Source organism: Hippopotamus amphibius, chromosome 12 (assembly GCF_030028045.1).
Source record: "Hippopotamus amphibius kiboko isolate mHipAmp2 chromosome 12, mHipAmp2.hap2, whole genome shotgun sequence".
Classification (NCBI taxonomy): domain Eukaryota; kingdom Metazoa; phylum Chordata; class Mammalia; order Artiodactyla; family Hippopotamidae; genus Hippopotamus; species Hippopotamus amphibius.
Genome location: NC_080197.1, coordinates 72,828,947 through 72,901,035, shown reverse-complemented (window position 1 = coordinate 72,901,035; position 72,089 = coordinate 72,828,947). Strand labels below are relative to the sequence as shown.

At 36.3% G+C, this 72,089-nt stretch overlaps 2 protein-coding genes and 1 pseudogene across 2 annotated transcripts; all 3 read right to left on the bottom strand.

Moving 5' to 3' along the window:
* Positions 1–19,973: 19,973 nt before the first annotated feature.
* Positions 19,974–35,248, bottom strand: LOC130833473 (killer cell lectin-like receptor subfamily B member 1B allele A). The gene is made up of 6 exons (XM_057703167.1): positions 35,054–35,248; positions 31,145–31,231; positions 29,304–29,402; positions 26,526–26,695; positions 20,864–20,976; positions 19,974–20,276 (listed from the first exon to the last, which is right to left on the bottom strand). The coding sequence occupies exons 1-6, from the start codon at positions 35,124–35,126 to the stop codon at positions 20,159–20,161; spliced, it is 660 nt and encodes a 219-aa protein (XP_057559150.1). The 5' UTR covers positions 35,127–35,248; the 3' UTR covers positions 19,974–20,158.
* Positions 35,249–37,278: 2,030 nt separating this feature from the next.
* Positions 37,279–38,453, bottom strand: LOC130833469 (protein Njmu-R1-like; annotated as a pseudogene).
* Positions 38,454–61,456: 23,003 nt separating this feature from the next.
* CD69 (CD69 molecule) lies at positions 61,457–68,498 on the bottom strand. The gene is made up of 5 exons (XM_057703170.1): positions 68,382–68,498; positions 64,551–64,673; positions 63,291–63,508; positions 62,602–62,705; positions 61,457–61,550 (listed from the first exon to the last, which is right to left on the bottom strand). Exons 1-5 carry the CDS (start codon positions 68,464–68,466, stop codon positions 61,457–61,459), a joined length of 624 nt encoding a protein of 207 aa, XP_057559153.1. The 5' UTR covers positions 68,467–68,498.
* Positions 68,499–72,089: the final 3,591 nt, after the last annotated feature.

Genomic DNA, 72,089 nt, shown 5'->3' with positions numbered 1-72,089 from the left:
GAGAAGCCATGGCAATGAGGATTCTGAACACCATAACGAAGAGTAGCCCCCATTCACCTCAACTAAAAAGAAAGCCCGCGCACAGCAAAAAAGACCCAACACAGCCAATAAAATAAATAAATAAATAAATAAAGTAAATAAATAAATAAATAAATTTAATTAAAAAAAGATAGAACAAATATTTTGACTTTTTAAAATTAAGATGCAGGCTTTAAAATAACCTATGGCTCAATGAAATAAAAATGGGTATTAGAAATTGTGTTTAACTGAATGCTAACAAACACAACATTTCAAAGCCTGCAGAATGCAGGGTTAGCTGTTCTTAGAGGAAAATTTTTATCTTTAAATTCATGTTTGAGAAAAGAAATGACAGAAAACTCAACTAATCTTAGCTCATCTATCTCAAGAATTTTTTAATAACAGCAAATTAAATTCAAATAAAATACAATGAAAGACAGAGAGATTATAGATACCAATGAAATAAACATACTTTAGAGAGGATCCAGAAAAAGTCAGATGCTGAGTGTTGGAAAAGGCTAATAAAATTGCTAATCCTTGGTGAGATTATCGAGGGAAGAAAAAGGCAAGAAGGAAAATAGATTTGTTTCACTTTAATGATTGTAAAGATGGAGTGAGGGTAGAATGAAGAAAAGAGATTTTTACCATGGGCAGCATCTCTGCAAATGTGGGTTAGCAAGTGTCTGTACTTTGCAAAGCAATTGTTTATAAATGATCCACTTTTTTTCCCACAGGGATTTACGATACCAGCTGGATTTTCCTTATGAGACTACTTATAAAACTCTCAATTGCTATTTTAAAAAGTAGGTATTCTGTCTTCCCTCTAATGTGTTAGCATAATGCAGAACATGGCCTCTTTTCCTCCTTGAAGTTCTATGAAAAGACAGACAGAAATTCCTCAACTCCCTATCTGGTGAATTGAACCAAAACACTTGAATTTCTCAAGTTTACAATAGGCAAGAGAATGTGATTTGAGGTACTTGTTCTCACATGTCTTGTGGCTTATAACGAAGCCAAGCAAATATGAAAACACACTGGCATGGATATGTTTACTTTTGTGCCCAAAGAATTTAAAGCATAAGAAACAATGATTTCTGAAATATTTAAGAAATAATCTAAATATCTGTACTTTAAGTAGAGGAATTGGATAGATCTTATGCTTGGAATTTGAGTTATGTTTTAGGTCTAAACATTCTAGAATCTGAAATTGGGCAGCAAAATATATGGAAAGATATAAAAATATAATAGTAAGCACTGCTATCAAATATTTCCTTACTGGCTATCAAACCATGTGTAAATTGTTGATTCTGATGTTCTATACATTCCACAAGTGTTTATGTTTTAAATTACAGTGTGCCAAATAAATATTATACCTATATACAAATATCAATCTTTTGTTTACCCTTTATGGGATTTTAAAAATCCTGCTTTTACCCTAATTAAATCACAAATAGTTAATTACTTCTACTCTTTAGGCATCCAATACCCAATCTCAAAACTGTTTATATATGATTGAGTTTTAGAAACCAAATGTTTTAAATTTTTATAGCACTAGTTACACTGTACTGATGAGTCCCAAAAAGGAGAAAGTCGCAATTTATAATGCATCCTCTCTCTTTATGTACTTCCTTTTCTTCTCACCCCCTTACCCCTTGGTAACCATAAGTTTGTTTTCTGAATCTGTGACTCTAATTCTGTTTTACAAATAAGTTTATTTGTACCTTTTTAAATTTTTTTTTAGAAAATGATTTTGTATTTAATTCTCAAAACCATGGAAAAAAATGAGGAATTTTGGAGAAAAGAAACTATGTAAATAAATACAATAGAAATCAAAATGAGATTAAAGTAAGTGATGTTTACTGTTGTATCTCCACAGCGTAGAAGAGGGCTTGTGACATAATAGGCTTTTTTTTTTTAGAACTTTTATTGAGACACAGTTAACAAACAATAAACAACATATATTTAGAGTGTACAATTTGGTATCCAAAAGTCCCAAAAGACTCAGGAAGAATCTTTGACCTTCCCCCTACTGCCTTGTCAGTTTCTTCTTGTAATTCTATACAATTTTGCATATATTTTATTTTGTGTATGTTTACATTATTAGATATAGTTGAGACTATGTATTTGATATTTTTTGCCTTGAAGTTCATTTTATCTTAGGTTTTCTAAAGGCAGGTACAATGTCTAGTTCACTTTTTTTTAATTTTATTATTTATTTTATTTTTATTTAATTTATTATTTTATTTTTATTTATCGGCTGCATTGGGTCTTTGTTACTGCGGCAGGCTTTCTCTAGTTGTGGCAAGTGGGGCTACTCTTCCTTGTGGTGCACTGGCTTTTCATTGCGGTGGCTTCTCTTGTTGCAGCACATGGGCTCAGTAGTTGTGGCTCATGGGCTCTAGAGCACAGGCTCAGTAGTTGTGGTGCACGGGCTTAGTTGCCCCGTGGCATGTGGGATCTTCCCAGACAAGGGCTCGAACCCACATCCCCTGCATTGGCAGGCAGATTCTTAACCACTGTGCTACCAGGGAAACCCTACTTCAGTTCTGTGTCCTCAGAGACTAGTACAATGTCTCAAGTACAGAATATGTTCTAAACATACCTGTGGATATATCCTCATGACTATGAGATTCAAACTAGTTTCCAAGCCATATATCTACAACATGGATTCTGTTTCTTAGCTGTGACCTTTATAAATTACATAGCCCCTCAAAGCAGAGTTTCTTCACATGAAAAATAAATATAAGATTACCAGTTTCATTGTAGTTTCAAGTCAAATGAGATGACAGATGAAATTATCTTGTCACTGTATCTGACTCAGTAAATATATAATAAATAATCTTTCTTCCATTATTGCTCTATGGAAATAAAAGTAAAAATAACAGCAATTATTCTACTACCAGTGTGGGAACGTCTAAGTGATGATAAGTCCATTGTCACTTTTCTGCTGCCACTAGCAGGAAGTCAGTGAGCTGTATAAAACTGTTGGCAGAGTGCTGGACACATAGATTAATACAAGAGAATAGAGAACCCATAAAAAGACCCACACAAAATGACCAAGTGAACTTTCACAAGGGTACCAAAGCAATTCAGTAAGTAAATGATGCTGGAGCACTTGGACATCCACTGGCAAAAAATGAACTTTGACCTAAACCTTATATTTGAAAACAATATTAGCCCTAAAGGGACTCTAGGTTTAAATCTAAAACATGAAACTAGGGACTTCCCTGGTGGCGAAGTGGTTAAGAATCAGCCTGCCAATTCAGGGGACACGGGTTTGATCCCTGGTCGGGGAGGATCCCATATTCCGAGGAGTGATTAAGCCCATGCGCTACAACTATTGAGCCTGTGCTCTAGAGCCTGTGAGCCACAACTATTGAGCCCGAGTGCTACAACTACTGAAGCCCACATACCTAGAGCCTGTGCTCTGCAACAAGAGACACCACCACAATGAGAAGCCTGAGCACTGCAACGAAAAGTAGCCCCTGCTCTCCGCAACTTGAGAAAGACTGCACACAGAAACGAAGACCCAAAGCAGCCAATAAATAAATAATAAATACGAGGGTGAGTCAGAAATTATCCACACTCCAGTTCTATTAAAACTTCTGTAAATTCTACAGCCAGAGTGCAGATAATTCTTGACTTGCCCCTGTAAATAAATTTATTAAAGAAATAAAAAATAAAACTAGAAAGATTCTAGAAAAAAATATAGGAGAAAAAATGTTCGATATAGAGCTAGGCAATAAATTCTTAGACCTGACACCAAAAGCATGATTCATAAAATAAAAAAATTAATAAACTAGACCTTATCAAAACTAAATACATTTTTTTTTGCCTAATACCCTGTGAAGACAATGAAAAGACAAGCTGGGAATTGGAAGAAAGTTTTGCACATCACTTGTCTGACAAATGACTGGTATCTAGACTATAGAAAGAACTCTCCAAACTCAATAATAAAAAATCCAATCAGAAAACAGATAACTTTAAAAAAATAAGATTTTATTTTTAGATAAGTTTCAGGTTTACAACGAAATTGAGAGGAAGCTACAGAGCTATTGCATATACTCCCTAACCAGACACATGCATAGCCTCACCCATTATCAATAACAGTCACCAGAATGGTACAATTTTCACCAAGGATGAACCTACAATGACACATTACAATCACCCAAAGCCCACAGTTTACTTTAGGGTTCATTCTTGGTGTTGTGCGTTCCATGGGTTTGGACAAAAGTATATCCACATATATGCACAATTACAATTTTACTGCCCTAAAAACCCATTTTGCTTTGTCACTTTATCTCCCTCCATTTCCCAACCCCCGTAATCACTGGTCTTTTTATTGTCTTCATAGCTTTACCTTTTCCAGAATATCATATGATTGGAGTCATACAGCCTTTTCAGACTGATTTCTTTCACTTAATAATATGTATTTGTTTCCTTCTTGTCTTTTCATGGAATGATAGCTCATTTTTTTAATAGCTCTGAATAATATTTCTTCATCTGAATCTTCCAGTTTATCAATTCATCCACCAAAAGATATCTTGATTGCTTCCAAATTTTGGTAATTATGAATAAAACTGCTAAAAACACCCTTGTGCAGAATTTTTTTGTGGACAGGAGTTTCCCACTCCTTTGGGTAAATACCAAAGAGTGCAATTGCTAAATCATATGCTGCCAGTATATTTAGTTGTATTAGAAACCACCAAACTCTTTTCAAAAGGATGGTATCATTTTGCATTCCCAAAAGCAATGTACAAGTGTGAGTCAAAAATTATCCACACTCCAGTTACATTAAAACTTCTGTTGGTTGCACTGTCTTATTAGCACTTTCCGTTGAAGGCTACTGTCTCCCCAGCCACCGCTGTGCAGGTGTGAACATGTTGTATCAGTTCATTTGTAACTGAGGTGTGAGCAAAAATGGATGCCCCACTTCTGATTTGCAAGAAAGAAAAGCAGCCTGCAGCGATTCGATTTTTGTGGTCTGAGGGTGTACCTGGTGCTACCATTTATTGAAGACTTTGTGTGCGGTGTCACAAAGAAGTGTGTATAAATGAATAGAGAAGTTCAAGGAGGTTGCATAAGCGTTAGCCATCAAGAAGGAGCCAGATTCACTTCTGATGAAGAAATGAAGACAGTGGTGCATTTGTGGCTCACAGCTCAGCCTCAAACATTTTTTAATGAGGGAGTATTAAAGCTTGTTGATAGATGAACAAAATGTATTGAAAAGCAAGGAGATTATGATGAAAAATGATGTACTTTTTCTAAAAGTTATTTAAAATAAATTCTACAGCCAGAGTGTGGATAATTTTTGACTCACCTTTGTAGTGTTTATATGTTTCCTTGGATATAGAACTGGAAATGATCTGACATGGTCAGGCGAGAGGAAGAGCATGAGATGCTGACTCTCTGGAGAGTTAGGATGCAAAATTGAAAGCAGAGGTTCACCAAATGTAGATTTGTTTACTTCATAAATAGAGCCTAAAGCCTGTCATACCTGTGCTTCTTACTGACGGTTGGGAATCTCCTATGCTTGTTAGCCTTTTGTGATCATTCGTGTCTTTGAGTGAAAAACATAGAGACTGGACAGAACACAATAGATTCAAGATCCCTGCCCACTATTTGGACTTACTTCAATAATAAGAAGGAAGACAATCTAAAATGAGAGTACAAAGTTAAGTCAACCTAAAATGAGAATGCCATGTGAAGGCAATCGCAAATAAGAATTCAACGCTACTGTATAAATTATGACAAAAGTTCCCCAGAAGCCTGACAAGTCACGTGATGCCTTCCTTTTAGGCACAAGCTATTCCAACGTCATTCTCTCTCACGGCAGTTTGAGGAGCTGCTGGAGGTGATTGGTGACTGAAATAATTCTTCTGACTGTTGGATTTAGTGGAAAGGAAGTGAGGTTCAGTGGTTTATGAAGCCAATAGATTGAGCCCTCATACCACCACCCTGGCCTACTAAGACCTTTAGTTAATGTGACCGTTACGGATCTCAGCCACAGATTCAATCCTAAAAGATTTAGGGGTTAAATAGCAACTCGGACTTCTTGGAAAGAATATGATTTTGCTTTAATAATACTACTAATAATAACAATAGAAAGAATCATATCTAATATTTATTGTGTTTCCTCGATGGTAAGCCTGTTTTTAAGTTCTTTACGTTGATGATTTAATTTAAACACACCATAACATTATCACATAAGAGCTTATCATTATCATTAATTTTATAGATGAGGTAACTTCCTTAAAGTAACAGAGAGGTTAAAAAGCTTTCTTAAAGTAACACAGCCAATATGGGGCCGAGGTTGGCTCTGGTCATTCCATCCCTCTGCTCCATTCTACTGCTTCTCTCTGTTCAGGAGTGTTGCCATGAATGTTCTCATGTGCTAACTTCTATTTCCAGATAAAGATGTGCTCAGATGGTTACCGCCACGTACTATAATTTGACATAAGTGAGGATGCATACACGGCAGTCTATATTTCAGTCATCTCCTTGAGAGACAGATGCGTTGACATTTTTTTTACAGCTGGCTTATAAGGCAGAGCTCTCTCTAATTTTGTATGTTGAGCTTTTTAATATATGAATATTATTTTGCATCTCTCAAACAGTTACTTCGAGAGGCAAGCAGAGTCTGTGTTTGTGTGTGCACGCACGCACATGAGAGAGAGAGCGAGAGAGAAGGGAAACTATGCGTAGATTATTTTATACAAGCCTTTATCTGTAACACAAATTATCCCCAAACTTTATATGCTATCTTGAAACCATACATTTTGCTTGAGTACCACTTAGCTATTGCCACGTTAATGCTCTACTGTAAACCGCACCCTAAACCCTGGCTCACTTACTTGTCTGTGCCGCATTGGCTGAGGGCTGGCAGAAGTAGGCAACTACGTGGCTCTGCCCCAGGCTGCAAGTCTCCTGTTTCTCTTTTGTTATCTTTGCTATCCTCCGGTCCAGGCTGAGGAAGAAGCAGCAGCTGCAGAAGCCCTTCTCTTGGAGATGTCGGAGAGTAAGCCTTACCACCCACCATATTTCCAGTCACTGTTTCTATCCTGTTGGCTGATGCTCCCTTCTGGCTGACCTCAAGCTCAGGGGAAGTACCCTTGACCTCTGGTGAGAGCCATACTGCATGTAAGGACTGATCCGGGGACAGGAATTCACAAATCACAGCTCCCCGGGGCACTTCTGGAAATCTGCTCAAATCTGCTCAATCTGCCATCTGGTCGGCTTTTTGTTTTTTAAATCAATCTCGAATTTTTTTGTTTTGTTTTTAAATGAAGGGCTTTACCTAAAAGACCTGTTTTCAGCCTCTTTGCATCCTTTAGGGACAATAGTAGTGGATAGTTACTTATATGAGGTAAAGTTAATCTTCTTTCAAAATGATTTCCATATAAAAGTTTCATATTTCTCCTGTGTATTATCAATTTCCTTTTCCTTTTCAAAATTATCCTTTGTTAAAGAATGAACAGAAACATTTGGAGACCACACAATACTGAACTAGGTACTATGATTCTTTTTTTTAAAAAAGGGAAAATCTACTAAACTGAAATTTATATTAAAAATACATTCTTGAGTATTAAAGGATTCATGAACTATATACAAAATCTTGTTTTCTCTGTGTGTATGTGTTTAAATTTTCTGAGCCATCCTTTTTACTAGATCCTTAGAGGGTTTCATTCCTGTGAGAGATGTTTATCAGTTTTTGGTAGCCTTAGAACCTGGATTTATTTCATCAGCTGTCCCTTTGTGCCTTTCTTCTTTTTTAAGCTCTTTATTGGAATATAATTGTTTCACACTCTTGTACCAGCTTATGAGGTACATTAAAGTGAATCAGCTGTATTTATACACATATCCCCATATTCCCTCCCTCCCGCGACTCCCCCACACCCTCCCTGTCCTGGCCTCTAAGGTATCACCCATCATCAAGCTGATCTCCCTTTGTTATACAGCACTTCCCACTAGCTATCTATTTTACAGTTGGTAGTATATATATGTCTATGCTACTCTCTCACTTTGTCCCAGCTTCCCCTTCGCCCCCTGCCCCCCCCCCCCAGCTTCATGTTCTCCAGTCCATTCTCTGCATTTGCATCCTTGTTCTTATCCTGTCATTGGGTTCATTAGTACCATTTTTTTCCCCTAGATTCCATATATATGAGTTAGCATACAATATTTGTTTTTCTCTTTCTGGCTTACTTCACTCTGTATGACAGACTCTAGGGCTATCCACCTCATTACATATAGCTCCATCTCATCCCTTTTTATAGCTGAGTAATATTCCATTGTATATATATGCCACATCTTCTTTATCCATTCATTTGTTGATAGGCATTTAGGTTGCTTCCATGTCCTGGCTATTGTAAATAATGCTGCAATAAACATTAAAGTACATGTTTCTTTTTGGATTATGGTTTTCTCTGGGTATATGCTCAGTAGTGGGATTACTGGATCATATGGTAGTTCTATTTTTAGTTTTTTAAGGAACCTCCAAACTGTTTTCCATAGTGGCTGTACCAACTTACATTCCCACCAACAGTGCAGGAGAGTTCCCTTCCTCCACACCCTCTCCAACATTTGTTGTTTATACCTTTGTGCCTTTCTTTTAAACTTTCTCTCTCTGTTTACCCTGTTTAATGTCACACCAAGGCCCTCTTCCCCACTTTTTTTTTTCTCCTTGAGACACATTCCTTCAAACACGTATACTGGGACACAGATTATTGTAGGATAACTTCCAGGCATTTAAGTTGGATGATTGAGGGAATATGATATAGTGATTGTTTATTGGTCATTATTTAAGATGTGCAGGAACTGAGCCACTTTCCTTTGCTTGGACAGCTCTTCATCACAAGGGTCCAGAGGGCATGTAAGCCCTTGTCCCCCCGTAGAAGCTTCTTCAACCTTCCCAGCCTCCCCTGGAACTGAGAATGCAGAGGGGCACATGGGTAGGCCCAGTTGGACGCGCTCAACTCAAATCTTGAGTAGGAAGCTATTTGTACCCAGAAGCAGCACGAATGAAGTCAGTCTGGAGTTGGAGTTGCAAGATAATATCAGCAATATTTAGATTTCAGTGTATTGATGGAGCAGAAAATGTTTTCCACTGGTGCTAGCAGTTTCTGTTTTCTGCAGCTAAGACCAGAAATACAGAAAGAATGTATTTAGGTGAATAATATAATTACAGTAAGTCCCCTATACGAACGAGTTCCATTCTGAGAGCACGTTCATAAGTCCAACAAGACATAAAACAAACCAAGCCCTACATTTATATCTACCAAAATTTATTTGAAAAGTTTTTGTTGATTTGCAAAAATATATACACCTAGGGAAATATTCATTAATTATCAAGACTAAAGAAAGGAAGGCAGTTTGGTATATTGCCATAAAGCTAAGCAAACTTGTGATTACGAAATATTGAATTAAGCTCTGAGCTTTCAGGTAGCCGGAGCTGAGAGGAAAGCGTGCTTATCTCTGTAGTCCTCACTACTGAAAACAATGAACATATCAATTTCTTGGGGGTTTGGGGAATTCATTTTTCTAATTTTCAAAAGTATATTTCTTACATGGAATTTTCTGTATTGAGATACATTAGACCACAAACAAACTTTTATTTGGTTGTCACACTGTCACCAAAATGCAGGTGGTTCCTCCAGGACTAAAATAATTGTTAATAATTGATGCTGTTAATGCTTGTGCCTTAAAATGTATGCGTGATGCATGTGATGAATTTATACAATGCTGGTCCAAGGCAGCCTGCATACCAAGAATAGCCAGGGTATTTGATTTGCAATTATGGGGGTTTTTATCACACAGAGGCTCAAACAGAAAGCAATAAAAACTTCAGAGAGTTAGATAGTTTCAGGAGCTGATTTTATGAGCCCAATTCTTGTATCTCCTCATATATAGAAAAGCACTGAAGTCCTTCCTGGTGACGTCTGCTCCTCGTGACTAGCAGACACCTTCTGCAAAAAAATATGTGCTCGATCGCATGTACTCCCCCTTCACCAAAATCACATATATACTGACCTTTCACCCTGCCTCTTTGGAGCAGTTTCTTAGAGCTATCTGAAATGCTGTCTCCTAGGCTGCAGTACTCATTTTGCCCCAAATAAAACTTAACTCACAATTCTCACGTTGTGCAATTTTTTTAAGTCGACAGAAGTATCCAATGTTTAGTAGTCATGTTGATCTTGTAGTTCCCTGATCCTTTTCCCCCCACTTGGCATAGCTCCAATTCTCAGTCCTGGTTCTGTTGCCATGGGTCTTATTATAACAACCTAATTCTCACAATCTGCATGTCAGTTTTATAGTTCACATCTGTATTTAGAGTCAGGTAGTATTATTAATCTCTGGTTAATGGAAAATGTAGAATTGTGATGTAAGACTAGCTTACTTATTTTCATTGCTTGCATTTTTTTCTTCTTCAAAATTTGAGGCTAATTTAACTATTTGATTGGGCTGTGCAAGGAGTTAGGAACACTGTGTAGATGAACAAATGTTGACGTAACTGGTGTCAGATGAGCTCTGTGTCCTCAACACTTCTGTAATTTGGGAACCCAGAATCACCTCTCTCCTAACCTCAGTAAATCCTCGATTTGAATTTTAAAACTATTGTTTTCTAATGATGCCTTTCTGTCACCTTTGTTTAATGGCTCCCTCTGCTGGAGAGAGTCTGCACTGCTTGTTGTTATCAGAACTTGTGCAGGGACACGCTAGGCAAGTTCCCAGAAAGAGCTGCAATTTTTCAGGAAGTGAAATTTTCTGAAACCACTGTTAGCTGCATTGTGAGGGGGCTGGGGAGAGGGTTGTTCTGCATTTTCAACATTGCAGACCTCTTCTGTTAAAGTAAGGGCACTGATTAGGAAAGAATGAGATCTTGAAATCTAGAATGAGGACATATGGGAAGATTCCAATCAAACTAAGAATATGAAACTCTAAATTCTATTGAGTTCTTTTTGCCATTAGAAGTATCCCTGTGACCCATGTGAGGGATAACCTTGCTTTGCCTGATGAACCTTTAGTGGCCCCCCTTAAGCAGAAGAGTCCTGGGGTGAATGAACAGAAGACTAACAGAAAAAAAAAAAAAAAACACTGTCTCTCCAGTCAATTCCTAGACATGAACAAGTTTACAGAGCCAGAACCTCTTTAATTAAGGGTGGGGGGTAAGTCCTTGAGGAAGCACCCTGCTAAACTGACAAACTTTTTATAGTTAATCTTTTCCCCACATTTCCCCAAAGAGATCTATGACCATTTACCTGGGTGACTGTGCATTGGGAAAAGAATCAGACTTTGGGGGAGTTACTGGGCACTGACTCTAAATTGACAGTAATTTCGGGAGACCCAAGACATCACTGTACTACACTAGTCAGAGTAGGTCAGTATAAGGAGGTCAGATGATCAATGAAGTTTGGGCTTAGATCTGCCTTACAGTGAGTCTGGTGGGTTCCAGAACACATCATGTGGTTTTTCTCCCAGTTCTGGAATGTAAAATTGGAAGAGACCCACCGAACAACTGGCAGCATCCCCACATTGATTCAATGACCTGTGGAGTAAGAGTTGTCATGGTAAGAAAAACCAAGCAGAAGCCACCTAAAACTGCCTCTTTCAAGGAAAATAGTCAACCAAGAGCATTACCACATTACTGATGGGAACACAGAGACTAGTGCCACCATAAAGGACTGAAAGAAACAGGGGCCGTGATTTCCAACAAACCCTCACTCAACGCACCTATTTGGCCTGTGCAGAAAAAAATAATGACTCTTGAAGAATGACAGTGAATTATTGTAAATTTAACCAGGTGACGACTCTTACTGCAGCTGCTATTCCAGATGTGATTTCATTGCTTGAGGAAATTAACGGTCCCCTGGTATCCAGTATGCATCTATTGACCTGGTAACTGCTTCTTTTTCAATACCTGTTAGTAAAGACTACCAGAGGTGAGATTACATAGCAAGGCTTTAATGCCATTTGGGTAGGTAAGCTTTTGCACCTCTGTTGTTCTCAGCTGTATTTTCTTCTTCCTCTCATTTCCTCTTTGTCTTCTCTTTTTCCCTCTTCCCCTCCTCCTGCCTTCTTCTTGCTGGCCTCCTTTTGTCTTTCTTTCCCTTTCTCAGATTACCCTTCCAGGTTTTCATGATAAATTTGTATTTTGTACAAGACTTTTGCTGTATCAGGTTTTGCATCCTCACTGAATCTGACTGGCTTTTATCTTTCTCTCTAAAATCAAGTTTTTGTTCTCAACATCTTTCCCCATCATGTCCGGTCACTGTTTTGGTTTTGGCACCATCAATATCAATTGTACAAGTGGTTCTTGCTAACCACTACCAGGTATATCTATGTTCAGATGGGTTCCAATACAAACACTTAAAAAGGACTTCCTTGGTGGTGCAGTGGTTAAGAATCCGCCTGCCAATGTGGATCCCTGGTCCAGGAAGATCCCACATGCAGCAGGGCAACTAAGCCCATGCACCACAATGACTGATCCCGAGTGCCACAACTACTGAGCCCGCTTGCTAAAGCCCGTGTTCTGCAACAAGAAAAGCCACCACAAAGAGAAGCCTGCGCACCAAATCAAAGAGTCGCCCCTGCTCGCCTCAACTAGAGAAATCCCACACAGCAACGAAGACCCAAGGCAGCATAAATAAATAAATAAAATAAATAAATAAACAAACTTAAAAAAACAAACAAAAAATTTTTTTAAGTTTGCTTTCAGCTGGCAAGGCCAGCAATACATCTTCACCGTCCTACTTCAGGGCTATATCACCTCTCCAGAGTTATATCATAATTTAGTCTGCAGAAGTCTTGATCACCTTTCTGTTCCACAAGATATCACACCAGTCCACTTTAATGTTGATGTTTTGCTGATTGGACATAATGAGCAAGAAGCATCAGCTAATCTAGACATACTGATAATAAATTTGCATGTCAGAGGGTGGGAAATAAATCCAATAAAAATTCAAGGGCCTTTGACCTTAGCGAGATTTCTAGGAGTCTAGTAGTGAAGGGCATGTCAAGTTCACTCTTCTAAAGTAAAGAAGAAGTTGATGCATCTTGAGCCTTCTGCAACCAGTTTTGAAGGCAGTATATATTCCAAATCAGAATGCAGGACATCATTCTGTTTTTTCCCATAGCCAGGATTCAAGAACCCAGGAATCAAGGTGTGGAAATGGGAGTGGCACCACACTATTACCTCTATCAATCCACTGGAAAAATTTTTGCTTCCTATCCCTGTGACCTTAGTATGCTTTACTGGTCTATAGGTCTTAGTTTCAAAGGGAGGAAGGCTTCCACCAGGACCACCACAACAGTGATTCCATTGAACTGGAAGTGCATTCTGCCACCCAACCAGTTTGAGCTTCTCATGTGTGTGAATCAACAGGTGAAAAAGGGAGTTACTATACTGACTGGTTTAACTGAATCAGATTCTAAGGAAAACCTGGACTGCTCTGACACGTTAGAGGAAATGAAAAGTATATCTGGGATACAGGAAATCCCCTAAGACAACCCTTAGTACTATCATATTCTGTGATTAAAGTCAGGGAAAATGACAACAGCTCAATTCAAGCAGAAATACTAATGTCCCAGAATTTCAGGAATGAATGTTTGAATCACTCTACCAGGCAAAGAATTACAACCAGCTGAGGTTCTGGCTGAGGGCCAAGGGAATATGGAATGCATAGTGGAAGAAGGTGGTTGAAAATATCAACTAGATCATGTGACAGGTGCAAAATGAAGACTGTAGCTGTTGTGAGTAATTCTTCATTATTTTGCTATGAGTATGTGAATGTATGCATATGTAAATGTATGTTTACACATATTTGTTGTTTTCCTCCCTTATCTCCGTATCATTCAACATAAGATGTATTAATAGTAGTAAACTTTCATTTCAGTATTTAACTTACATGATTATCAAGGAGAGGAGGAATATTGCCCAAGGACTTTGCACCCCCTTCTGTGGAAAGATTAACATGTTTTCAGTTGTATGCAAGGCAGTTGTATCATGTTAGGCAGAAGCATAACTTTGTTATTGTCTTTATTTGGAGATTAAGTGTGGTTTAAGAAGATTAAATATGGATGTCAAATTGACAAAGCATGGAATGTGATGGTAAGTTATATGTGTCAACTTGGCTAAGGTATAGCGCTCCTAATTCAATCAAACACTAATCCCGGTGTTGCTGTGAAGGTATTTTGCATATCTGATTATCATCTACAATAAATTAGCTTAAAGCTAAGAATATTATCCAGAGATAACTTGGGTGGGACTGATCCAATCAGTTGAAAGTCCTTAAAAACAGAACGATAGTTTCCTGAGGAAGAAGAAATTTCTTCTGTGGACTGAAGCATCAGCTCCTGCTGAAGAATTTCAGCCTGTCCTTCCAATGGTCTGGTTATAAAGTTTCGATTTGCCTAGCCAGCCCCCATAATCGTGTAACCCAATTCCTTGCAATCTATCCACCTATCATCTATCTAGGTAGCTAGTTAGCTATCATCTATCTATCTATCATCTCTCTCTCTCTTTCATTATCTATAATCAGTCTATTTTTAGCCCCAGCGGTGCATAAGCAAATTCCTTGGAATAAATTTCTCTGTTTCTGTATATCTATCTATCTATCATCTATCTATCATCTATCTATCTATCTATCTATCTATCTATCTATCTATCTATCTATCATCTATCTTTATGCATATCTATTCTAATAGTTTTATTCCTCTGGTGGAACCCTAGCTAATTCAACTCTCTTCATTGAGACTTCTGGTGATCTTTCTTCATGACAAGAGGAATGTCTCCTGTCTAATGAGTGGCCCATAAATCCCTTCTGCTGTTTATACAGGACCTCCAACTGGGAACAAGTGAAATGCATACCTCACGGCAATCAGGCCCCATGAATCATGAGGTCATGGCAATGGGGCCCCGTGTATCCTTTCTGGCTGCCACTAGAGGGTGACATGGAGTCTTTGAATAAATCAAATTTGATTGTGAATAGTAATATTTTTATATATTAATAAATTAGTTGGGTTTTTTTATCTATGACTGAGATTGACCTTTATTTCTTTTCTTTCTTTATATCCTTTTGGGTTGGGTGTCATAATTATTTTGGCTGTGCAAAATGATTTGAGACATTTTGTTTTTCCAGTAATCTCTGAAATAGATAACATAAGATTTGCTTTACTTTTTTTTTCACCCCCCAGCACCTGGAATTTGTGGGAAGTTTTAATTTATAGATTCAATTTTATTATAGTTAAGAAAAAAATTTTTGTTTTTTTTTGCATGAAAAATTTTGTAAGTTGTGTTTATTTTTCTAGAAACTGTTCTATCTAAATTTTCTAGTTCATTGTCATAACATTGCTTATATTGCCCTTTTATCTTTTTAACATTGACAAAGTCTCTGAAATGTACCCTTTTTATTTCTGATATTGCTTATGTGTGTTTCCATATTTTTATCTTTTATCAATCTAAAAGTAGCTTTAACAATTTAATTGGCTTTTAGAAAATGCAATTATTTCTTATGTTTATTTCATGTTCAATTTATTATTTTTGCTCTTAATTTTGTAATTTCTTTCTCCTTTATCTTGGATATAATTTGCTGTTTTTTATGTCTTTGTACAAATGCTCAGATCATTTGATATTCAGCATTTTCAGAATATGAATTTCTGACATATATTTTCCTATAAGCATGACTTTAGCTATGACATCCAAGTTTTTTTTCTTTTTTATAAATTTATTATTTATTTATTTATTTATTTATTTATTTAATTTATTGGCTGCATTGAGTCTTCGTTGCTGCACACGGGCTTTCTCTAGTTGCTGTGAGCGGGGGCTACTCTTCATTGTGGTGTGCAGGCTTCTCATTGTAGTGGCTTCTCTTGTTGTGGAGCACAGGCCCTAGGCATGCGGGCTTCAATAGTTGCGGCACATGGGCTCAATAGTTGTGGCTCACGGGCTCTAGAGCACAGGCTCAATAGTTGTGGCACACAGGCTTAGTTGCTCTGTGTTATGTGGAATCTTCCCAGAGCAGGGCTCGAACTCATGTCCCCTGCATTGGCAGGTGGATTCTTAACCACTGCGCCACCTAGGAAGTCCAGACGTCTAAGTTTTGATATATATTATCACTCAGTTAAAATTATTTTGTAGGTATTATTGGGATCTTTTTATATGATCCAAACTATTTCTAAATAATTTTTTTCTAGTGATATCACTAAAATATATATTTTATGGTTTTAGTCCATTGTAATTTGTAGAGTTTTTTTTAATGAGCCAGCTGAAAGTCCATTTCATAAACATCCTTTGTGTAATTGAAAAGAAAAATGCAATTGTTTCATGTACTGCTCTTGATATATCATTTCAGGTAGACTTGTTAATTTTTTTTTTTTTTTCAAATCTTTCACGTGCTTTTTAATTTTTTATTTATCTTACTCATTCTTCAGAGATTAGTTTTTGTTTTCCTGTTTTTAAGTATACCCTGATGATCTTATTTATTTGTTGCATTTGTCTACTTACATTCAACATAATTACTGTTATATTTGTGTGTAAATCTCTTAGCAGTTGCTTTCTAAAAAATGAGTATTGAGGAGTAAAGGAGAGTTTTTGTAAAAAAAAAACAAACAAAAACCAGAAAGTATATGAGAAAAATCAAAGAACACTTATTAGTGGAAGTAATCAAAATGCATTGTTATATATAACATTGACTGCTCTTGTAAGAAATTGGGTTATGTTAGTGTGGGTTCTCAGATGCTTTCCAAAACATGGAGATTTGTGGGGTCAGACTGGGATAGGGACTTGACAGAGGTGGATTTCTCTTTAAAATGAATGAGAAGAATAGAAAGTGTTAGGAAAAGGGTGGGTACCTGAGAGAGAGGGACCAGAAAAGTAGGGACCTGCATGGTTGAATTGGGGAGAGTTGAGACCATCAAGGGCAGAATCCAAAAGAGTCTTAAGGGGAAAATGACTGTGTATGATAAAGCAACACATGCACACATGCACATCTTACTATTTTGGCATTGACCATTTGACCTTGTATACTAAAGGTTGGATATATCAAAGTCTAATCTCTCCAGGGTCTTCCCCAAGGATTTGTTCTACTCAGTCTCACATAAAGATGATCTTGAACACTTGTAATAGATTCTCTTGGTTTCCAAGCTTGGAAAACTTGACCCAAGACTGGCTTTCTTTTCTGATAAAGTGATTAATTTACTTTCATTCTTTCCTGTATCCTTCTTCCTCGCATCCTGTGTGAAGTTCCAGGGCCCCAGCACAGCTTGGGTTGACATCTGGAGTAGGAGAAACCACAGGGAAGGCAAGGTGAAGAAAGCCCCAGGGCGAGAGTAAAAGGATGTGGTGAAATCAAGGATATGGAGAAATGTGGACCCTGCTAGGATGGCCAGGTCCTCCTGTTCCTGTTCTGCTTCTGGCTGGAGCTTGTATCTTCTGTCTCTTGCAGCCACCAGAACAAGCTCTCTCTTAAGGGTGGCCGCTGCTTATCTTGCAGCAAGATTTCTACCATGGCAATGGTGGAAGCTGGACTGCTGTGTGAGGAACTTGTGGGGGGAACTTCTTTGGCTTCCACAACTCTGCGGTTTTAGCCTTCTCTAGCTCTGGTGTCCACTCTCTCAGCAAACACTTTATAGTCACTAACCAGCCCCTGCTGAGCACTCTCTCGTTCTGGTCTTTTTGTCCCCTCTTTTCCTGAGTGCTCTGTAAAGCCTCTTCTGTCCTCATATGTTCCTACCTCAGCTCTGATCTCTTCTCCCTCACTATCTCTCTTCTTCTCATTTTGTCATAACTTCACACTGGGTCCTGCTCCTGCAGAGCTCCTTTTACTCACATCATTGGGCTTCCCCTGCCACCAGACACCTCTCCAACATTGGTCAGCACATATCAACAAATCAAGTTCCTTGTGCCCCACCCAAGGTCTTATATCCTCTGCCTCGAGTCTTCTTGGCCACTTGGTTTTGCTAATCTTTCATGTGTTCTTTGTTGACCTTCATCATAATTGTTTTAAGAACATGACTATGTCCACAAAATAAAACATTTTTTAAAATTGGGATGTGGTGCCAACATGCCACAATATAAATGTTTTGCTCACCAGTTTATACCCAATGTCCAACTCAGCATATATAAGGTGGTTTGTGTTATGATATAATATGCTTGTAAGGATATAATCACCATAAACAGGTGAGAATAAACATCACAAAAAAGTTTGCTTCTGAAGAACTTAAACCTTTTTATAAGCTCCTTTGGTATTGATAGTAACTTTTTCTATATCAGTCACACAAGCAGACATATACTTGGGTTTTCAGTTGACTTTATTTTTAATTTTTTTAAATAGATTTATTTATTTATTATTTATTTTATTTTTGCCTGCACTGAGTCTTCATTGCTGGGCCCAGACTTTTTTTCTAGCTGCAGAGAGAAGGGGCTACTCTTTGTTGCAGTGCATGGGCTTCTCATTGCGGTGGCTTCTCTTGTTGCAGAGCACAGGCTCTAGGCGCGTGGGCTTCAGTAGTTGTGGCACGTGGGCTTAGTTGCTCCACGGCATGTGGGATCTTCCTGGCCCAGGGATCAAAACTATGTCCCCTGCATTGACAGGCTGATTCTTAACCACTGCGCCACCAAGGAAGCCCTTCAGTTGACTTTTAATGACCTAACAATTAGACCTCCATCGTCTGAGCCTGTTTCTTTTGCACCCCATCTCCCCAGCCACACATCAGCATTTTACTTCTGTGATCTCTTATGGAAAACTTAATACAATAAATATTTTTTGAGTAGTTATTATGTAGTAGGTAGTTTAAATGGCACTAAAAATATAAAAAGAGATATTGGACTCGTGATTTACAGTCAAGTAAGGGCAGAGGACATTAACCAAATATTCACTCAAAAGACTGGTATAGGTAAGACCAAAAATACGGTAAGTGCTGGGAAGGGGAATGTAATATTAGGATATTTGACCTTGTCATGGAGCTCAAGGGAAAGCTCTTTAAAACTGAGCAGAGATGTAAAGAATGTTTCAGAGGTAACTTGATGGAGAAGAGAGGAAAGAGACTTTCAGGTCTAGAGAACAACTTCTGCTATGGCAATGTGGTGAAATACAGTATGAGTTCCAAAAATTAGTTTAATGGAGTTGTGGTCCTAAGAGTTTGGGGAAGTTTAATATAGGAAGACACAGAATAAGTAAGGAAAGGTTAGACCTGATAGCGATTTCTAGGCCATGTTACAGAATTTGGTATTATTATAAGGAAGACATTGAGGTATTTTTTTAAAAGGAAGATTGAATTGTCAGTATATATTTTTAAAGTATCACAGAATTCAGGGCAGGGAAATAGAAGAGGAGTACAACAGGAAGATGTTATTGCAGTTATTTAATATGTTAGTACCTTAGTATTAAGATCATGAAAGGGATGATGGAGAGAAGAGGACAAGTTTGAGAGAGATTTAGTAAAAAAATAAATAAAACTTGGTGATATGAGATGGAAAGGGGAGAGAAGCCTAGAGGGTCGTGGGTGAGAGAGGCTAATAAAAAGACCACAGCTGGTTTATAGATGGTGTAATTGTCTTGTATGGCATATCCTTTATTGAGCTATGGAGTGCTGGAAGATGGTTCCTTTTATGATGAAATTTAATGAATTATTTTTATATGTTGAGTTTGAAGTACCTTTGAGACTTTAGATTTACTATGTTAAATAAGCAGGATGGTATACGTGTCTGGTGATCAGGGAATAATCTGGACTAGAGATATAACTTTGATAGGCATTGCTTTGTATGTGGTGGTTGAAACCATGAGAATGTAAGAGATTAGCCTAGGATATCACAGAAGGAAGGTATAGAAAATTTGAAGACTGAAATTCCAAAAATACTGGCAAAATGAGATGGATGATTGAATAACTACCCTGATTATTCAGATGTAAAAATCTATTCATCATATCTACTCATTTTCTAAAACATTTTATTTTCTCTGTTACCCTTTCCACACTTCTGAGAAATAGTACTATGTCCACATGAATCATAAATGGACACACACACATACACACACACAACAGCCCTCTAGGACACATGCAACCCTCTGAACTTGCCCATGACCTGAGCTCAAATTTCATGTGGTGTCTCTCAGTCAGACAAATAGAGATCAATTTTCTGCCGAGTGAATTACATTTGACAAATCCAGTATTGACGTTTCTCACAATTTTCATTAGCTATCTCAGTATGAGATACCTGGCCACATTTCCTACTCCGGGTCTGGGGCTTTTTTTCTTTCTTTGAAAACCTACAGAAAGAAAGCAAACAATTATCTTTACATCAGCCATGAATATATGCATATGTCCAGCGATGTAAAAGGAAATAGTTTTTAATGAAAATATAATCATTCAAACAATTTAAATATACAGCAGTATGATGGGTAAAGCAATTTTCCCCACTTTCAGCTTTATTTCTCAAAACCTCTCTCCAGAGAAGTTAATAGTTCATTAGAGACAGCTAAAATACAACCTCTGACTTTTTTATCATTTAAAAACTGATCACTGTAAGAAATGAGCAGAAAGTTATGTTTTGTAAACTAAACTTGTGCTCTCATAAGAGAGTTTATACTTGCTAATTTATGTTTTAGATACAAAGATAAAATCAGGCAGCAGGGTAAATCCTGTTTCACATACAAATCTTCCAAGTGGATGGAGGGAGATTTCTTCTCTTTCTCAACTTTCTGTGTGAACCATTTTATAGAAATATTTATCAGACTGTAAATCAGTCAGGAAATTTATACCTGTTCAATCAGTTCAAGGCAAACAATGTCAAATGTCTCTTTCTTGTCCCATACAACATGGGATTAAAACTGCAAAAAAACTGCAATAAACTTACAGCCAGGAGTCAAAAGTGCTATTGTCCATCCAGGTCCATGGTTCCCCTCCAGCAGGAAGCCTCAAACCAATCCAATAAAATTCTGAAGCATGTAGGTTCTGCCATAGGAAAATCTAAAGAGAATAGGGAACGTTATGTGAAACCAAGTGATTCTTACAGATGCAAGAAAAATATCACAAGTGTACCTTCTATGTGCTAGGCACTGCTCTAGAAGCTGGGAATGAACTGGTAAGACATGCTTCATGTTTCCAAATAGATCACAGTGGAGGGGAAAACTATTGCAATTTGATGGGCTGGCCACTAAGCAACAATTATATACAGTGTTAGACACCAGGGCTGTGGCGTGCAGCTGCCTAATTTGAGTCCTTGTGCTACTAGTTACTACTACACATCTTTGCACAGTCATTCAATCTTTTTACTCCTGTATTTTTCCAATCACTAAAATTCAAGATTATAATAGTACCTATCTCAAAGAGCTATTATTGTTTTGTTAATAAATAACATTATTAAACACTGCCTGGCACATCATAAATGCTCCTTGCATAAATGTTAGTGGTTACTGCTAAATACAATCATGAAATAATATACATAGGGAATACACAGGGAAAGTTACATAAAGAAAGCAGTCTCTGAGCTGATGAGACATGTTTGCAGGGGTGTTTTGTGTTTGTTTTTGTCTTTTCCTAAGATTTGTTTGATGTGGACCATTTTAAAGCCTTTACTGAATTTAGTATAATATTGTTCTGTTTTATGTTTTGGTTTTTTGGCCACAAGGCATGTGGGATCTTAGCGCCCCTACCAGGGATCGAAGCCACACCCCCTGAATTGGAAGGCAAAGTTTAATCACTGGACTGCCAGGGAAGTCCCTGTTCGTAGGTTTTTAATATCTCTTTTTGTGCAGTAACATAACCCCTGAGCCAAAGTATACGGCCGGATATAATAAAGGTAATTTCCCAGCCTCCCTTTTGGCTAAGTGTGACAATGTCACTGACACAATTTTTGACTAATAGGATAGAATGAATGGATACTAAAATTCTAATTAAGCATTTAAAGAGTAAGCTCATATCCTTCTATTCATCATTTCCTTCTCCCCTGGTGGCTAGAATGTGAACACGGTGGTGAACCAACCAGAAACATGTAGACACAGACAACACCCTACTGTTGACAGCAGAAATCTCACAGCAGTTTAGACTACAATGTCAGTGATGTAACCTATTACATATATCCTAAGACAGATCTCGCCTGTATTTTAACACTTTGATGTTGGAAACATAGAACAATCTATGGCTTATAGCAGTTTAATTGGCAGCTTTGTTTTTGATTTTTAATTCTACCATTGCTTTTAATGGTACTAATGATACATCTTATAATTGAAAATGTCTTAGATTCAAAAAATAAAGTTAACATCCATTTGTTTAAGCTACAGCAGTTCTGGCTCTCTGTCACGTGCAGCTGAATTCATATGCTAAATGACAAAGCTGTTTGTTGGAAAATAGTCATTAGGCATATAAGAGAGAGAATGGTATTTCTCCACTGAATTGTCTTTGCAGTGTGGTAAAACAAAACAAAACAAAACAAAAAACCAGTTGACTGTATTTGTGTTAGTCTATATCTGGGATCTATAACTCTCTTCTTTGCCAATACTACACCATATTAATTAATTTAGCTTTATAGTAAGACTTGAAATTGAGTACTGTAAGTCTTTTATTCTTCTGCTTTCTTTGGGTTTAGCCTGCTCTTTTTGTAGTGTTTCTTTTTTCTTTTTTTTTTTAAGTAGGAGCTTAGATTAATGATTCTATATTATCTTCTTTTCAAATATAAGCATTTGATGCTATAAATTTGCCTCTAACCTGCTTAAACTGAAATCCATGAATTTTGACATTATAGTCTTATTTTCATTCAACTCCAAATATATTTTTAAAAAACTTGCCCTGATGCTTCCTTGACCCATACATTGTTTAAAAGTGTGTTGTTTAACTTTCAGATGTGTGGGATATTTCCAAATATCTTTCTGTTCCTAATTCCCAGTATAATTTTGTTATGGTCTGAGACATACTCTGTGTGATATCTATGTTTGTAAATTTTTAGCTTTTTTAGATCCCAAAACATGATTTGTCTTCATGAAAGTTCCTTGAAAAAAAAAATGTGTATTCTGCTGTTGTTGGATAGTTTTCTACAAGATCAGTTAGGTGTAATTGGTTGATAGTTTTTCAGATTGATTGATTGATTATCTATTTGTTTTATCAGTTACTCAGAGAGGAGTGTTGACATCTCCAACTATAACTGGGGATTTGTCCATTTCCCCCTTCAGTTCTATCAGTGTTTGCTTTCTTGCATTCACATGTATAATTGACCCCTATTACGGGCTTCAAGGGCTAGAGAGTAGTGTATTATGGGCTAAATTGTGTCTCTTCAAAATTCATGCACTAAAGCTCTAACCTCCAAAACTTCAAACTGTGACTGCATTTGGAGACACAGCCTTTAGAAAGGTAATTAAGCTAGAATGTGGCTGTTAGGGTAGATATTAATTCAATCTGATTGGTGTCCTTATAAGAAGAAATTTGGACACACAGAGAGATAGAGATACATGCATACAGAGGAAAGACCATGTGAGGACACAGCAAGAAGGTGGCCATCTACAAGCCAAGAGGAGAGGCCTCTTAAGGAAACAAACCTGCCAACACCTTGATCTTGGACTTCCAGGCTTCAGAGCTATGAGGAATAAATTTCTGCTGATTAAGTCAAGTCCATGGTACTTTGTTATGTTAGCTCTAACAAACTCAGACAATCCCATTATTGTTATGTAATACTCCTTTTTGTTCTAGGGAGTGTCTTGTTTTTCCTTATGTTTTTATATACCTCATAGTGATTGCTGAAAATTAGACATTTTCACCTGCCCTTCTCTAGACAGTAGAGACTGAGTCACATAGTTTTGTGCTTGGAAATGAATACACAGGTTGCGCTCCTAGGTCTTCAATATGGAGTTTCAGTTAATCATTAAGTGATGGGCTAGAGATCTTATTTGTTGTTGCTATGGTTATCCTCACTGTTGCACAGGTTTCAAAATCCTGTAATGATATCTTGTGTTTAATTGGTCCCCCACCCCCACCCCCAGAGGAACATCTCCTTGACCTTGAGCATTTATTTTTCTCTATGCACTGTTTGAGAAAGGATCTCTGCACATCCTTATTTCTCTCCTGTCCCTTTCCCAGCAGTATTCTTCTTGACTTCTTATTTGAAACTTGTTAGCTTTGTAGCAAAATGTGGTGAAGGGAGTGGTCTTTCTTGTTCTGATTATGCCTCGGTTTTAGGCAGGTACTGAATTCCTGTGTTTTCAATGTGTGGTTTTTCCAGTTCTGCTGTCCCTACCCTGGCTGTAGTAGTTGACTGAGTGTGTATTCTTGCCCCTCCCACAGGAGTATTTTTCCCCTGATCCTCTTTCTCACCTACAATGTCATTTTATCAGTTCCCTAAGGGCAGCAGTGTCTGTTGCCCTTTTCTCCCCCACACACATTAAATTAAGCTGCTCTTTACAGGGCAGATAGCAGACAGGGAGAAAGAAGGGTTTGGTGGCATTTCTTTTTTTTTTTTTTTTAATTCACTATTTATTTATTTATTTATATTTATTTTTGGCTGTGTTGGGTCTTCGCTGCTGCACGAGAGCTTTCTCTAGCTGAAGCGAGCTGGGGCTACTCTTCATTGCGGTGTGCAGGCTTCTCATTGCGGTGGCTTCTCTTGTTGCAGAGCACAGGCTCTTGGCACATGGGCTTCAGTAGTTGTGGCATGCAGGCTCAGTAGTTGTGGCACACGGGCTTAGTTGCTCTGTGGCATGTGGGATCTTCCTGGACCAGGGACTGAATCTGCGTCCCCTGCCTTGGCATGTGTATTCTTAACCACTGCACCACCAGGGAAGTCCCTTCGTGGCATTTCTTGCTACTTCTGTATCACTGCTGTTTTATTCTCCCAGATCTGTACCACAGTGACCACTTTCTTATGGTTCTCTTCAATCTCTTTTTCTTTGAGAGCTGTTGGGGTTTGTAGAGAAATAGCTTTAAAGAGATTGTAGAATTCCCCAGGTTTTGCAGACCTTAGGAGCTTCACACTGTTCTGCCACCCTATACTCATCCTTAACTCATTTTTTTCAATTATTTTGGTTGAAATCTTCTTTCCCATGTCTGGTGTCTGATTTTGTCAATCGCAAGTAAGTGAGGATGTGTTTCCTCTCTCCCACAGGTGCCTGCTTCACCCTAGATTATTTTAGTCACTTTAACTTATTTGGGAGCTTGGAGAAGTATTTTCTAGAAAATTATTTTCTGTTTCTTAGAGTAATTATTCTTCTGTAATAGATCTTTTATCTGACTTTGACTTGTCTTTCTTGGAGAAGTTTCAAATGGGGATGCCTGTGCATAAATCCTATGCTGATTCCTTTTGTGTTTGTCTTTGAAAGGAACAAGTGTTTGGCCTATTCATTTGTTTAAGACATGTAACCTAAATTGGAGGAGGAAAATTCTCATTAAACTATGTTGCCTCAGTTCCCCTTTTCTCCAAAATCTGGCTTCTTGACTGCCCAGGAGACATGTTTTCTGCATTTCAGTATTTTTCCCTTTGATGGTGAGCAGGAAATAGATGAGGTTTTTAGTGAAGTCTTTCGTTGCACTGTTTCTCCATGTAGTGAGTTACTGTCTATTCCTTTCAGGGCATTCTTATTAGATACTTCCCAGTTGATACTTGCTTCCCCTTTTTGTCTTAAAATTGACCTCTAAGAGAAGAAAAAAAGTCTCTTTTTAGTTCTTAATCCATTTCAGATTTGGTTCATATTTGAACCAATTTGGACTGCATCTGACAGAGTTTTACAATTTGATATTTGGGGTTACACTGGTTACATTGAAGATAGTTTACTTCTCTTTTTGTTTTTCCTGTTGTTGTGGACTTCTATGAAACTCAGAGGATTTTTTCTTCTGCCCTCAAAAGTTTCAACAGCTGCCCTGCTGTAAATCCCTCCAGATGGCTGTTGTTCAACCGGAATTGTAAAGCCCTGCTAGTCATCGAGTTTTCTGAAACTGAGCCTTTGACATAGCTTGTAATTCCAACATACTAATTCTCATGCTGAGAACCCTCTTTTGATGTTTGCCAATTAACATTTATATTGGCCTTATTTAGAAGGTTCAGTGTCCAACCTTCGCGTAGCAAAATTTCAATTTAAGACAGAGTTAGAAAAATATTAGTTTTCTTCAACAAAGAACAAAATCTAATGAGCAGGACCATGCTGTATTTCCTTTCTCCCAACATCATCTTTAATTTCAGTTGCCATGCTATCTGATTACAACCTTTGTGAGCAATGGTTAAACATGGGAGATGAGATGAGATGAGATGAGATATTTTATGTCCTACATTTAAAATAGAATCTGGTAAACAGTGGGGGTCCCTTGTAAAGAAGAGCTTAGGTATATAATACCAAATGAATTCCTCCTATCCTTAGCCAAAGAAAAAAAAAAAAAGCCTAACATAATAATGTAGTTCAATGATTCATTCAATCAATAATTGTGTAGTTAACAGCAATGGGGTTTAAAAATTTTTCTGTCACAGAAATTTTCAAATTTGTAGCACAAAGAAGGCATTGCAGTTGTGAAGGATGCTATAATCTCCATATTGTATATCTCACCACATCAGTGAAGTCTTGGATCACCATGAGATGTGAATTTTTCATGACACAGTCATCTTTACTTTCATCCCAAGATTTCTTATCTTTAGCAACCAGGTAACATTTCCCTCCATGTAGCTCCCAGTCTTCAGAGGGGCATGATTTACGAGCAGTAGAAGAGTTGAAAGAAACTGGAAGGAAAAAGGATAAGTAATTAAAAGAAACTTGGGACTGTATCCTTAATATTGTATACTAATTAAAGCCTCTCAAAATTTGTTAAATTATGGCCTAAGCTTTCTTTGAAAAAGTTAGTGCTTTTCTCAGGGTGAATTTTGAAAAAATAAAGATTAACAGTAATCACAATATGTTTATATTCTTTCTTTCTCTCTTTCTTTTTTCTCCATTTAATTTATTCTCTTAAAAATATATTATGTTTTCTAACAGCTAGGCAATGCGCAGACACTAGGATAAAGCAATGGACATACAAGCCTCAGAGAGATAAAAATTTTGGGGGAAAAGTAGAAATTAGAGAATTTAATTAGTGGTCTGCCAATGAGCCAGACATTTTGTGAATTATATATCACACTGGAAGAATTTTTCTTGGGCAAGATTTTTGTAATAGGTGGCCCCCAAAACTCAGATAGATTGCTCTTGCCATGTACAAAAGGATCTTGACATCCAAAAACGTGCTGGAAACAGATAGATCTAATTTATAATATTTGCCAGTAGATTTAGATGATGACATAGGTACCATTCACATACCAATAATTTATTGTTTCCTGAAATAAATAGTCTTTAAAAACAAAGATATATATACACACATGACCTGAAGCCACCTAAGAGTAAACAAAAGCAGTCAGATTTTAGAGAGTAGCTGACACTTGAAATAATGTGGAAATAATTAATGACACTTGAAATAATGACAATGTAGAAATTTCCCATTTTTACAACTTTTAGCCTAAGACAGACCACTGTTGGTGCCATGTAAAATGAGTAAAATTTTGGTAGACAATTTGAAGTCTCTCCAGTCTGAATAACCGAAGAACAGAATTTGGGGCAACCACAGATGCTGAAAATAAAGAGTAAATCCCATAAAAGAAAAAAAACATAAAGGGTGTGCACCAACTTCTATATATAAAAATTTTCCAAGGCCCTGGCTGATGCATGTGGAAGCTAGATTACAGCTAAGGATTAAAAACAAAAACAACAACAAAACAAAACAACTGACTTGAAATTTGAACTGCTGCCCAAAAGATAGAAATTTAAATGAATCAAATCAACACTTTTTGGAGAAATATATCAGAATCAATCAAATTTAAAAGAATCAAATACTTTAAAAAACAAGGCAATATTTTTCAGCAGGAAATACAAACAGGAGATTTGGTCACCGAGGACTTTAGATACTTAAATAATCGTATGTCTCATAAATAATAATGTTTACATTATTTTAAGAAATAAAAGAATAAATAAAAAATGATCAGATAACAGGAGACCATCACAAGCTAAATGGTGGGTTTGAAACTAAGTCTATAGGATTGAAAACTATAATCACTGCAATTAGACTCAATGAATGAGCCAACAGCTAAGAAAGAGGAAAAGGAGAACTTGTGAACCACAAGGTAGATCTGAAAACATTGCCAAGAATTCAGCACAAATTGACAATAATGAGGACAAAAATTAGAGGTGACGTGAAATGGAAGCTAGAAAGCAAAGGCCTATCAACCATCTAATTTAAGTTCTAGAAAGAAAATACAGAGAAGATAGACAAAGCATTAGGAATGATGGCTGTATAGTTCTATTAAGTTTTACTTTACATATTTTAAGCCTATTCTATTATTTTATTAAGATGGAACAAATTTCGAGTTGGTATCCTTTGCTGATGGATTGAAACTAGAATTCTAGGACCTGTTACAGATAGGACACTAGTAACAGTAGAAGGATTAGAAAATGTTTGACAGAATTTAAAGCTAGAGCTTTATTTAATACCACTGTTACCACCTGTGTCAAGCATATAGGAGTACAATAATGTGCTTTTGTTTCATGGATAATATCCCACAAAATACGCCCTCATAGTCTCACTAGTTAAAACAAGTTTTTAGAATGTGGTTGAGGGGGCTTGGGAACATCAAAACCTATTTTAAAGTTTTAATGCATTCCTAGAATTTGAGTGTACTCTATAACATGGACTGGCAAGTCTTTCTAATAGAATTATATATGGATATTCAAAAAAAGAAATGTATATCGTTTTTAATATGAAATTAAAACAAATTAACAGATTAAAAAATAATTAAGAAAACAGCTGGAAAGAAAAAGAAAACAGAAAGGACAAATGATTGAGTGTCTTCTTGACCTTAAGAAGTAGGTAAACACATTCAGATGAAAAAACAAGTTAAAGATTTGTATAAGATTACCATTTACAGTTTTTTACATGTAATAACATCAAAAATTTGACAAAAAAACTACCTGATATGATCATGAATTTTAAGAATGAAAATATTTCGACCACATTCTGCACCCATGCATGTCCCAATAGAAATTAAAAAAAGAAAATGTGGTTATTCTAAAAAAAAAACCTCTAAATTCATTTAAAACTCATTATATAAGCTTATTTTTCTAACTTGTCCTGGATCTTTCAATATTTTTGTCAAGGACTGTAATAGGTCTATGAAAAACAATGACCTAAACCATCCCTCTGTAGGGGTAGAGGAATCTCCCCTTTATTCAGGTATACCCAAGTAAAATCCGTACTACTGTCCACACTTGCTCACTCAGGAATTAGGAAATATAGAATAACGTTACCTATTGAGGTGCTTGTTTCAGATTTATTTTGCCCAGAACAGTATTTCTCTTTTGATTCATTATTGACTTGAGTATGTCTTGCAGATTTGAACTGGATAACTAATAAAAGAAGAAACATATTTTCCTAATTAAATACAAATCAGAAAACCTTTAGGTTCTAGTGACTCTGAAGTTCATTAATGTGGAATCTCCACAGTAAATTAAGTGACTAAAAAGTTAGGGGGAAAAACAACATTACTTTTTCCAAGATTTGGACATTCCTTTGCATGAGCTCTTGTTAATCTTATTAATGTTAACTTTTGGGGAATTGAAAAAATATGACCTGGGACCAGAAGGATACTCACACGATTTTTTTTCTGGAGTTTTCATATTTATTTCAATAATAAACACAAAATAACCAGCTCTGGATATAAGCCTCATTTGGACAGTTTGTGTTTTATGAGTTCCTATTAACTGTATCTGGTGTCACCTGATTCATGGAAAGGGTTTTATGTGTTTTGGTTTCAGTTCATGATTCTGTTCCTTTGAGACTGTGCATGTAAATCACATATAGAAGGGTAGGGTGAGCCCAGAGTATTTTTCTACCATGAAGAAGGCATCTGTCTTTCTGATGGCCATTTAACTGAAATGACTTTTGGTAATTTATAATCTCACAATAATGTGTGTTAGGCTGTTAAACCTTTAATGTCTATCATAGTAACAAACAAATCTGTTTTACTAACAAACTACTGTTTTGATAACAAACAAATCTATTATCTTATAAAAAAAGGAAACATAGCAGAGATTTTTTGGGTTGTTTGTTTTGACCCCATGGCTTGGTATGTGAGATCTTGGTTCCCTCACCAGGGATCAAACCCATGCTCCCTGCAGTGGAAGCACAGAGTCTTAATCACTGGACCGCCAGGGAATTCCCAGCAGAGATGTTTAATGCTAAGTATTCTTACTTCTTCCCCTCAGTGTTAAAGCCTCAATTCGACCATTGACTAATGACTTTAAACTAGTCAAACCACTTATCACTCTGGGCTTTAGATTGTTCACTTCAACTGCAGGTTTGACCTTGCTGGTTTCCTTTTTTTCTTTTTTTTTTTGACCTTGCTGGTTCTAGAGCCCCATCCAGGTCTAGAATTCTATGACTTTGCCTACTGACTTATAATTAATTACTAATGACATTCATAATCACTAGTATCATTCACAATGGTATCATAGGCAGATATGGCCTTGGTCTGTTCTAGGATTTGGTTTAATTTGGAAATCTGAATTCCTTAGAATATATATATCATCTGGGAGTTTTTTCCAAGCATTTATTCAATAAAATATGAAAATAATTTCTATATAAAATTGGGCTATGTTTGGCTATATCCACAGTATATGAGTATAATTTTAAATCCTTGATTGAATTGATTGATTTTAGACAAATGTCCTATGCATGAATACAAGATTGATGATGATGTTCAGGAATAAGTAACATGAATAAGCTTAAACAGAAATATGCTTCATTATTTAATTTGCTTTCACTGACCATAGTTTCAGAGAAGCTGCTGTATAACCAGCTTATACACCAGCTGCACTGGGAAATGCATTGTGCATAAAATGCATTTTATGATTTTGGTCATAAAATGTAAATCTAATCTCTTTCCTTTATCAATGAAATGAATCCATAATATGTATTGTATCACATGCTAAAGTTCTATGGAAAATCTCTTTAATTGTGTATCAAATTTCATGTTTTTTGTGAAGTTATAATGTATTGTATGGGAACCACTTGAACAGCAAACACAATTACAATAGGTGGTGATAAAATAATACTTTGGGATAAATAAATGGTATTAATAACTACTTACCCAAGATGCTCAGCACAATTACTATTGCAAGAAGGATGATAATCATTGCACATGCAACTTTCAGGAAAATTCCATGGTGGTTAGAATCTATAAAATTGGATAGATTTCAATAATAAGTCCAGTGAACAATCCCTTAGGTAGTGAGAGGTAGGGAAGGGCTGAATAAACTTTGTCAGTTACTCTCTTGAGTTACTTTCCTTTGAAATATGTAGATCCGGTTTCCTTTAACACACACATACACACACACCATATTTGGTCCCCTGGTTTGCGAAAAGGGGGACCTAGAAAATTGTGAATGGATATAAATTTTTCCTGGTTGATTTACCATACATATTCCTCAGTATTAATCTTAACTATGATTTACTCTCTGCATCTCTAAGGTTTTAAATTTTTTTTTATTGGAGTATAGTTGCTTTACAATAAATACTGTGTTAGCTTTCACTGTGCAGCAAAGTGAGTCAGCAATACATATACATATTTTTTTCCTTCTTTTTTGGATTGCCTTCCCATTTAGTTCACCACAGAGCACTGAGAAGAGTTCCCCCGAGGTACACAGTAGGTTCTCGTTAGTTATCTATTTTATACATAGTATCAATAGTATATACATGTCAATTCCAATCTCCCAATTCATCCTACCCCTGCCCTTTCCCCCTTGTTATCCATGCATTCGTCCTCTATGTCTGTCTCTATTTGTTTTTATATAAGACTGTGAAATTCTCCAGTCTCTAATAAGCTTTCTGACAATGATCGCTTATTTAGATCAATCTGTTCTTTCACATCTCCTCCCTTATACAATATACACCTACTTCCTGTGATACGTAATTGTAATTTCATAAAATCATACATTTTAAAATAAAAGTAACTTAAGGGATAATCTTGTCCAACATTCACATGTTAAAATGGGGATTTCAAGTCCACAATCACACAGTTACTTGATAGCAGAACTGAGATTGTATCTCGGGTCTCTTGACTACCAGATTAGTACTGGGTTCACTATCTGTCTCTTGTATTCAAAAGATAAACAAATCATAAAAAGAAACTGGCATTTTTAGCTTTGGGCTGATAGTTAAAAGCAACAGGCTCTTACCCAAAATAGTTACAGTATATCAGTTCCACAAGATATGTGACATATACACACATACACACAATACTGAGAGCTTACTACTATGACAGATGTTGAAATATAACCAATTACAAAATCAAGTGTTGAGACTGATTAACCTGAGTGTCTATTTAGTGGAATACTATTATAGAGTGTTTTGTTCAAATTACTATTGTTATTAAGTAAAACATCTTTAGTGAGAATGTGTTCTTTTTAAATTTTTTTTTTCTTTAGATTTCTATTGGAGTATAGCTGCTTTCCAATGTTGTGCCACTTTCTGCTGTACAACAAAGTGAATCAGCCGTATTTATACATATATCCCCATACCCCCTCCCAGTGAGACTTACTAATTCTCAAAACACTAAAAGAAGTCCATGTATTTTCTTCTATTAGGCAAAACAATGCAAATTGTTCCAGTCAAGGCAATCACAAGAAGAATGTGATAATATCCCAACACACATTTCTAGTCTGAAGAACTGAGATTACAGACCTAAAAAGCTGGCCAATAAATCATCAGAGTTCATGGAAGGACTAATATAAGCGGTACTAGGTCATTCTTTTAGGTCCCTGAAGTAAACGTTAAGTAAGCATGAATTTCTGTATTTTAGCCTGAGATATTCTCAGTGGAATCATACTTTCTCACTGATATTTCACTCAGTTTCATGGTGGTTGCCCTCCTCGTTTTATATCTTGGAGAACTGATGAACCTATAATATTTAAAATATTTAATATAAATAAGATCCACTTATTTATTCATCCATTTATACATTCATCCACTTACCAAACATCTGTTGATTGCCTGCTATGTACTTAGTACTGTGTGAAGTGCTGGGAATACAAAGATTAAGACATTAGGGAGAGGGTTTCAACACATACGAGGTTCTGAAATGGGAAGGAATATGGTAATTTTAAAGAGCTAAAGAGAAAGCCAACAACCAGAGCAAAATAAGTGGAATTTAGCAAGTTAGAAGAGAAAGGCCAGGGATAATTGTGTAGGAATCTGCAGGAGTCCTATGTATCAAATAGTATCAATGTATCAAATAGTTCTTTCTCTCTTCAATGATAGGACACAAGAGAACAGAAGTTGCATTTATCCACAACAGAAACATGCAGTGAAAGAGTAATAAGACATTTGACTTCTGGTCATAAGCATGACTATGGGTAGGTAATTTAATTTTTATATATTCATACTTCTTCATTTTTAAGATTAGAATATTGGACTGGACAGCATTAAAGATGTTGTCCCGGGACTTCCTAGGTGGCGCAGTGGGTAAGAATCCACCTGCCAATGCAGGGGACATGGGTTCGATCCCTGCCCCAGGAAGATACCACATGCCCCAGAGCAACTAAGCCCGTGCACCGCAACTATTGAGCCTGCGCTTTAGAGCCCATGAGCCACAACTATTGAGCCCATGTGCCGCAACAATTGAAGCCCATGCGCCTAGAGCCCGTGCTCTGCAACAAGAGAGGCCACCACAATGAGAAGCCCATGCAGCACCACAAAGAGTAGCCCCCGCTTGCCACAACTAGAGAAAGCCTGTGAGCAGCAACGAAGACCCAACACAGCCAATAAAATAAATAAATTTATATAAAAAAAAAAAGATGTTGTCCCTAAATCTTTAAACTAGGAAAAGAGTATTTCCATAAACAGAAGAAATTAAATCCTGGAATGCAGGATCAAAAATATTGGTTTTGTTGCTTGAGCTGAGTTAAAATAAGTTCTAGAAAAATGGACCAGTTATATAAGATTTGGGGGGAATGGAGGAATAAGAATGCAGTCTTAGTTCATATTATTTTTCAAACTAAGTTCCATTAACTCATATAAAATGAAAGCTCCCAGTCTATGGAGAGAGGAGAGCAGATAAGCCTCTCTTCAGCAAGCTAGAGAAATAATATTTAAACACAAGAAACCACAGGCTCTTGTAACTGGAGAAAACAGCTCACCAGATCCACTTGAAAACTGAAAACTGAAAAATATAAAAGGAGAAATACATTCTTGGGAAATAATAGAAAAGCAAAACATCAGATTTACTCCACAAGGACACAGCACAGTGAGGAGACTTTCGATTATTTAAACATTTTATTTAAAACATTTTATGTAAATTTTACAATACAAAAATTCCTACCCTTGAGGAGAGAATATGAATACAACATGGAAATTTCCCTAATGCTTCATGTATAAATACACTGGATTTGAAAATCTATTATTTTTGAGATGGTTTGTGATTACGGTACAATCTTATTTTTAACTGTGTGCCTATCTACTCATGTTCCAAAAATATTCTATTACTCAGATAGTCATTAATTCTAAACTTCAGGAAATAAAATACCAACATTTTATGTCTCTTTAGTTTAGCTTAACGTTTTTATCCTACCAATATGCAAACTCCAAAAGACTAAATAACAATGTGAATAATTGCCAGGGATATTTTCCTCAGTGTAAATGAATTTATCATATTATTTTAAAAGGGCAGATTTGCTTGGGGATGAGTTAAGCTGTAGGGCAGAAAGGGGTTATGAGTATTGATGTCACAATGGGAGTAAATTAAATGTTCACCACAAGAAATATAAGGAATAGAGAGTCTAAGAAAACCAAAAGCAAAATTCTACATATTAAGACTAAAGTTACAATCAACTTTATGAACACTTGGTGTCATTAAAAACATTCACTCTTATTCTTGCATTCAGTAAGTTTTGCTTTGAATCTAGTCTTCTATTTCCAGTAAGACAAATATAGACACAGGACAGAAATAAGGGAGATTAAAAGTAAGACATTAATTTTAGTAGAAATTCTAAATCCAACTTACCAGATCTCTGACATGAAGATGAACGTTCTGAAGATGAATGTTTGAGATCAGCATAGACTATATCCCCAGACATTGCATATATCACAAAGAGAGAGAGGACCACAAGTGATAGTTTGATGAAGGGAGTCCCATATTTTTTGCAAACTTCCTGTAAGTGAGATAAACTGAGACAGATGATTTCCTTCCTCTCTTCCAAGTTTGTTGGGTTTCCCCAGCGAATAGAAGGTAAAAGCAATGTGTTTAGCCTTATAAGTCAAGGCAATAGCTTTTTTTGAACTCTTGCATGATATGGAAGAAAACTCCTATTCAGACAGTAGTTTCTTGCTCTTCAGTTAGTTTTCTGCCTATACAGAAGATATTGCATCACTTTCTTCTATAAACCACTTCCTCTTTTAGCTTAAACATATTCTCTGGCAGAAACTCTTTGACCGTCTAGCATTTTCTCCAAAGTGGAAGAGCAATTTAGAAGGGAGGACAAGAAAAAAAGAGGGATTTTTATTATGAAAGTAATAGAAAGAATTGATAGAATTCTCATTTTGAAATGCATTGTAATTACCTAGGTAATACTCTAAAAATTCCCTTAAAGCTATTTCTTCTCTTGTATGCTTTACGATATTAACATCAAACTAAGTTGAGGTAAAGATTATGCAGAGGATTTCCAAACTGAAAAATAATCTATATGAGATAGAAATAACTTTATGTCAAAATAAGTCAAGGTTCTGTCATAAAAAGAAAATGAATCTCATTTTTAAAAGAAGTTCACAGAAATTTACCATTGAATGGCAATATATAATGTGTAAATTTTAATCTCCCATTTCTTCTAAAACTCCACTAAAATTATATTAAAGGATATAAAATGCAGAATAAAAATGTACAAGTTCAAAACAATAAAAAAATAATGGGTTCCAACGGATGATGAAAAAATTCAGCAAATTCCTGGAAGATGGAGAGTAGATGAAGATGTGATCACTGATGGAGCGAAGCAGAAGAAAGTGGAGCCTAGAATACTCAGAGGTAAATAGCTGAGGAGACAGCCCAGCTACCCATGAAATCCTCACAACACTCAAGGCTCAGAAATGTCAGATATAAAACATGACAGGACACATTAGCTGATAGCCAGTAGAGTTGATTTCCTCAAGATCCACCTAAATGCATTGCATAGAATTATTTAAACTGAAGTCACCTCTCCCAGACCCCAATCCAATTAATTTAACCTACATTAATCAAAAATCATTATCAAATGGATTTATTAAAGAGCTATGCAGAACAAACTGCAGTCATGTGTGTAGCTACAATTGGCTTCGGTGGGAATTATAAATGGCTTTAACTGAGGGCACTTTCAATTGATTCAGAGTAAAACAATATAAGGCTTGTAACAAATATACAAAAAACTAAAATCAATGAGTAACCCTGACATGAAGAATCTCTGTTTGTGTTCTTTATGTTACATTTGCTTGTAAAATTTATGTACTTTGTTTCTTTTTTTACACACTGTTTAAAGACTCCAGCATTTTCATTCAAAAGGAAAAGGAAAATATAGGCTCTTGGCAAATACCTGTGATCAAATGAAGGAAGAAAAGTGATGCATGGGGCCACTTCTGCAGTAGCTTTCCGTCAGAGATAATGTTTTATCTTGAAGCTGGTGCATCTATTTTTAAAGCTCATTTAATTCCTTACACGCTCATGATTTATTTGCCTATTGACATGAAAGTGGGCTTCATCACCCATGCTATTATCAATTGGACAAAAAAAAAATCTATCAAGCACCCACAGGATGCACAGATCTGCTTTTGCAATGGTGGCATGGTGTTCATCTGTCCTAAAACTAGGAGTAAGTTTTTTTTAAAAAGAAGCTATAGTACATTGAGAAAGAATTATTATGATTTTTCTGGGAGGAAAAGTGGCTTAATACTGCAGCAAACTCCTCAGAGAAGCCACAAAATCATCTGAGAAGTTTTTTAAGCAACAGCTCCCTGATGTCTAGAATTTATGGGACCAGAAAATATAAAAACTTCACAACTCTGATACACATCTATTTAGGACTCAGTGAAGACGTGCCTCAGGTTTATATGTCTAATTAGGTTTAATCTTATAAGTACCAAATGAGAAAATCTAGAATGTGTTTCAAACAATGTGAAATAGCAATCCTATGAAGTTATAACAACTGCACTTTCAAACACCAAGTCTTGCATAACTTCACAGTACAATCATCTCAAAAGATGTGATCAAAACCTTTGGGCAGGAGCTTCTTTCATAAATCCTTCAAGGACAGCTACCACATTTTTGGCTTTGGGCATTTCTTCATGTTCCACTTTAACAATCTTCAGAAGGACATCCCCACTACCACAGTTCTTTAGGAACATGTAACATTTAAACAAAGCGTAATGATTCATTTCCACCTGCCAGATAAATCTCTTCAAATTATTTGTGTCTTGTATGGCCTTTGGTTTAAAGTTCTCTAGGACTTATCGAAAAAGAAAAGGGTTGCCTCCTTTAGCACCATTCAGAAAAGCCCGCATCCAATCCTCACAAAACCACTTGCTTCCTGTATTGTGAAACTGAGGCTGGGAGCTACTACAATCGATGATCACAGACTTACATGGCCATGCACAAAGACGTCATGGTGCCTTCGTGTATAAGGCCTTGAAGACTGGCCACACTCAGACACCTGTGACTGTCTCTCTTTGTTTTCTCATCTGATTCTTTAAGCTCAACAGTAGTATAACTCAGAGCAGCATGTAGCAGAAAGGTAAGCTTCTCCTGAAAGAGATGAACCACCCTTTGGACTGGGCGTACAGCATCCTCAAACCAGCTGCTCAGGTGGGACTGTATGTGGTTCTCCCTGCCCGTTTCCTCAAAGTTCATGTTATTTTTTAGCTCTTGAATGTATTTGTCCAATTAAAGCCTGAAAAGCTCGAGTCCTTTCTCAGACCCTCCTAAAAATCAGACAACATACGCTGAAGAGTCATGTCAGAGTCTGTCGTTGCTCTTTGGGGAAGCAGTTTTTCTTCCTGGAAAAGGCAGTAGTAACCACCGACTCGGTGACCTGGAGTTCTCAGCGCCACAGATGCAACGTTTCCCAGCCCTTCAAAGACTGCTCCCTTAGAAGACGCTCCGCAATGAAACTGTGCAGCTCTGGCTCCACTTCAGATGGTAGATTAGTATGCACCAAGGAGAGGCTGAAATCGTCACCAGAGGGAGTTTCTGCATTTGTGCCACTTGGGCTTCCATCTTCTCTATCCGCTCTTTGCTGTGCGGATCTACTTCCGCGGTAGCTGTAGAGACAGTGGCTGCTGAGCGACGGCTCGAGTCTCCACTCCTGGGCAGGGCACCCCCCTTGCTGCTCTCCAGCTCCTTTTCATCCTTGTCCAGCGATTGATTCCTGCAAGGAGGGGAGCATCGCGGCGGCCTCTGAGCGGCCCTGTGTCCCTCCTGACCTCTGTCTTTTAACGCCACTTTGACGCTCCCTCTTTTCTGGGCTGTTCCAACACTTTATATGTTGATTTGCATTTTAGATATGAAAAACTGACTTTGAGGAGTGATATGCAGATAGTTTGCATAACCATTTTTAGAGTGAGGATTTGACCTCATTACAAACTGAATCCAATGCCCATGCCATAATGCAATAATGCTTTCTAGATTTTGAGGATAAAAATCATGTTTTATTGTTCTTGCTATTTCCATCATTCAGTCTATGCCTGAAACATAACAGACACTTAGTAATTATGTGTTGGATTACCAAATGAGTGAATGCTACACTGAATTTTATTACTGGACTATAACAGTCCAGAATGAAAGCAATTACTTTTGACTTAAAAGTAGACTTCTGGTCATATGAAAACTAGTATTGATGATCTAGCCATATACAACTAAAACAAAGATTAACATGTAGAGAATCTATTTTAAGTTATATAATAAATCCTTGGAATTTATAAATTTAGTATTAATGATTCCTGTCTCCTCTCTCTGCCCCCATGGTAACAAAGGGTATGCATTATGTATTAGTCTACACATTTGATGAGATGCGACTTTTGAGTGTCATGATCCTCATAGGTAGGGTTCGCTTAGCTGGAGAGACCATTTGTATAAAGCCAACCTGTGGATGAATTACGAGGGTGAGTCAAAAATTATCCACACTCTGGTTATATTAAAACTTCTGTAAATTCTACACCCAGAGCGCGGATAATTTTGACTCACCCTTCTACAAAAGGGAAAGTTAAAAGTAGTGGTGCCTTGGAAAACATGTTATTAAGTAATCCAAGTAAAATATGTCTGGAAACAAAATAAATAAATAGTTAAACAGTCTGGACTCATCAAATGCTCATCAGTAAAGAAGTGAAAGGATAACAGATATTTAGTTAGGCTGCTGTATTTTAGGTACTATGTGTTTATAATGATATTCTCAAATTTGGTGGCACAATTTTCCTGGACTGTAACTTTTATAAGAATGTCGAGTTCTAGTCTATTTTCTGGAGCACAAGTCTTCATTTCCAGCTGCCTTTCAGTTTGTTAAACTCAATCGAAAGTAATCCAAATTTACTGCTCCTTCCACTGTGTCACCTCTTTCTTTTGGTGGCCCCCTTCCTTTGCAGATACTCGGGCTTAAGATCTCTCCTTTGATTCCTGCTTCTGTCACTTTTCAAAGTTATGTGTGGGTGAGTGATGGAGGGTGATATACAGTCATTCATTCATTTGAGTTGAAGAGGTCTTTTTTCAACTTAGATGAACATGTGACTGAGAACATGTTCAGAGAAGATAATGCCATCTGGAATAAGGAAGGAAAACATAGAGAATGACTGAAAGTTTACCAATTAGGAAAGTAACTCCTCCTGTGCTGGCAAGAGTGGGAGGCAGAAAATGTTTTCTCTGAATACTTATAAGGGGAAGAAATTTTTACTTTGCAGGCAAACATCCACTTTGGAATATGGGGTGAGGGAAAAGGATTATGTGTCCTATGCTTTATTTGTGTCTGTGTGTGTATGTGTATACATTTTTATATTATACATATATAATAACAATATAATTTTATATTATACATATACAATATGTGTATATTTTAATAAGCATATCCTTATAAGCTTGCATGAAAAGATTTAATTTTATATGGAAATGGCATGTCTTTTGCCTTTTGTGGTAACCTACAACACTGTTAAATATTCTAGGCTAGTGAGTCTCAACCCTGACTACACATTGAAATTTCCTGGAGAGTTTTTTTAAAAAATACTGATATCTGGACTTCAGATGAGAATGTTTTTTAAATTTTCATTTGTCTGGGTTGTGGCTTGTACATCAGAATTTTATAAATCTCTCCTATATGTGATTCTGTATGTAGCCAAATGTGAGAACTGTTAAGCTACCACTCGAGTTTAGAGTGATATACAGATTTGACAATAAGGAGAAGAAAAACTCAGGAAGTTGTAACAGGAGCAGAAATAGCAGCAGCGCTGATGAATAAGAAACCATGTTTCCTATATGCCAAAGCAACAACAATAACAAGGTCTATTATCTTCCCCACAGCAGAGAAACTCCTTAGTAGTAGAGGCCAAATCTGAGAGAAAAACATGACTCATAAGTTGGCTTTGATTTCTTTTTCAAAACAGGGTCCACAACTCAATGCAAACTAAAGGAAATGCATCCATGGATTGGTTTTGGTCCATGGGCACTGGGATGTCTCCATGCCCTGTCGAACGTGTCTTGGAAATTCAATCTACAGAAATAAAACAACAGAGGGAGTGTGTATAGAAATAACACTTACCTTACATTAGAGGAAAAGTAGATAGATGTTTGAGAATTTTCATTGCTTATTACTTTGTGCTTTAATTAATCTGAGATGTATGATGTTGTATGTTACAGGTCCTAAATCTGGAGATTCTAAATTCAGTAGGAGTACAAGATAGTCAGTATTGCCTTATTTCAGTCACCAATTTGTATTCTGTTGTGGCAAAGCAATATTTTTGGAAGTATCTGACTATAGATGGGCCTTAGGATCTGTTTACTTAGATGGGCCTTAAGGATCTGTTTACTTAATGTTTACTAAAGGACTTTTAAAGAAAAGATCAAGATGTTTTAGTGTGTTGTTTACCTCTGGAGGAGTTCACTATATCCCCCAGGTAAAGGAAGTACTGAAATCCAAGTTAGCATCCTTGAAAGTAAAGAGGAAACAGAAGCCATGTAAGACATGTGAATACTAATCCCTGACAGGAAATTGTTACCAATGCTGATTTAAAACAATGAACAGAGAAGTTCTTCTGAGAGGAAAAATAATAGGACAGTCAGTTGTGTTATTTTTATGTAACATTTTTGTACTGATATAATTTGCTTGATGTGTGTATTCTGGACATTTCATATAAATGGAATCATACAATATGTAGCCTTTTGTATCTGGCTGTTTCATTTAATGTTTGCAATTTGGATTGTAATATATATCAGTACTTCTTTCTTTTTATCGCAGAACACTATTTCATTGTATGGATATACTACATTTTGTTTATACATTCATCAGTTGATAGACATTTGGTTTATTTCCACTTTTTGGCTCTCATTAATAATGCTGCTATGGAGGTTCCTTAAAAAACTAAAAATGGAATTACCATATGACCCAGCAATCCCACTATTGGGCATATACCCAGAGAACACCATAATTCAAAAAGACGCATGCACCCCAATGTTCATTACAGCACTATTTACAATAGCCAGGTCACAGAAGCAATCTAAATATCCATCAACAGATGAATGGATAAAGAAGATGTGGTACATATATACAATGGAATACTACTCAGCCATAAAAAGGAAGGAAATTGGGACATTTGAGGCATGGATGGACCTAGACACTGTCATAAATTGAGACATGGATGAACCTAGAGACTGTCATACAGAGTGAAGTAAGTCAGAAAGAGAAAAACAAATATCGTCTATTAACACACATATGTGGAATCTAGAAAAAAGTACAGATCAACTGGTTTGCAAGGCAGAAATAGAGACACAGATGTAGAGAACAAATATATGGACACCAAGGAGGGAAAGCGGGGGGTTGGGGCGGTGGGATGAATTGGGAGATTGGGATTGCTATATATATATTACTAATAAGAAAAAAAAATCAAATTGTACACTGTAAATATATGCAGTTTATTGTATGTCAAGAGAAATAATAATGTTGCTATGAGTTTTTGTGTGAACATGTCTTCAATTCTTTTAAATACATACTTAAAAGTGGAATTGTTGGGACTCCTAGGTGGCACAGTAGTTAAGAACCTGCCTGCCAATTCAGGGGTCACTGGTTTGAGTCCTGCTCCAGGAAGATCCCACAAGCCACAGAGCAACTAAGCCTGTGTGCCACAACTATTGAGTCTGTGCTTTAGAGCCCATGAGCCACAGCTATTGAGCACATGTGCCACGACTACTGAAGCCCATACACCTAGAGCCTGTGCTGCACAACAAAAGAAACCACGGCAGTGAGGAGCCGGCACACCACAACAAAGAGTAGCCCCCACTCACCACAACTACAGAAAGCCTGTGTGCAGCAATGAAGACCCAACACAGCCAATAAGTAAATAAATTTATAAAAAAAAAAAAAAGTGGAATTGTTGGGTCATTTGGTAACTCTAAGTTTAAACTTTTGAAAAATTGCCAGTTTTCTGCTTAGGCTGCACCATTACACGTTCTCATCATCAATGTATGAGTATTCCATTTCCACCACAACCTCATTCACACTTGTTATTTTTCACCTTTTTGATTATAGCGGTCCTACTTGGTGTGAAGTGGTATGTGGTGGTTTTGATTTACATTCCTCTAATCTTTTGGAGCATTTTTTCAGGTAACGATTGGCCATTTGTATACTTTCTTCGGAGAAATGTCTAGTCAAATCCTTGACTACTTTTTAATGGGGTTATTTGTCTTTTTGTTTTTGAGTTTTAAGAGTTCTTTGTATATTGGATTCATATAAATGATTTGCCTATGTTTTCTTCAATTTCTTCAATTCTTTGTTTTCATTTTCTTAACAGTGTCTTTTGATTTTATCTTACAAAATTAGGATAAGCATGTTAATTTTTGCAAAAAGACAATGGAGGTTTTGATAGGGATTGCATTGTATCTGCAGATCAATTTGGAGGGTATTGCGATCTTAATAATATTAAATCTTCCAATGTACCTACACAGAATCTTTCCTTTATTTAGATCTTCTTTAATTTACTTCAATGATGTTTTGCATTTTCCAAGGTACAAATCTTGCACTTCTATTAAATTTATTCTTAAGTATTATATTCTTCTGACGCACTGTAAATGAAAATTTTTTAATTTAATTTCTGGATCATTCATTGCTAGTGTATAGAAATAGAGTTGATTTTTGTATATTGATTTTACGTCCTGTAATCTTTCTGAACTTATCAGCTCTAACTGTTGTTGTTGTTGTTGTGGATTCCGTAGGATTTTCTTTATACAAGATCATCTTAACTGCAAATAGAGATAGTTTTACTGTTAAGCTGGGTATATATTTTTTCTTTATTTTTTTCCCTTTTTTTGCATCATTGCCCTGGCAAGAACCCCCTGTACAATATTGAATAGAAACCAGGTTGAATTATTAAGGATTTGCTTTCCAGCATTGGGGCAAGGTGTTCTTGTCACATGTAATGCAGAGACTTAGTCTCTGAGTTGGAAACAACTAAAGTTTGTTTACACAATTCTTTTAGATAAGAGTTTTTGCCAAGGTTATCTTATTTTATTTTTTCTCTGGGTTAGAGGTGCTTAAGTTATCATTTAAACCTACTTTGATGGGCCACAAGTCAAACCTAAATCTGACTTTGGGACATATACACACTTCTGAGATCCTGGAGGTGAAGGTAAATTACAACTTTGTGGAACTACATTTCCCTTAGTGGGGGGAGGGGGCCTGCATCATTTATGATATATACGTTTTCAGTTGTGGTTTGTGTAGTTAAGTTTTTGGAAGGGAAGTTTTTTATGGTTAGTATGAAAAGGAGGATGGGCTCCTATGGTGCAAACATTTACATGCAATTATGATTGCTGTTTTCACATCTTGGTATGTTAGCTTCAACAGATCTATCATTTCAGGGACTGTTTTCATTTATGCAGTTACTTCACATTGTTCACATTTTCTGCTTTTTTGGCATGTTAGGTAATCTCTGATTAGATGCTGGATATTGTGATTTTATGTTTAGAGTTGCCTGATTTTGTGCTCTTCATTTAAAGAATGTTAGTTTTGTTGTCATAATTTGAAGAATATCAGACAGTTGAATTACCTGAAGATAAGTTTAACAATTTTGAAACCTGGTTTTAATTTTTGCTAGGTATTGGCTAACGTAGCCTTCTCTTCAGGGATAGTTTATTCCTATGACTAAGGTCTGATGCTTTGGTACCAAATGGCCCTGATGATGACTGATGACTCTCCACTTTGGCTGTTAAGAGCGTGAATCTCCCCATCCTGTTTGAGCTCTGAGAATTGGTTTGCAGATAACTAATTCATTGTTATTTACTCAGCTTTGTACATTTTCCTTCTCTGTATAAGCATAGTAGTATTCAGCCGAATCAAGAGGGATTTTTTTTTGGGGGGGGGAGGGGGTTGGGGGAAACTCTCCCAACAACTTACAGCTGTCTCAGCCTCCCCAAACCCTTATCTTTGTTTCCTCTTTCTTTGAGGCTGCTAGCTCTCTTTGGATGGTTCTTCCTGTTTCCATATTACGGAAAATTACCCCCAGTGAAATCTGGGGTCATCTTAGTGCTCATATTTTTTGTTTCTCTTTTTCTGAAGGAACATAGTTCCTACCTCTGTGTTGTATAATGTCTGAGAGCATTTTTGTGTATATTTACTGTTTTCTAATTGATTATAAGTCTGATTCTTGTTAATCCATTGTGCCTGATGGTGCTATACATTTTAAACATATTTTCTTTCATATTATATTCTATAAACAACTGTTTATTTAAAGGTAAATAATATATGGCTAAGTTGTTTTGGTTTCATTTTTTCAATATTATTTGGTTATAAGTTCCATCCTAGTCCTTATAAGCATGCTAAATTTGGAATTTGAAAAGCCTGGGCCTGAGTCTTGGCTTCAAAATGTAGTAGCTAAACAACTTTGGATAAATTTATCTTTTTAATGCCAAAGTTCTGATCTACATCAGATATAATAATATGAAAGTACTATTGTGTGATATAGAACATATCACAAGTAATAAACTATATAAATATTGGTGTTTTTTTCTTGCACACCACTGACTTCTTTTGACATTTACCCTAATATTTCTCTAAATTCTTCCTTTCCTTTTTATGGGGCTTTATTTTGTTTTTCCTCTTCCATTAATCTGGTGTTCTAAAAGAGGCATTTTTGTGTTTAGAAAAAGAGACTAAAAATAGTAACATTTAAGGGAGAATGGTTATTTAATAACAACTTGTATACATTCTTAAGAATTTGAAAAAGTCCCTTTTTCTACCAACATTATTAAAGTGCAATGCAGTAAAATAAGATACAACAGCACAATAAAAGATGAATGTCAGTAATGGTAAATGTCAAAGACACAGAACAGATAATATAGTGTGTTAAGTAATTAACCACATTTCAGAGAGTATTTAAGAAAAGGAAATTGTGCAAATAAGGAATGTCAGACAGTTACAAAAAGATGAAATATGTTCTAAAATAAAGAGTAAAGTTTTACTTAAAAGAAACCATAGAATCATTAACTTCAAGTACACGTAGTGAGATTGAGGTTTAAACAAAAATGGAGAGACCAGTAATCTCTAAATAGTAAGGGATGTCAAAAATCCCTGAGACATTTATTTAGTTATCAGCACAGAATTTTGCTCTAAATGGGGTCAAGATATTTTTGTCAACAAAGACAACGTATATATCAGAGAGAGAAATGACAATTTTCAGTATTTTGTCTGAATGGATTTTTATACTTGTGAACTGGAAATATAATTTCCTCTGCATTTTAGTGGCACTTCTTTCAGATGACATATTGTTGTTAAAAAATACAATATCACTCCAATTTCTGATCCTATGTTTGGACTTGTATACATATTATAAGGTACAAATCTATTTGTAGATAGATAGGTAGATAGATAGATATCTCCAAATATTTTCTGTTCAGGGAAACACTAGGTTTATTTCCATTAGTAGATTAATTTTCATGAAATTTTATATAAAGCTTATAAAATTTATATGAAATGTTCACAAATTTAATATAAAGATATTCACATAAGGACAGTAAACTCAATTGATGCTAGATCTGTAAATATAGTCTCATGATTGTATTAGCTAAAAGCTAACGTTTATTAAGATTATTATGTGTTTCAGATATTAGCTCATTTAAACCTCATGGCATTACAACAAATATAAAAGCTAGATGATTTTATTACCCCTAATTATTGATGAGGAAGCACAGTAACTTACATAACATCACACAGAAGTATAGGAGCGGAGCAGAATTTGGAACATTGTCATCAGTGCCTATAAACTCAATGGCTAAACTCAGTAGCTTCTACTAGAACCAGAAGCTGAGATTCAAAACGGTGTTCTCCCCGCAGGGAGCTGAGTTTTAGTGAGTTAGACAAACCATTTACTAACATTTAATATATGAAATAAAAAATTATCCAGCAGAGCGTGCATGAGGTTCTGTTGTAGCCTAGAAGTGAGTCAGAGATGAAGTGAAACTTGAAACGAAATGTGAACATTGAAGAAAAAAGAGCAGTTGGTTTTATTAAGAAATAAAGCTGGTGGATGAACCACATGGAAATATGCCAAAAAGAAGTGCTTTCAGGTTTTGCAGAAATTTGTCTTAGGCTGGTTTCCCTTGCCTTTCCAGGCTTTCAAAAATTTGCATAAAAATAGAATTGTGCAGTTTGCAGTCTTTTATGTCTAGCTTCTCCACTCACCAGATATTCTGTACTTATTTGTGCTGCATCACAACTAACCTATTTGATGATGGACTTCTGCATTGTTTCCAGTTCGGGGCTGGCTTATGAGTAAAACCATGGTGAATTTTTTGCACCTTTCTTTGGATGCACTGCACATTTATTTTTGTTAGCAAATAAGTAGAATTTCTGGATCATGAGGTATCTGTATGTTCAGCTTTAGTAGATATTACCAAACCAAGGGAATAGTCATCAATTTATACTCCTTCCAGAAGCTTTTTTTTTTTTCCCAATTGATGCAACTTCTCACTAACATTTGGTATTCTCAGTTTCTGTTCATTTTCTTATTAAAAAATTTGATGTTGTAATAAGAAAGTGTGCAGTCACTCCCTTTAGTTTTAATTCCCATTTCTCTGATGACAAATTTGAAGGTTTTGATAAGCTAATGTGCCATTTTGACGTCCTTTTGTGTACAATGCCCTTTCAGGTCTTTTGCCCCTTTAAAAATTTCCACTGTTTTTGCTAAGGGAGCCTGGGTGGCTATTGAGACAGAGCTTCACCACTTAGGCAGACAGTTAAAACCTTTCCTTAGCCTTCACTTTCTATTGACAGAGTTTCAGGGTCAGTGGTGAGAGCTTGAGCCTTCTCGAATCGTTCCTGGACATGCACATGCTACATGTGTATGACCTTCCAGATTCCCAGGAATAGGTTAAAAGCCCACTTTTCAAAATACTCATGCAACAACACAGGTAATATCAAAAATCTACTGATGAGCAAAGTTTTTCCTTTAAATTTTGATTAGCTTTTTCTCTCCACTGTTAGTATTGCTGCTTTAGAAAGTGAAGTAATTGTCACTGATGTTTTTGACAAACACCTATAGGAATGAGGGAAAGAGTAGCTGGTTTTAAAAGGATCTTACCTGGGCTTCCCTGGTGGTGCAGTGGTTGAGAATCCGCCTGCCAATGCAGGGGACATGGGTTCGAGCCCTGGTAGGGGAAGATCCTACATGCCAAGGAGCAACTAAGCCCATGCACCACAACTACTGAGCCTGTGCTCTAAAGCCTGTGAGCCACAACTATTGAGTCCATGTACCACAACTACTGAAGCCTGTGCACCTAGAACCTGTGCTTCACAACAAGAGGAGCCACCACAATGAGAAGCCTGCACACTGCAACGAAGAGCAGCCCCTGCTTGCTGCAACTAGAAAAAGCCCATGTGCAGTAACGAACACCCAACGCAGCCATTTAAAAAAAAAGAGAGAGAGAGAGGTAAAAGCATCTTACTGGCAAGTTTTAGCAACAGGGTGGAAGCTGGAGGAAAAAAGTCCTGTCGGTAGGGGGTGCTGTGTGATTGTGGTTGCCATAAACAGTAACAGCAATGACATCTGATACTATTTTAAATATTCTATATTTTTATGTGCCTAAATAAGCCATATTTTCCCAGTGTCAAAATTGTTTGGCTATGAGTCCTACGTCTGAAATTTAAAGGTTTGGGCAAAGTATTTAATTTCCTTATAATGTGGTTTCTTTGCATATAAAATGAGATCTGAATAACACCTTAGTCCTAGGGTTGTTGTGAGGATTGAGTAAATTGATTATATGTAAAGTAATTAGTCCCTGACATACAGAAGCACCAAATAATGTTGGTTATCATTATTGCTATATTTTATAATGTTTATTGGAATGCTATCATCATCCAGTACAAATTTTTGTTACTTTTATATTTTTTGGTGCTTTGGATAACACAGGGAGCAAATGTCCTCAAACTTAGCAGAGTAGTGTGGATTGAAGATTGCATCACATGGAATCAGGTATAATTCAGCAAAATGTGACTAATGGAAAGCCTAGAACAACAGTTAAGAGTGAGAGATGTTAAGCAACTAACAAGTTTTTAAGCACTCCCCAAGAACTTGGGAATTATTCATAAGAAGAGATTTCTTAAAGGTAGCATGAGACTTCAAGTACTTTTATTTGGCTCTTCATAAAAAGCACGGATAATCATTCACTAGGTAACACTCACTCTGCTTGCTGCACGACAGGCCGATGAATCGGAGATGAGGTGTTGAGGCAAGGAATACGACTTCATTCGGAAAGCTGGCAGACCAAGATGATGACAGACTAGTGTCTCCTAAAAACCATTTTATTGGGATCTGGATGCCAGCTTGTTTTATAGAATCAGAGAGGGAGAGGCTGTGAGGAAGTAAAGTGAAAGGGCCGTCAATCTTGCAAAACATTTCTGGGAATAACTAGCCTTGGTGAGGGGATATATTAATTTTAGCCATTCACACAGGTGGACAGGTCAGATTGTCTGCCTGTGAGCTGAACAGAGGCACTTAGTTTAACCTTCAGACAGAGGGACGGTGTTCCCTGAGGAAGGTCATCATGTATGATTATAATAAGAAAAGCAACAAAAAGCAAAGGTTAAAGTCAAAGAAACAGATCTCACATGGAGTCCAATTTAGCTCTTCCTGGTTACAATACCAACCCTGTCTCCACTTAGGGCAACCTGTAAAGTAGGTGAAATATTTTAAACCATATTAAAGGCATCAGTGAGATAGCAAAGTAGTAAAGAATAACATAATGCAAATACAAGAGAAGAGCTGCTTTTCCTATAGAAGATTTTCAAAGACAAAGAAGCTGAGTTCCTGAATAGGGCTTTGGTGTCTTAGAAGAAAGAGTAACTCTGGTCTTCAAGCAGGGGTAAGGGGCTGAAAAATTAGTATATCTGGTTGGGTTGGTTCACCAAAATCTACATACAAGGACAAGATTTTCCAACATTGAAACTATTGACAATTTAAGTCAGATTATTCTCTGTTGTTGGGGACTGTCCTGTGTGTTGTACAATGTTTAGAAGCATCCCTTACTTCTATCTTCTGGATGCCAGTAACAAACATCCCCCCACCTTTACTCCATACCATGTTGAAGAACCAGAAATATCTCTAGATATTGTTAAATATCCTTTGAGGGACAGTATCCTCCCACGTTGAGAAACACCATCCTAGGAGGAAGACTGATCTGAGAGTAGACTGGTCTTTGAAGGAGACAAAGCTCAACTTCAAATCCCATTAGTCTCTAAAGTTAAAGGAAGTGATCCCAGATTATTAGTGACCATGATGATTTGCTAGAAGTGAATTTAATTTTTGCAAGATGTCAAAAAAGGATGATACTGAACAAGTTAAACAGGAGAGGAAAACTTTATTCAAGACTAGACTATTGCAATATGTGAAGAAATTGAAGTCATTTCTGCTGAAACAAAAGGCAAGAGGATTTCCATATGCTGGGGTCAGAAGGTGCTGGAGGGTGTTAGAAGGTAGTCAGTGTGCTTAGGCTATTTGTATTTGCTAATTAGTGCTCATTGATATTTTGCTTCTAGGTTAGGTTCCTACCCTCCGAAAAGACTGGGAGGTAGGGGTGCTCTCTCCTTGATGCTCACATTTCAAAGGGATAGATCACAGGTCCTTGAGAAAAACATTTCTGGGCTGTAAAACTGGCAAGAGGCTGGAAGAAGGTTTACATCTCAAAGGGACAGAGAAAGAATTTTCAGTTACAAGTTTTTTTTCAAGTAAATCCTCTAAGAAAAGGGAGATCAGGAGCCTGTAGTCAGGAAGAAATATAAGATTTATTTACAATGAGAAGAATGTTAAGTCCAACTTGGTCAAAGAATAAATATTATTCCAGTTCTCAGACAATTCTTACAGTGTTTCACAAACAAAATCTACACTCAACAACAATGCCATAAAAAAAAAGATATTTGATTAAATAAGGCAACATGAAAAATAGCAAACAGAAATAATAGACAGCAGTTAAAGACCTCCAGGAGCTCCAGAAAGTACAATATCAGACACAGATTTTGACATAAGAATGTTCAAATATAATTTAAAGAGAATAGGATTTATGTCTATAATAATTTCTTAAATATATATACTTTTTATATTTAAAAATTATAAATATTTTGAAATAATAGCATTTTTAAAATGAGCTCAAGGAAATAAAATGCATATAATTGAATTTAGACTGGAATTTGGAAATTATTTTTAAAAAGATGAAAATGGAAATTCTAGAACTGAAAACTATAAAAATTAAAATTAAGATCTCAGAAGAAATAAAAGAAATGTTTCTTAATCTGATAATATGTACAACTAAACAACAAAAGACAGCTATAGTAAACATCCTGTTAAAGGTAAAATGTTGAAAATTTTCTCCCTGAGATGGAGAACTAGACAAAATGTTCATGGTCATCGCATCTATTTAATATCATTACTGGTGGCCTTAGCAAATACAATAAGTTTTTTTTTTAAGTTATAAAGATTTGAAAGGGAAAGACATAGCACACATCAGCCATAGATAGAATTCTTCTTATAGGAAATCTACTGATAAATTATTAGAATTAAAAGGGGGGCTGAGAAGTTCTCTGGATGCAAAATTAATACAAAAAATCAATTGTATTTTTATTCAGCAGAAACTAGCTGAAAATGAAAATTTAAAAATACTTCGTATTAGTTTCCTTTGGAGCCATAACAAATTACTACAAATCCAGCATCGTAATGATGAGGAAGATTTGAAATCTATAGTTTGAGGCCTGCTATGTGAACCCTGCCTGTTAATAATTGCATAGGAATGATTGATATAAGTATAAAATATACTGTTCCAGCCTCTGCTTGCCTTTGTCTGAACTCCCGCGTCCTGTAACCCCTAGCAACTCCCATGCGTCCTGTAGCCCTTAGCAACCCCCTCCTTCTGTAATCACCTGTAATTTATAGAAACTGTGTAACCAATCAGTTAGTACCAACTGTAGCTATATGTCTTAATCTATAAAAGGAGAAATGGGGCCTGAATTTCGGAGCATTAGCTCACCTGGTGCCGCTGGCTCAATAAACCTGAGTTCTCCAACTCTCTGAGTGTGGTGCTTGGTTTCTCATGGGATCAAGTTCTGCAGCATTTTAACAACATATGTTTATTATCCTGTCATTTCTATAGCTCAGAAGTTCAGGCTCAGTGTGACTCAGTTCTCTGCTTAGGGTCTATGAGGACAAAATCAAGGTGTCAACAGGACCTTCCTTTCCTCATGGAGGACCTCAGAAAGAATTACTTCTAAATTTGTGCAAGTTGTTGGAAATGCCAGTTTCTTTGGCTGAAACGTTCTAGTCCTCATTTAGTTACTGACTGTCCACCTCTCTTATCTTCTTAAGGCCAACAGCATTCTTTATCCTGCTGTCTGCTTGGTCTTCAAGCTGTTGCCGAGAAAAACCTGGCCTCTGTTCACCGATGCTGAATGGAAATACAGAGATAGAGCTTTGGAATAGAAAGGAATAGCTTTATTACTTTGCCCTGCAAAGGGGGAACACAGTGGCTAGCGCCTCAAGAACTGTGCCCCCCTCTCTGGGGAATAGGGAGAGGTCTCATAGTTGGGGCTCATGGTCAGGGGTAGGCGATAAGGATCAAGGCAGTAATAGTCCTGCATTCTTCTGATGGGTCGGTGGTGAACTAAGTAGGAGTCAGCATCATCAACCTTCAGGTCCAGCTGGTCTGGGGTCTACATGCTTGTGGGCAGCACACCATCGTTCATCATTAACTTCTCACACCTGGAGGGGGCTTCAACTTCTGCAAGATAGCTCAGATATTGTTGTGTGTATTGTTGCTGGGGAAACAGCATCTGCCCCAAGGCTGCTCTTGACTGTTTCTCCCAGGTCTCAGGAGCAACCCCTCCCTTCATTAATTAACAGCTGCTTGAATCTGCCCACTGGAACCCAGGGAAGGTCATGGAGGCTGAATGAAGGCTGTTTGCCTATAATCAAAGAAATAGGGGACACAGAAAAACTTTGTGCCCAGGAGCCCCACAGGCCCTGCTTGCTCTCAAAGCCAGCAAAAATGCTCCTAATCTCTCTGACCTCTTCTTCATCCAGATCTCTAGCCAGAGAAATACCTCTGCTTATCAAGGCTCATATACAGGCAGAATTCAAAGATATTGCAGGTTCAGTTCCAGACCACCACAATACAGGGAATGCCACAATAAAGTGAGTCACACAGATTTTTTTGGTTTTCTATTGCATATAAAAGGTATGTTTACACTATACTGCAGCCTATTAAGTGAGCAATAGCAATTATATCTAAAAAATCAACTTAGCTTAAAAATCCTTTTTTGCTTAAAAAAGGCTAACCGTCATCTTGTTACAGCAGGCAGGTAGCTAGATATGAGCAGAGAAACATGGGCAGGGGCCAGGTGGCAGGAAATCACTCATCTTGTAAACAGCGGGGGCCATGAGCAGGTGAAGAAAAGCAGGAACCTCCAGACTGACAGGAAACCACACATTTTGGGTGATAAGTGTCCTGGAAGCAGACAAAGAAAGGTGAAGGAAGGCGGGACTCTCCTGCGTTCCAACATAACCAGTTGCTCATTATGTTCTCATTACAATAAAATTAGCCTTGCAGATAAGAAGTACCCATCATGCACTGAGGCCATGACACTTCTCATCTAAGCTAAATAAAGACAAAAGTCCCTCCTCCCCTTGGGAAGAGGGTGCTGGGATGAAAATCAGGGAATACGACCTCCAAACTCCTCTTTCCCCAGTGAATATTCTGCCCCTTCATTTGTATGCCTCTTACAACTGGCTTTCCAAAGAAACCCAGGGCAGCATCTCCTCACCTGTCTGCCTGCTCCCCTCTGAGAGCATATTCTTGCTTAGGTAAACTCTCACTTTATTAACCTCCCTGCTTTGTCTCTGAATTTTTGGTGGCAAGGCCAGAACCTTAAATTCACCAGGAACAATCTGAGCCATCAGTGAGTCACAGTTTTTTTGCAATAGTAGCAACAGAGGTCACTGATCCCAGGTCACCATGATATAACAAAATATTTCAAGAATCACCAAAAAATGACACAAAGACGTGAAGAGAGAAAATGCTGTTGAAAAAATGGCACTGGTAGGTTTGTTTGATTCAGGGTTGCCATAAACCTTCAATTTATGAAAAAGGCAATAAAGCAGAGCACAATAAAATGAGGTATGGTTGTAATTAGTTTGGGACTACCTGGACAATTCAGAATAATCTATCTGGAAGTCTGTAACATTTAATTCCATCTGAATTTCTTTCCATGTAATGTTACATAGTCACATTTTCCAAAGCTGTGAATTTTTTGGGGGGACTATCTCACCTATGTGGGGGAGGGAAATAATTTTCCCTTTACCCTTTTAGGTTCTTGGCCGAGACACTTCCTGTAATAAAAGGCAGATTAATGGGAGAAAAACAAGCAGACATTTAATAACATGCATACCTCCTGCATATTGGGAGAGACTCAGGAAAACTGAGTAAATCCTCAAAGTGATCCAAGCCACAACCTTAAACAACATCTCCAGGTGAAGACAAAAAAGATGTTGGTTAGGGTGGGGGCGGCCAGTTATAGAGGTCACCAGAAAAATCACGGTAAACAGGGTAAGGTTGTTACACAGATTTAAGTTATTCCCTTCTCCACTGATAAAAATTTCTAGAAACAGGAGACACTCTTACAAGTGGAGCTTTTCCTTTAAATGTACATGTCTCTTACAAAAGGGTAACTTCTATTCAGGTTTCAGAACTTCACCTGTGAATGCTGTTTTTAAAAAAATAATCAGCCTAAAATAAACCTTAAGCCAAAGAGGCATATTTTAAGGTGACAAATTCTGCTCTCCTTCACCTATCAGATACTATTTGCAGTGGTAATATACACATGTAATATATACACGTAGTATATCTAGGAATAAATTTAAAGAGATATATACAAGTTCTACACAAAAATCTATAAAGTACAGAAAGAAATTAAAGGTAAAAATTGAAGAAGACAAATAAAAGGAGAATTAAATCATGGCATGGAGTGAAAGACAATAAAGATATCAGTTTTTGCCAACTTGGTTTATCGATTCATTGACTGTTACTTAAAATCTCAATAGGTTTGTTGTGAAAATTCTGAAAACATTTAAAATTTATACGGAAAAACAAAGAATCAAGAATAATCAAGACACCCATAAAAAACAAGAAAGTGGAAGAAGTTGCTCCACTAAATATCAAGGCTCATTATAAAGTGAAGGTAATTAAAACAATGTGGTTTGATGGAATAGACAAATATATCAATGAAACAGAATAGACAGTCTAGAAAATAACCACACACACATGAAAACTTTGTAGCTAGACTGGCTCTGTAGAGCACTGCAGAAAGAATAATTTGCCAAATTATATTGGCATAACTAGATATCCATTTGAGAAAAAGTAGGACTTGACTCATACCTTACAAACAAAAATGTAATTCCAGATGCATTATCCATGCAAATGTGAATTAATCATGAAACAATAAGGTGTCTAGAAGATAGGAAAACACACAATCTCAGGAAAGTACAAAAGTAAACAAAAATGCATAAACTGCATTACCTTACAATCAGATACTTGTATTTCTCAAAAGAAACTGTAACAGAATGGCAAGGCAAGTCATAGAATGAAGATATTGCAACACATCTAATTGATAAAGGGATCTATTTGTCTCTATCTATCTATGTATCTATGTATATCTATCATCTATCTATCTATTATCTATCTATCTATCATCTATCTATCATCTATCATCTATATCTATCTATATGAAAAAATCCTACAAATCAATAGTAATGACTGAAAGAGAAATATTCAAGAAACTTGAAAAGGCACAACACAAAATATAATAACCATAGGAATAATACACCTGTGAAAAATGTTCAACCTTAGTAGTAATAAAGAAAATGCAAATGGTTTAAACTACAATTAGATACTTCTATCCACACCCTAAAATAGCTAAAAATTAAAAGACTGTGCTATCACATTTCAGCAAGGTTTATGGAGCTATAGGAAATGATCTACTATTGATGGGAATGTAAATTGATAAAACCACTTTGGAAATCTTTTTAGAATTATCTATCATAATTGAATATGCCCACACTACATGATGCAGATGTATAGTCAACAGAAATTAGTACTTACACATATCTAAAGAAAAAGTACAAGAATACCAATAGCAGCATTATTTGAAATAGTCAAACAGGAAACAACCCAAATATCCATCACTATTCCCTACTGACACAAGGAAATACTATATATTAATGAAAATTAATTAACTATAGCTACACGTAACAGCATGGATGAAAGACACCCGCATAATGTTGACCAGGGGTTTGAAATTAGGAAAATAGAAATCTCTGTATTTCTGAGGGAGATGAAAGGGATAGAGATTGAGAAAAAACAGAAGGATGTCTTCTTTGGTGCTAGCAATGTTTTGCTTCTTGATTTGGATAGAGGTTTCATAGATGCTTGGTTTGTAAAAAAATCACTGGCCCTACATTTATGTGTTGCACACTTCTCTGTATGTTGGTTGCAATTATATATGTATATACATATATGTTATTCTTTTTGGTGCTATTGTAAATGGGATTGTTTTCCTAATTTCCTTTTTGTTGTTGGTGTATAGACATGTAACTGATTTTTGTATATTGATTTTGTATCCCGCAACTTTACTGAATTCATTAAAGCTAGATTTCATGTTGTGTTCTTGAAACACAACACAAACGAAGGAACAAGAAAAACCTCCAAACCTAAGGAAACTTTTGGAGGTGATGACTGATATGTTTATTACCCAGATTGTAGTGATGGTAACACTAGTGTGTACATGTGACCAAACTTATCAGATTAAGTAGCTGCAGCTTTTTTTTTTAGCATACAAATTATACTTCAGGAATGCTGGAAAACAAACCAAAACAAAACAAAAATACAAATTAGGGATTAGTATCTGGGGTGCAATTTTATTTCCTTGGTGTGTATTGTGGGGCAGAAACTAGATGCAATACTGAAACACAGAAACCTAATTCAATTACCCATAAACTTTAAAGGTTTTTAAACTGTGTTGTAAAAGAAAAAAAAATTTGCTACAATTGTCCCCAGGTTAAATATATCTTCTGGACCAAGAAACAACAAAACACCAAAAGAAACCAAAACAAAACAAACTGCAGTGATTTTATCCAGCATCTATTTGGCACTGCAGCTTATGGATACCCCCACAGTGTTTGGGGAACATGACTTAATTTAGCATAGGGGAGATTCTTGAAACAACCTCACATTTAATATCAATATTTATAATTGTGTTACAGAGCAAGGGGTCACGGGCCCAAGGCAAAATGACTGTTTGCAGCAAAGTAAGGGCTTATTTTGCAAGATGCCAAGCAAAGAGAACAGGCAGCTCAAGCTCAAAAGACCCGAACTCTGAAAATTTCAGGCAAGGGTTTTTGAAACAGTGTTAGGGGACAGGGGTGTGGGATGCATGGTCAGCTCCTGGACTTTCTTCTGATGGGTTGGTGGTAAGGTGACAGGGTGATGTTTTGAGAATCTTATCAAACTTCTGGTTCCAGCCAGTCTAGGGTCTATGTGTTTGTGGTCAGTATGTGGTCACCATCCTCCACCTGGGCGGGGGGGGGGGGTGTCTTTGTTTCTGCAGAACAACTCAAAGACATGCATCAGATTCTCTACATCCCTTCAGGAGGAACTAGGAGTCCTGTGACTCTTGTCCTAATCGTTAACCACTTGAGTCTGCTCTTTGGAACTCGGGGGAGGCCTGGGAGACCAAAGCCATTTTTTCCACAAAGAGGAAACAGGGGACACGGAGGGAATTTTGTACCTGGGGGGACCCCGCAGGGTCATACTTGGTTTTGATCCCCTCTTTTCTTTGATACTCCTCGATCCTGAAGGGAACAGGGGCAGGACAAGTACAGGAATAAACTTTTGGCTAGAGAGGTAAACTCGGCAGGGGAACTCAGTTTCAGGGGGGCTTGGTTTCAACTGCTCACCAGAAAGTAGAGTTGTACTTTAAATACTGAAATTATTTCCTTAATGATACCATATTCAGGCTTATTTAAAATAAAAATTCTTTAATTAAGAGTAAAATAACTATTCATTATCAAATATTTTGAAACTATAGAGAAATATAGAGAAGAAAATAAATATTATATATACTCCTACTACACAGGGGAAAACCACTGAGCTTACCTTTGTAGTTTTTCTCTTTCAGCATAGAGAAACACGAAACATAGATATTTAATATTCAACAGAATAAAATCTTATTGGCTATCTTATTTTGACTGACATCAATAATACTTTGAAAAATTCTCATATCCATAAACATCTTAGTTATTATTTTTCAAAGATAGCATATTATTTTATCATGTAGTAAATTAATTAAATTTAATTCTCAGTTTTGGACAATTAAGTGGCTTCTGACATCACTACTAAAAATAGCCCTTTGTTAAGCATATTTGTGGTTATGTCTTGAACAGCCAAGATTATTTCTTTAAAGTTCCACCTTCCCAGACTTCCTAGGTGGCACAGTGGTTAAGAATCCACCTGCCAACGCAAGGGACACAGGTCCAATCCCTGCTCCGGGAGGATCCCACATGCCGCAGAGCAACTAAGCCTGTGCGCCACAACTATTGAGCCTGTGCTTTAGAGCCCATGAGCCACAACTATTGAGCCCATGTGCCACAACTACTGAAGGCCACGGGCCTAGAGTCGGTGTTCTGCAACAAGAGAAGCCACGGCAATGAGGAGCCCGCGCACCACAATGAAGAATATCCCCTGCTCGCTGCAACTAGAGAAAGCCCGTGTGCAGCAACAAAGACCCAACACAGCCAATAAATAAATAAATAAATTAATTAATTAAAAATAAAGTTCCAACTTCCCCCCAAAATATTCACATCAAAGGAAAGATATAAATATTTTTAAGGTTTTTGATAAATATTTTCAACTGTTTTCCAAAGTTTGAAATAAACCAATTTATATGATCACTAACAGTCTTTCTGGTCATCTATTTTCCAATATTTTCTCTAGAAAGTTTATTAGCATTTTAATCTCAGTTATGATAGATTTTCATGTGTGAAAATCTAGTCAAAATTATGAAAATTGAAAACAAGCTTAGAAAGATCATTTCTCTATTATAAAATCTTTGACTCAATTGAATACTGACTGGAGGATCTGACATTTCAATGGCATTTTATCCTTTTAAAAATACTTTTAAATTTATTGAATCCCTATAATTATCTGATAAGCAAGTGAACTATTATTCCGCTTTCCAGAGGAAGAAATTGAAATTATGTTGGAAAAGCCAAATAAAACACAGAAAAGTGATAGTTAAAAGTTTGAATACAGGACCAAATAAAGTAGGATATCTGTGATATATTTCCACAGCATCTTACACATTCCTTGCTATAGGGCTCCATCACCACCACAATATAATCCTTTACCTTACTTTTTGTTTTACAAACAGACCAAAAATTCCCCAAGATTAGTTTTCATGCCAAATTTGCTTAGTGTTTTAACTTTACTGTCCACCACAGTGTTGCTTAATAATCATTTATCGAGTAAATTAAAAAAAAAAAAAAGCTCTTAAAAAATGCTATGTAGAAATAGACACCTTATGTAGAAATGCTGCTTTTTGCTAATACTGGTACTTTGGCATGGTGTTCCCATTTATAATAATCGCCACTAAAATTTAATACATCTTTGGGGTTCACTTTGAGCCAGGTACTGTTCTAAGTCCATTTTCATGTATTAACTTATGATTTCTAGCTAATTTTAGTGAAATTTCTACCTAATTCTAACTAAAACAGCTGGTCAACTAGAGAGAGGCAGAGATGAAATCTGGGCAATATTTCTCCTGCACTCTATCTCTCAACAGCTACACTTTCCGCTGACACATTTCATAGTGCATGGATCCAAGACATTGTTTTCTAACATGACCCAGGAGTAGATTGTTGCTATTAATCCTAGGATATCTGAGGCTGTGGGAACTGAAGGACACTGAGATTAAGAAAGCTCTATGTTGTTTATCACTAAGCAGCGTCTGGAATACAGATTTCTATTCAATATGCCATACTTGTGACAACAGTTTAAAGATACCACATACAGCATACATTTCCCACTTTCAGAGAAGGAGAATATTGTGAAATACATTCATAAAACAATTTTGAAGGTAATATCATTTTTCCTTATTGAAATATCTTATGAAGATTATGTAATGCCTTATTTCAATTTAATGAATTATTTTATGTAAATAACTACAATGTGTATAGCATGTCATAATTGAACGAGATACTTTCAGAACATCAGTTATGAGGATGAATTATCCTCTCTTTTGGAGAGAGGTCGAGCTTATAAATAAATCCTCCCAAAGTGACTTTAGGTGTCTCCAAATTTTTCTGTGCCTCTTCAGGGTGATAAACAATGAAAGAAAGAAAGAAAGTAATAGAGTCAAAAAATTTTAAATGACATAAATTCCTCTTGTCAGTTAGACTATTTACTGAACTTTTGCTGGTTACAGAAAAGTAGATACAGCCCTTTGAAAACACACATGAAAACAACTTACAAAGTACAAACCATATTTATAAAGCTAAGGTTTTACAATAGATGTGTCTTCAAAAAAAAGTCATAGTATTCTGTTTCTTCCTTTCTAGTATGATATATGTTTGAGTATATTTTAAAGGAATGACCACTTCTTAGAAACCATTTTTTTTATTCTACTTTTATTTTAACATACATAAAAGCAGCATATAATTGCACTGGATATGAAAGACAAACAAATAAACACATTTTATTGCACTTAAAAAATACTTCACATGAAGTATTGCACACGATAGAATAGATCAGGAAAGGCACAAATTTATAATCAGATAGGACTAGTATTATTCCAGATTTGAACAATATAGACTTTTTCTTGAGAGAAATTTGCCATATCACATATTGCACATTTTCCAACACTTTTATCTGTTTTACAAATATTCCTTGTATTCTTTATCCATATCTCTGTAAAACACTGTGTATAAGGCAATAAATTATGTACCACTGAAAAAGACAAGTCTACACTGAAGAAGTGGGAAAAAAAAAAAAAACAACCCAGCATAAATACATGATCATCTCATTCTTTAGGGGGGAAATGACAAAGTAACTTAACAAACGTCTTTAAAAAGAGAGAAATATTACAAAGCTTCATTTCATAAGCATTTACCCATTTCTAAATGTCCTCTGACTTAAAAAAATGCATTTAGACTAAATATCTGTGTTGCCAGGTAATATTTCCTTTGTTTACATTCAGTTTTTAATACAACCATCTAATTCCTTCATACAGGGCAAATGCATGAAGGGCACACATCGTTCGTAGTCATTCAACAATAAATAATAACTCTAAGCCTAGTTATTTTATTACTTCTGAATTAAAAAAATATAAAGTGCATTCAAAAGCTTTGAAGTCATTTTTCTCATTCTTGGGTGAAAATATCAGTCAACCTGCGACATTTTCACCTCATGGCCGAAGTACTCCACAATGCAATTATTCTTGGAATTTTTCTCCCTTTTTTCCACAGTCTTGTTTGGAAGAAAGTTTCCAAAATAATACACAGTTTTCTTTCACAAAGTCTTTATGGGAAACTTCTGACCATACCACGGCATTTGTCAACACGCATCTCCTTGAGTTCCGTGATAGAACAATCTATAAGTGAATACGATTTCTCTTTATTTGGAGCGTTTGCTACATACCCAATGTAAATTCTTCTCACATTCTGTACTGTTCAGAAATGCACAGTTTCCAGATGCTGTAAGGTTGAACCTGTCAAACAATGAACAATGAAGAAACCAGAATTATTTTCAGTTTATCATTTCCGTTCAGTTACATGAGAATTAGCTTTGTGGTGGTGGTGGCGGCTTCTGCTTTTTTTGTTTTTTCTTAGCAGGAATGCATGAGGCAAGTGTGCCAAACAAGTGATCACAGAGTAATCTGTAGAGACAGTAGACAAAGATCAAAAAGGATAGTATATGGAGAGAAGATACAAAATTAAGAAAAAGGGGCTCCATTCATTTGGTTGGCGTATTACCACAGGAGTGGCTCTTGTTCATTTTTCAGTTCCCAAAGCCTTTGAGAAATCATTCCCAGAAAGTATACACATTCAACAGTCATGCATACTAGTGCATACAATTTTAGGGGGCAACAGCCCCTGGTGCCCACTTGTGGGTGTGGTACATACCAAGCATTCCTTTTCTAGAGATTTAAACTAATTCTCCATATCTCCAATTTTCACAAAACTATGTAGCGAGCTAGAAATTCTTTCAAGATGGCAAAGATTTACACTAAATTTATACAATGTCTTTTAAACTTTAAAATGTACAGGTAATGGAAAGAAAGTTGGAATCTTTAATTCTAGGGCAAGTTTTCTCCCTGATCCATAGAAACTTCTAATTAGGTATTGTAAATATTATTCTTTATCCCTGTGGAGATGAGAACTGGGAAAGCGAAAAGGGAATTATTTTCCAAAACCTAGCCTATTGATAAAATACAGATATGAGATTGGAAATGTTGGAATCTTTTTACATAATATTTATACCTGGAGTATTTCTGAGTCTTATTCCACTAGCATTTGCTGAGATCAAATTACTAGAAGCAGTTATTGTATGAATTCCAAGCAGATAAAAAGGGGGAAAAAGATAATAATAAAGCCTTTCTTTAAAGAATTCCATACAGTATAACATACAAAAGAGATTGTTAAAGCTCTGCTTATAAAGCGCTCAATGTTCCTGTAGAACAGTACTTTGAAAGGAAAAAAGGAGAGTGGTTCCCCTGAGCTGCCAGCCTGGGGAGGATGAAAAGATATTTTGAAACTCACCTGTTATTAAATTCTTTGCCATTTGACCATTCCCACGTCTGGCCAGCTTCATTTTTCAGCCCAAACCAGTGTTCAGTTCTACCCACATATTGTTTTAAAAAGATCTTGAAGAAAGCACAAAGGAAGTATATGTTAAACTACCTCTCCTGATAAGTAGGTGATAAATCCTGTTTCTCAAATCTGCAACTCGTAGCCATGATAGCTAAGCTAACCATTTACTGGTTCTATGTAGGTTCAGCTCATGTGGATTGCTGGCCTTTGAGGTTAATCAAATCACATTTAAAGACTAAACTGAACTCTCATTTTGACCTCAGGCTGATCATGTGGCTTTCTGTGACTAAGTTTTCCTGGGTGGGAGACAGATACAGTTTCTCCACTTAGAAGAAAATGGAAGGAAACCACAGATTAGCTATATAAAATAGAATAGCAATATCTTAATGGAATTGCCATAGAGGGCTGGGATGGGGAGGGTGGGGGGGAGACGCGGGAGGGAGGGAATATGGGGATATGTGTATAAATACAGCTGATTGACTTTGGTGTACCTCAAAAACTGGTACAAGAGTGTAAAGCAATTATATTCCAATAAAGAGCTTAAAAAAAAAAGAGAGAGAGAACAAGGATAGAAAAAGATATAATATGTAAACACACACACACACACAAAATGGAATTGTTTTTGAATACTGTCATACCATGTCTTCTTCAGAATCAATGACAGCAATAGTGGCACTGTGTTCAGAGCAAAAGTTTTGGGCCAAGGTCCAGTTCTTTGTTTTATTGGAAATAAGATAGCATTTCCTCTGGTATCTGATCCAATCATCTAAGCATGAAGAAACATGGGTGTTTGGTGGCACTGAAGACATATACTGGCCTGGAGAGTTGTACTGGCCCGGACAGTTGTACTGGCCCACTGTGAACAGGAAAATTGTTTATTTTAGTAACACAAGAAACCAAATACCGATAGTATACAAAACTAGTTCAGGGGATGCTACGTTGTGCTAGGTAATAAAGGAAGAGAGTAAAGAAGGTGAATTCTTTTTTTTAAATGATTTTTTTAAAAAATGTTATTGAAGTAAAGTTGATGTACAATGTTATATGTTTCAAGCTTACAACATAGTGATTCAAAATTTTTATAGTTTATATTCCATTTAACTTCATTATAAAAAAGGAAGGTGAATTCTGGAAAGAGTAAGAAGAAGGTAGTTTCTCACTTTATCTGATCTCTTATTGTGCCTAATCACTATTGTACAAGATATAAGAATAAGAGGGTGTCACTTTGGTCAGAAAGTGGAGGGAAAATTTTTAAATCTTGGAAATAGTCTTTGGACAAGAAAGGCTAAAATACATTGTAAATTCCAAGTAAGGTTTTGCATCTGGAGGCAGAGGGGGAAGAATCTGAAGATGTAGTAAATATAATCCTATATTGGGAGGTGGAGGAGAGAATACTTTGCAGAGAAGCAGTTCAGAATACAGAAAGATTTATGGCTGGGGATGTATCATAAAATTGTAAAATTTCATGTTTGCATAAGACACAAATGTATCTTGGTACAGCTGTATGTTTGAAAGATTGTAACACAACTGACTCTCTGGGAGCTTCTAGATATATTCTTAATTATCCATACCTACCATTCTGTGGCTTTTGAGATAAGAGATTGGCCAATTCCTAATTCATCTGTGGCTTAGATATTATTTTTTTTTCAACAATGAATGTGCAGCCCACATCTGCTCACACGTAATTTTCTCCCACCATATTGTACAAATCATAAACACTTTTTAAACACTTTTAATATTTCTAAAGCACTAGAAAACTCAAAAAAGGTATTGCATCAATTATCCAATGAATGTGGGATCATGTTGAGTATTATATTTACCAGGAAATTGGTCATGTATGAAAAATGAGATGATCCTAAATTAATCAGAATTTTTGATGAATTCATGAAGTGCAGACCCACCTGATAAAGCAATGAGAGCTATGATTAGAATGGTGATGAAGACCACGTTCACTACAGCACATGGGATGGGAACTTGAATGGAACCTTCATGATATGTTGCAAAATGGGGCCCGGTGGCATTATCTGAAGAGAGAGTGTAGATGTTGAATTCAAACATGCTATAGAGGTAAGAAAGAGACATTTGATTTTCTCTTGAGGCATTTAAAATTAAAAATCATTATGTGTCTCCCCCTCTTCTTATATGAAATTTACAAGTTAATTTTCCCTCAAACTTTGAATGCATTTGGATAGTTTATTTTTAGCTAGAAATGAAACAATCCAGTCACAATAATAAGATCATAAAGTATCCTCCAAATATGTACTCAGTAGCTATGAAAATTCTAAACATATCATGTGTATTGTTTTAATCACAATAGCAACATTTACTAAATACCTGATCACCCTAGAAAACATAAAAAGAACATCCTATGTACAATCCCTTAACTTCTCTGTAGTTACTGTTTAAGGGAGATGTGTAAATGGGCATAAATGTGGGTAATATAATAAAAAATGTTGAGTTGATATAAAGATATACACAACTGGAATGACTAAAATTAAAAAAAAAAGATTGATGGTGCTTTTTTGTGAATTTGGTACAGATGTGAAGCATTGAAATTTCCATATATTACTGAATGGGAGACTAAAATGGAAAAAATACTTTGGAAAGCTATTTCTTGTATAATTAAAATTCAGCAATTCTACTCATTATTTTCTCAAGAGAAATGAAAATATGTCTTCAAAACGCTTTATGTAAGAATGTTCATAGCAACTTTATTCTTAACAGCCAAATCCTAGAAATAACCCAAGTATCCATCAACAGGAAAATGGATAAACGCATACAAGGAAATCCTACTCAGAAATTTAAAAAAATGGAACAACTGATGTATGCAACAAAATGGATGAATTTCAAAAAAATGTTGAGTGAAAAAAAATCCAGCCACAAGAATATACTATATATGTTGATTTATATGCCATTCAAGAATAGCTGAACTAAACTATGATTACAGCAATTAGAAGAGTGATTGTTTTTAGGTATTGGAAAATCAATTTTACTGGAAAGGAACATAGGGACACTTTCTGGGGTGATGGAAAATGTCAAGTGTTGATTGGAGTTGTAGTTATAACTCATTTAACTGTACACTTATGATCTATGCATACATTGTATGTAAATTTTACCTCAATTAAAAATAATGGATGAGTGAAGAGTAAGATGTTTGAGTTTTCCAAGAGAAGTTAAAATAATAGAGGAAATTTAACAGTACTATAGGCCAAATATTGGGTGAAAATCAGATTTTTAATTTACCTTTTGTATAATGCTAAAACCAAGTAAAAGTTTTATTTCATCATAAGAAATATTTTCATGGAAGGATTTAGACTAGGAAAGTGATGTGAATGATTATTCTTAGTTACCAAAACAAAACAAAACAAAACCAAAACCAACAACAACAAGAAGGATAGAAGGATATCTGTTCTAGATTATAAAAAAAAATAACTGAGAAAGGAGAGAGAGGAATTTTGTGACTAAGAGTTTGAATTTGATTTTTGCTAGGATGAGCTATCAGGATTTCTAAAGTTTGGCCTCACAAGAAATATGTAGCACCCTATTGTGTTCTCAAAAGCTGAAATGTAAAATGACTACTTGAATGATATTAAAACATACCATGAAAAATAGTCTCAATATGCAAAAATATCTTATTTTTCAGTGTAGGTGACTTTCATAATTAAAAGGATGTCTATACAGACAGCTTGAAATTTATGTATTTTTTTTCCTTAAAGCATTGCTTTAAGGTTAAGCGAGGCAAAGAGATGCTGCTTTCTTTCATAGTAATTTACTATGCAATGGATGTCAACATCAACTTTTTCTTCTTCTGAGGATTGTTTTCCCAGCATAGATCTGTGTTCAGATTTTGCAAGAGAAGACTTTACTTACTCCTATCTCATTCAATTTCTCTCAGCTTCTTAAGGCAAACCTTCCTTTCTTCACCAGCATGCAACTGTCACCGGAAGCAGCCTTTGGCAGCTAGGGCAGCAAGTTTAGAGCTCTCTGTCTAGTTCACTTCTCACCATATGAGACTCAATCATGAGGCTCAACTCAATGCAGGAACATCTCTGGCTCCTCAACAAGTACCAACACATCCAAGTGATTCATGAATGCCAGAGTCCATTGACTTATCCATTGGACTCACTCAATTGGCTTATCCAGTGGGTAAGCTGTGGAGATGATTCTCAGATTGTACTTTACATCCATTAGTGAGGGCTATTGTTACTCACAGTTTGACTTATCACCTAGATAACAAAACACTCCCCTAAGAGCATACTTCCACTCTGATTACAAGCCCTGTCCACTAATGGAGAAATTGAAAACAAATCCACTAGTACGTATCAAATCACCCAAGGGTGGTGCTCAATGATTGTTCATACTAATGAAGCAAGTACAAAGAATAGCATAGACTAAACATTCATAAATTAAATATTCAACAGAAAATTGGAATGATCTCAGGAAAAGTTAAGAATTCCTGCAATAGTTCTTCCTTCTTTCAACTATGCTATTTATTGAGCGGTTTTATTCTTATATATATTTTTTTTTCTTTTGTGCAGCTCAGCTGAGCCATTGGGTTATGGCTATCTGGTTACCAAAATATTTGTGTGGCTTGCACTTGTTATTCACACTTGCTTTTGTGTTCTCAAGTGAAAATGGGTTTATCAAAGGTCAGGGATGCTTTTCTAAAGCAAACCACTCTAGTAGACACATACTCAGAAAACAGTCCCTTCCTTTAGATTTTTTCAGCGCTGCTGTTCATAACACATTCTTTGTTACTAGATAGTTTTGCTTACAAGTAAACTCTAGTTCCTACATGCTAGTGCTTGGGGCATCTCATTAATTAGAGAGGAAGAGACAGAAATGAAACGAAGAAAGCCTCACCAAACAAGTCACTGGAAAACAATGGGAAAATCCTGGTAATAGATAATAGAATATTCTGAGGACAGAATAGACAAATAGAAAAGAAAAAAAAGTACATAGCAAAGATGATTATATTTTGATGAAAAATAAAAGAAAGGAAGAAAAATATCTGGTTCATGTAGAATTTGAAGCCTATGATTAGAAGGGTGAGATAGAAGAGTGAAATGTAGGGAAAGAGTCCCGTAAAGAATATAGAAGATTGCATTTTCAAAAGATTGCATTTTCAAAAATTCTTTCATGACGTTCTCCTAATAAATTACCATTGGACACTGTAAATGTTCAGATACTTATATGGATACTCTTTCAAAAAATTAGAAATTTTTGTTCCCAGCAACTGGAGGATGCTGTCTTGAGAACACAAGATAAGGCACATGGAAAGCACAAAATGGTACAAGGTAAAGGCAATCAAGAATGTAATTGTTTATGCAGAAAACAGAGTTTTCCAGAAAGCGAGGCAGTGCAGTGCTTCCTAGAGGATGGATATGGAAAAAAATGATGAACAATTTTCTGGGCTAGGGCAGTGAGATTTGTAATTAAATCTGAAATATTGAGATGATATGAACTAAAACCAAGAAATATATCTTTAGAGAGCTTCTGAAATTCACCCTTGTGATTTCCTCTAAAGTTTCTATTCTGTCTTCTCAGAAAGAAATATTTACTTCGTCTCCATTTTCTCCTTTATCCCAACTGAAATAGAATGTAACCAAGTTCTTCAAAAGACAAGCTTCATTTTCCCCCAACTACTGTTATATATCATAGATAGAGAGATAGATAGAAATATAGATATGTTGATAGATACTACTGTATGTAAGGAATAAGACCTGACTTACCTTGTTGTCCTCTTCTCAGATGCAAGGAGCTGGTCTCTGTTGTGGAGAAGTCTTCAGCACCACTCATCTTTATCCTTGTCACCATCCCTTGGTTAATCCCAGGTCAAGCCAGTCTACAGTAAGTCTTTGCTGGAGCTCTTGTTCAGTCTCTGAGTCTTTGAGATATCTCAGCATTTATATTCAGTTATGTTGTCTCCACCCCCTTCCTCTCACCTCCTAACCGCTCAGCTACTCCTGTTCTCTTTAATTTATGCTCCAGTGGCCCAGACAGTTTACAATGTGTTGTTGTGATGAGCTATGGGTTTTCCCTGCTGTCTGAAATGTGCTTTCTCACAAATGTAGGGGCAGCGTGAAAAGACAAGCAGGATTTTCCCAGAATCTGAGATACTCTTTCTTAAATTTGTAGAAAACAAATAATTTAGGAAACAGAGTATTTAAGTAGAGAATTAACAGTTAGGGATTCCTATCTTTGAGATGGAGATAATTTAGAGAGTAATATTTCCCTGGAATCCTATTCATTTGTTTAATTATACATTTAGCAACTAATATTTATTGAACATCTACTATGAACCTGACACTGTTTGGGGTTAGAGGATTTACTGTTGAACAAGAAATTTAAGATCCCTATTCTCATGGCTCTTTCTCCAATCTGGAAGAGTTTAACTTCGCAACCTATGAACTGGCTTTCAGAAATGTATCATTTACTTCTTCCCTTGGAACTAGTTTTTTAAGGTATCATTTAGTAGGTAGGTGCTTTAATGCAGGAAATAGAAACCTTGTGGCTGGAACTTCCTTTCTATGTTCTAAAATTGTTTACCTTAAATTATCTGTTTCATTTATCTCCTGTTAATTTTCGTGTCATCTTTTACTGTCATTTAGACTGCCCTGTTTCCATTCAGTAATATCTTCTATTTTTCTCCCATCTGCTAGATTATTATTTTCATATATCTCTGACACTTCAGACATTTGAGTATGATTATTATTATAAAAATATATTGCCATAGTATCAATATCATCCAGATAAGTCATTAAAGTCAACAAAAAATGAATGCAGAGTATCTATGTCTAGTAATTTAAGGAGGGAATAAAAATATCACTCCGGTTAATAATCTTAGTGCCCCCAAATCTTATCATTAATTTGACTTTAGAGTAAAGATATTCTGCTTTCAGAATAAGCCTTTGTAAAAATGTTATGGTTAAGAGGGTGGGAAATTACCATCTACTGTAGGCTAATTATGTCATCATATTTCTTTGTTTACATAAGACACGAAAAGGCACACGTTAGTCCTAACACTCTTTGCTCCCTCTCTATTTTTCACTCAATTCCTAGTATGTTTTCCACATAGAATCTAGAGGGGTTGTTTCACAATTAATATCATTTTGGTGAGAAGTTCACTTCTTCCTTTCTCCCACTCTACAAGTTTTCTTATCAAAATTACCGTACAATCCAAAGAACTTCTTGTATATTTTTTAAGCTCTTTATTGGAATTTAATTGCTTTACACTGTTGTGCCAGTTTTTGCTGTACAACAAAGTGAATCAACTGTATTTATACATATATCCCCTATCCCCTCCCTCCCACGAATCCCTCCCACCCTCCCTATCACAATCCTGTAAGTCATCACCCATCAACGAGTTGGTCTCCCTGTGTTATGCAGCAGCTTCCCACTAGCTATTTTACAGTTGGTAATGTATATATGCCAATGCTATTCTCTCACTTTGTCCCAGCTTCCCCTTCACCCCCCACCCCGTGTCCTCAAGTCCGTTCTCTACATCTGCATCTTTTTTCTTGCCCTGTCACTGGGTGCATCAGTATCATTTTTTTAGATTCCATATATATGAATTAGCATATGGTATGTGTTTTTCTGCTTACTTTGCTCTGTATGACAGACTCTAGGTCCATCCACCTCATTACAAATAACTCAATTTCATTCCTTTTTATGGCTGAGTAATATGTCCGTGATTTGGCCCTTGGCTACCTCTCCTACCACTTCCCCCTATTATAGCCACTGTCCTCTCCAACAGTCATCTATTATCTATTCCACAAAATGTCAAGCATCCTCACACTACAGGGTCATGTATTTTCTCTAAATGTCCTTCCTCCATCTAGTTGCATGTTTTGCCTTCCCTTTAATTCAATTCACTCACTGGTCAACTATCATCTACCCAGCAAGGTCTTCACTTGCCTTCTCTATGTAAAATAGAACCTCCCACTTTGTGCTTCCACATGCCTTTATCTTTCTCTAAGTCACTTGTCAATATCTGACATTACATTATTGTTTATCACCTATTTCTTTACTAGACTGTAAGCTGCTTGTGGGCAAGGATTTTTTCTGACTTGTCCCCTCTATGCCTCTAATATCTGACATAGTAACTGGAACCTAGAATGTGCTCAGTACATACTTGCTGAATGAGTGAACAAATAAATGTGAATTAATGAAAGAGTATGTATAAAAAGCATAGAAATTCAAAAATGTATAGTGCTACTCAGGGAGGTTAGTGGGATTGTAGGGTTGAGAAATGTATGCCTTTAGACTGCAACTGGGTAGCAAGGGCACACTTAAGTACTGCTGATGAAAGATGAAGGGGGAGTGAAGTTTGGTAGCTAAGGGAATAGCTGATATTTTTTGCTAATTTCTTTGGATTAAAGTAACTTTGATCTTTTAAATGTTTATTTCATCTCCTAGAGTTGGGAATCTGCATTAATCCCCACACTTTGACACTGATTACACACACCACGTTATGAAGAATGCATAAGATAATATCACTGTTATAAATCTGCAACACTGGAACTCTTCCAAGTCCATAGGATATAAAGATATGGAAAGAAAATATACTTACACACACTGATCATCATTGCTATGTGTCTTTTCCAATGCAAAGCAGGGCCTTTCAACAACTTACTGGACTAACACAAAAACCATGATCCAGTTATACCATTTCCCAATTTATGTTTTCCCCTTTGATGATTTCATATAAGTGTGAAACTCTAATTTTCTTAGCTGGACACTGATTACCTGTGAAGTTTGAATATTTCAGAACAATGAGGCAGCTTAACATTATGAAAACAGTGTAGTTTCTACAGATAGGTAATTATCTCCAACAATGTTCCCTCCACTCCTTATAGACCAGCTATGCCGAGCTTCACTCTTTTCCCTGAAAAAGCTAAAGTTATTTTCATTTTATAGGATGTGCTCTTGCTTTTTTTCCCTCTGCTTTCAGATTTTTCATGGCTAAGTCTTTCTTCTCATTTATATTTACCTTACATGTTACCTACTCAATAAGACCCCCCCTGACCTCCTGCACAAATTATTTCCCATTAGTCACAATTTATTACCTTACTCTTTTAGTTTATAGAACATATTATCATCTGAGATTTTGTTATTCATTTTTATAAATATATACATATATAGTTTTTAAAATAATAATTATTAATATTTACTTCCCTTACTGGAAAGTATGGTCTTTAAGAGCAGGGACATGGCTGTCTTATACAACAATGAATAACTAGTACTTATAGGAGGGCTTAGAACATAGAAGGAGCTCAATGAATATTTATTGGATGGATACATGAAATAACATATGTGAATATCAACTCTAGCACTTATTACCTATGCAGATTTGGGAAAGTTATACAACTCCACTGAACTTTGGCTTTGTTATGTGTACAATAAAAATATTAGCATCCAACTTAAAAGGCTTTCTTGAC

Bases quoted from the DNA above. Each gene is read 5' to 3' on its own strand.
- LOC130833473 (XM_057703167.1), bottom strand. From the start codon at position 35,126: ATGTCTGGGGATATAGTCTATGCTGATCTCAAACATTCATCTTCAGAA. The intron at 31,232-35,053 runs GTAAGTTGGATT...CCAATTTTATAG, and splicing joins ATCTTCATGTCAGAGATCTG to ATTCTAACCACCATGGAATT. The intron at 29,403-31,144 runs GTAAGTAGTTAT...TTCTTTTATTAG, and splicing joins AATTGTGCTGAGCATCTTGG to TTATCCAGTTCAAATCTGCA.
- CD69 (XM_057703170.1), bottom strand. From the start codon at position 68,466: ATGGTGACAAGGATAAAGATGAGTGGTGCTGAAGACTTCTCCACAACA. The intron at 62,706-63,290 runs GTATGACAGTAT...GCTTTCTTCAAG, and splicing joins TTGATTCTGAAGAAGACATG to ATCTTTTTAAAACAATATGT. The intron at 61,551-62,601 runs GTGAGTTTCAAA...ATTGTTTGACAG, and splicing joins GGCAAAGAATTTAATAACAG to GTTCAACCTTACAGCATCTG.